The 71603-nt window shown below is 47.9% G+C and overlaps 2 protein-coding genes and 1 non-coding gene across 4 annotated transcripts; all 3 read left to right on the forward strand.

The window, feature by feature from the left end:
* The first annotated feature begins 4020 nt into the window (after window positions 1-4020).
* On the forward strand, window positions 4021-31527 carry LOC113886373 (solute carrier family 22 member 6-like). Its single transcript, XM_027532538.1, is given in 12 exon segments — window positions 4021-5009; window positions 13511-13585; window positions 13587-13615; window positions 15801-15955; window positions 17107-17275; window positions 17631-17754; window positions 17912-18015; window positions 19676-19720; window positions 19722-19888; window positions 20038-20146; window positions 30731-30934; window positions 31269-31527. Coding segments are annotated over 12 exon segments (1620 nt in total). The 5' UTR covers window positions 4021-4640; the 3' UTR covers window positions 31339-31527.
* TRNAE-UUC lies at window positions 20810-20882 on the forward strand. The gene has a single exon. It is a non-coding gene; the product is annotated as a tRNA-Glu (tRNA).
* A 14263-nt stretch (window positions 31528-45790) lies between the features above and the next one.
* On the forward strand, window positions 45791-57410 carry CHRM1 (cholinergic receptor muscarinic 1). 2 transcript variants are annotated; one of them, XM_027532406.1, is made up of 3 exons: window positions 45791-46388; window positions 46825-46917; window positions 54954-57410. In XM_027532406.1, the coding sequence occupies exon 3, from the start codon at window positions 55030-55032 to the stop codon at window positions 56410-56412; it is 1383 nt and encodes a 460-aa protein (XP_027388207.1). In that variant the 5' UTR covers window positions 45791-46388; window positions 46825-46917; window positions 54954-55029; the 3' UTR covers window positions 56413-57410. The 2 variants fall into 2 exon arrangements, with proteins under 2 accessions (XP_027388207.1, XP_027388208.1); XM_027532407.1 differs by lacking the exon at window positions 46825-46917.
* Window positions 57411-71603: the final 14193 nt, after the last annotated feature.

Raw genomic sequence — 71603 nt, forward strand, 5'->3', positions numbered from 1 at the left:
GGGCCTGACATGATCATAATAGTCCTTTTCTTGAGAGAGGCAGGAGAGCAGAGTGCTTAGTGGGAGATGTGACAAGAGAAGCAAGAAGTTGAAGAGACACAAGAGGAACCACAAGCCAAGGAATGCAAGCAGCCTCTAGATGCTGCAAAATGCAAGGAAATGAATTCTCCTCTGAAGCCTCAAAGAAGGAATGTAGCCATACCAGCACATTGATTTTAGACTTCTGAGCTCCATAACTATAAGAAAATTAACATGTGCTGTTTTTTAATATTTATGTATTTAGCCAGGTCTTAGTTGTGACATGTGAGATCTTAGCTACAGCATGTGAACTCTTAGTTGCGGCATAGGGAATCTAGTTCCCTGACCCTGGATCGAACCTGCATCCCTTGCACTGGCAACTAGAGAAAGCCCGAGTGTAGCAGTGAAGATCCAGCACAGCCAAAGAGGAAAAAAACAAAAAAGTAACAAAGTGTGAAAATGGAGCTAACCTACAGAGTTGATGGTGTCACTGAGCCAGTGATTTAACCAGTCCTGGAGCCACCTACATCTACTCTAATTGATGAAGATAAAAATTTAAATTTAAGTCCTCCTTACCCTCCTGATTCTTTAAGCCATCATAAGCTGGTTTTTCTGTGATTTTCAGCCAAAGACATCTTTAATATATATTTACAGCTTTTTTGAAATGTAACAATTAGTTGCTCATATTTAGAGTGCAAAATCTGATCCGTTTTGACAAATGCATACACCCATGAAACCATCACTAAAATCAAGATGATAAGCATACCTATTGCCACCAAAGTTTCCTACATGCCCCTTTTTCTGTGGATACGACTTCTATTTCTCTTGAGCAAATATTGGGTTGACTAAGAAGTTTGTATTGGTTTTTCCATAACATCTTCCAGAAAAACCAGAGTGAACTTTTTGACCAACCCCATATTAAGGAGTTGAATGGCTGAGTAGTATGTAAGCTGCATGCTTAACTTTTCAGGAAATAGCCAGTTTCCCAAAGTGGTTCACTTTCCCACCAGGTATGTAAGAGTCCCAGTTGCTCCACATCTTTGCCAACTCTTGGTAGGATTGACATTTTGAATTGTAACCATTGGAGGGAAGGTGTAGTGGTTATCTTATTGTAGTCTTAATTTGCATTTCCCTAGTGAATAATGATATTAAGAAATCTTTATGTGCTTATTTCCATCGAAATCTCTTCTTTAGTATATGTTCAAAACTGATTGAATTAGAAGCTTTTTTTTTAATGTATTCTAGAAACAAGAATCCACTCCTTTAAAATGTTTCAAAGCTGTTTTGACTAGTTTAGATACTTTGTATTTCCACATAAATTTTTAAATCTTTTGCCAGATATGTGTTTTGCAAATATTTTCTCCAAGTTTATAGTTTATCTCTAATTTTTATAACAGTGATTTTTGAATAGCAAAAATTTTTTAATTTTGATAAAGTCCAATTTTAATTGATTTTTTCTTTTATAGTGCATGCTTTTTGTCTTATTTTTTTAATCTTTGCTAAACTCCATGACACTAACATTTTCTCTTGTTTTCTTATTGAAGTTTTATAATATCAACTCATATTGAGATCAATGATCCATTTTGAGTTAGTTTTGTAAAGAGAATTGTGGTTTATTATTTTTTGCATATGGTAACCTATTATTCCAGCACTATTTTTTGAAAAATAAATTTTTTCCTCATTGAATTATCTAGATAACTTGGTCAAAGATCAGCTGGTTATAATATGTGGCTCTGTTTTGGACTCTCTGTTCTATACCATTGCTCTGTCATGTCTCTTTACATGAATGTTACCCTCAGATGGTAAAGAGTCTGCCTACAAAGCAGGAGACCTGGGTTCAATTCCGAGTTCAGGAAGATCCTCTGGAGAAGGGAATGGCAACTCGCTCCAGTATTCTTGCCTGGAGAATTCCATGGACATAGTAGCCTGGCAGGCTACAGTCCATGGGGTCACAAGAGTCAGACACGGCTAAACTACGACCACTTTCACTTTCACTAACTATCTTAATAACTATAACTTTATAACTAGTTTTCAACTCAGTGTAGATCTCTTAATTTTAACTTTTTCAAAGTTTTTTTGGCTACTCCAGCTATTATGCATTTCCATATAAATTTTAAAATCAACTTGTAAATTTCTATCCAGAAAACTACTAAAATTTTTATTTATATTACATTGAATCTGTCGATCATTTGGGGAATAATTATCATCTTAACAATATTTTTATGGGTTACAACATTTACTGCTGAATTGTTATTATATGCCTTATTTATTCAGTATCTTTTCTATTTATTTTTTTTACGTTTATTTTTAATTGGAGGATAATTGTTTTACAATGCTGTGTTGGTTTCTGCCACACAACAATGTGAATCAGTCGTAAGTTTACATATACACTTTCCTCTTGAGCTTCCCTCCCACCTCACCCCTATCTTCACAGTATTGAGTGTTCCAATCCATGATATAGTTCTCCATTTTTTAAGATCTTCTTTAATTTCTCTAAGCAATGTTTTGCACTTTTAAATGTATAGATCTTGCACGTATTTTACCAATTTTATACCTAAACAAATCATACTTTATGGAATTATTTTTTAACTTTCTACTTTACTTTGGAGTATAACCCACTAACAATGTTGTGATAGTTTCAGAGCGATAGGAAAAGGACTCAGGCATACGAGTACATGTATCCATTCTTCCCCAAACTCCCCTCCCATTCAGGCTGTCACATTACACTGAGCACAGTTCCCTGTTGCAATTATTAATGATATTTCATTTCAACTGCAATTGTCTGTTGCCATTATACAGAATTATTACACTGCTTATAACCTTCAGTACAATGTTGAATAAAAGTGGTGAGAGTAAATATTCTTGCTTCCTTCCTAAACTTAGGAAGAAAGCATTTAGTCTTTCACAATTAAATTTGATTGTTGGCTACAGTTTTCCCATAGCTGTCCTTCATCAATTTGAAGAAATTCCCTTTTGTTCCAGGTTTGCTGAGAAGTTGTATTAATGTCATGGATGTTGTTGTGTCAAAAGACCTTTCCGTGTCTATTGAGATGATCATATATTTTTTCTTTTTTTAGTCTACTAATATGATGAATTATATTAATTGAGTTTTTTAATGTTAAATCAGTTTTGCATTCTTGGGATAAGAGATACTTTGTCAAGATACATTATCCTGTTTATATATTGCTGACTTAAATTTGATAAAAACTATGGTAAGAATTTTGCATTTATCATAAGGGATATCAGTCTCTAGTTTTCTTTTTTTGTTATTTTATTCATTTTATTTTTTTGGTTGTGCTAGGTCTTCATTGCTGCATGTGAGCTTTCTCTAGTTGCAGCCCGTGGGGGCTGCTCTTCGTTGTGGTACATAGGCTTCTCATTGCAGTGGCTTCTCTTGTTGCAGAGCACAGGCTCTAAGGCTCAGTGGTTGTGGCGTAAGGGCACAATTGCTCCGAGGCACATAGAATCATCCTGGACCACGGACCAAACCTTTGTCCCCTGAATTGGCAGGCAGACTGCCACCCACTGTACCACCAGGGAAGTCCCCAGTTTTCTTTTATTGTAATGTTTTTGTCCCGTTTCAGCATCAGAAGAAAAAAGAAGAAAAGGTCCATATAGTCAAAGCTATGGTTTTCCCAGTAGTCATGTATGGATGTGAGAGTTGGATCATCAAGAAGGCTGAGCATCAAAGAATTGAAGCTTTTGAACTGTGGTGTTGGAGAAGACTCTTGAAAGTTCAAGGAGATAGAACCAGTCAATCCTAAAGGAAATCAACCCTGAAGATTCATTGGAAGGACTGATGCTGAAGCTGAAGCTCCAATACTTAGGCTACCTGATGTGAAGAGGCGACTCATTGGATAAGACCCTGATCCCAGGAAAGACTGAAGGCAGGAGGAGAAGGAGACAACAGAGGATGAGATGGTTCGGTAGCATCATCGACTCAATGAACATGAGTTTGAGCAAACTCCAGGAGATGGTGAAGGACAGGGAAGGCTCGCATGCTGCAGTTCATGGGGTCACAAAGAGTCAAACACAACTGAGCGACTGAAAAACAACAACATGACTGTGTAAGTTTGTTAAAACTTGTCAAAATGAGGTTCCCAAGTTGATGCATTTTATTGTATATACTCAGTCTCAATGAAGCTTTTTTGCCCCTGGCTTGAGGATGGTTAAACAGATAATGGGATAGACTGTGGTGGACATTTCCTTGGTTTTAGCTGTTACAATTGAAGGAAGAAGAAAAACTGGGAGTGGATTGTATTACGATGAGAAAAGAGGCACCATTGACATTACTTCTGATGAGGGTTCCCTCTTTTTTTTTTTTTTGGCCATGTGGCCAATTTAACTTTAGCTGCCCTTAAGGTCCCCTGGAACAAATCATTGACCCGACGAGTCTTAATAATTCATCACCTTACTTTCAAGTCACAGTTTAACTTGGTACCTCTAAAAAAGTTATAAACACTAGTTTTTAGTTCGGGTGACTTAAGGCCACAGCAGAACCAGGAACTGATGAACTGAGAAGACAAAGAACAGCCTGTCTCCTCCCCCCTGCACCAAAAACCTGGAAATAGTTTGTGGGAGCAACAGGCCTCCACTCCCAGGCCCCTGCGAGGTCCTACCCCATGGCCTTCAATGACATCCTGCTGCAGCTGGGGGGAGTCGGCCGCTTCCAGAAGATCCAGGTGATTCTGTTGACTCTGCCCCTGCTCCTGACGTTTTTGCACAACACCCTGCAGAACTTCACCGCCGCCATCCCCACCCACCACTGCCGCCCACCTGCCGACACCAACCTCAGCGAGGACGGGGACCTGGAGGCCTGGCTGCCCCGGGATGGGCAGGGGCGGCCCGAGTCCTGCCTCCTCTTCACCTCCCCCCAGCGGGGACCACCCTTTCCCAATGGCACAGAGACCAACGGCACAGGGGCCACAGAGCCCTGCCCCCACGGCTGGATCTACGACAACAGCACCTTCCCTTCCACCATCGTCACTGAGGTGAGGAGCCCTGGGCCCCCAGCTTCTTCTCCCAACCCCTGTGTCCCCATCTTACCATCCCCACACATACCCACACACACACACAGACTGTGCAAACCTGACCTGAATTTGTCCAAAGACCCTGGAGCTATGAAGCGTTCTGCCCAAAATGCAGGACAGAAAACAGGGGTTGGAATTGAGGTCTTCCTGGTAGAGAAGGTTATGGAACGCCTTGCAGAAAGCTGCTCCCTGCCCCTCCAACCTCCCCCAGAGAGAGAGAGATACTGCTGCTGGAGTTCAATAGTCTACTTTGGTTTCCCTGAGAGTAGGAAGGTGTGGGAGTGGTACAGAGAGGTGGAGAAAGGAGGCAAGCAGAGAGTGGAGGGCAAAGAGAATATTCCTGAGCAGGGGATTCTGGGCTCAGAGTCCTAGAGACAAAAACAATTTCCTGACTTCGTCTAGAAATAGCTCTCAGCAGCTGGGGCCAGGAGATGGAGAGCAGCCAAGGAACTAAGATGGGAAAGAGAACAGGGTTATGGGGAGGGGGAGGGTCCTTTCATCTCTAGTGATTTAACACCCCTCCCCCGAAACACACACACAGTCGATTGTAGAGTCTCCCTGGCCTGCTAAATGGTTCATCCGGCTGAATTCTGCACTCTGTAGCTGTCGCATGGATCGTGCTCTTAACATCTGTTCTAGTCAATGGTCTTTTGGTTGCAAGAAAGAGAAGCTGTCTCCAGTCAGCTCATGAGGAAAGGGATTTCAGGAAATCCAAGGGCAGGAAACAAAGCGTGTCCAGGCTTCATGGCAACTGGAACCAGGGATTGGAGCGCCAGAGGCATCACTACACACTCACTCTATGACTCTCCTCTCGACCCATTTCGTCTATGTGCTCATCTCGCAAGACGACTGCTAATCCCAGCTCTGCCCCATTACCTCTCAGATTTAGGGCCCACCACCAACCGAAGGGGCTTCCCAGGTAACACTAGTGGTAAAGAATCTGCTACCAATGCAGGAGACATAAGAGGCGCAGGTTCGATCCCTGGATTGGGAAGATCCCCTGGAGAAGGGCATGGCAACCCACTCCAGTATTCTTGCCTGGAGAATGCCCATGGACAAAGGAGCCTGGGGGCCTAGAGTCCATGGGGTCGCAAAGAATCACATGAACTCACCAGCCAGAACATTTCCGTAAATCTTAATTCAAATTCTTAGAAAAGGCTCTGATTGGCTCAACCCAACACATTGATGAGTAGCCCCCGTCACAATCCTGCAATTGGCTCAGGTGTCCACATTTAATCTAATCATCACACCAAGGGACAAAATAGTGGGATTATGTGGCCCCTTGCCTGGTAATCAGGGCTGTGCAGAAGGGGCTGTGGGTGAGCACAGTCTCCAGACCTGCCTGATGCAGCATCAGTCTGAAAGCGGTAGGAGTTAAGCCATACTTCCCACTAGCCAGACCCAACACACAGAACTACAAGGTAAGTAAGGATGGCTAGTCCTCCTCCCTCTGAGCGTCATAAGCCATCCCCTCCTGGCATGGCTGAGGGGGAATGCCTTCCTTATTCTCCAGCCTCCACCCAAATTCTGAGACATCCTCTTCCGCCCACCTTAACTTGTATGCTATCAATCCCTCCAATTCTGCTTTCCCGTTTCCCTTCTTAAAACTCTGCACCCTGCTTTCCAAGTTCGACAATACTCCAGGAACTATTAATATCAACCTTGCTGTTGTTCTTCTGTTCAAAACAGCAGGCAGTGTGATCAGAAGCTCAAATTTATTTGGATTCCTTGCCATCTGAAGCAAAGAATCTGGGTGAGTGAGCACCTTAGCTTTCCTTCTAAATGGAGAGTTAGTAGTCATCTTCTCATCAGTTTCGGTGACTGACAAAGCCAGATGCCTACAATTTTCCTGAGTTGTGGGGAGAGGCCAAGAATAATCCAGTCCTCTTCCAACAGGTACTGTGTGTGGGACCAATGTCCACAATATTTTAATGAACACAGCCAGGATAACTCTTCCTTGGGCCAATAATGCCAAAGGCTGCACCAGAAAACACTTCATTAGGATAATAGGCAGCTTACATGTATAGCCCAGTGTGAAGCTGGACCTTTTGAGTTGTGAAGCAAATGCAATAGCCCACAAGTTATCAAGGGTTGCTTAAGCAAGAAGATTAGTCTCAATGAAGATGCTCCACCCAGGCCACATGGCTATATCTAGTAGGCACAGCAGCACAGGTCTCCTGAGGAAGACAGGTCCCAGCTTGCCCCTTGGAAAGAACTCCTAAAGGGCCCTGTATCCCAAAGGGATACTTCATCCCTCTGAATGAAAAGCAAAAAAAATTAGTATAATAAGAAATAAGATGCTAGCTTTGGGTTATAATAATTAAAAAAAAAAAACCTACCTGAGCTCTTCTCCTTATTTTCTTTTTTAGTATTTATTTATTTAGCCAAGTCAGGTCTTAGTTGTATCACGCGAGATCTTTCTTTGCAGCACACGCACGGACTTTCTAGTTGCAGCAAGCAGGCTTCAATATTTATGGCACACTGGCTGATTTGCTCCAAGGCAAGTGGGATCTTAGCTTCCCGACCAGGGATCAAATGTGCATCTCTTGCATTGCAAGGTGGATTCTTAATCACTGGACCACCAGGGAAGTCCCCTCCTATTTCCTTCTGAATTAAAATATCCTGAGTATGCTCCTTGGAAGAAAAGTTATGACCAATCTAGACAGCATATTAAAAAGCAGAGACATTACTTTCCAAACAAAGGACCTTCTCATCAAAGCTATGGTTTTTCCAGTAATCATGTATGGATGTGAGAGTTGGAGTATAAAGAAAGCTGAGTGCTGAAGAATTGATGCTTTTGAACTATGGTGTTGGAGAAGACTCTTGAGAGTCCCTTGGACTGCAAGGAGATCCAACCAGTCCATCCTAAAGGAGATCAGTCCTGGCCGTTCATTGGAAGGTCTGATGCTGAAGCTGAAACTCCAATACTTTGGCTACCTGATATGAAGAACTGACTCATTTGAAAAGTCCCTAATGCTGGGAAAGATTGAAGGCGGGAGGAGGAGGGGACAACAGAGGATGAGATGGTTGGATGGCATCACCGACTCAATGGACATGAGTTTGAGTAAACTCTGGGACTTGGTGATGGACAGGGAGGCCTGGCGTGCTGCAGTCCATGGGGTCGCAAAGAGTCGGACACTGAGTGACTGAACTGAACTAAATAATTGGCAGCTTCTATCTGAACTGTATGAGTCAGGACTCCTGTTTGCTAGTGGCTGCAATTCAACTCAAACTAATCTGAGCATGAAAAGAGGGTATAAAGGTTCCCATAACCCAACCACAAGACAAACAAAGGCAGAGCTGGCTCTAGAGCCCATGGGAACCAGGGCCATGTGTGCAAGACCTTTGTTGGCGTTCATCTGTTCTCTGCATGATGGGCATGTAACTATGACACAGATGCTTCGTTTAACATTGCCACTGCCCATTCTGGGCTCACTTCTAATAACTGTCTCTCTGCTTCACCTTTTTAAAAATTGTTTGAATAATTTTATTTATTTACCTTTGACTGTGTTGGGTCTTCATTGCTGTGCGGATGTTTCTCTAGCTGCAGCAAGCAGGGGCTCCTCTCTAGCTGTGGCACAAAGGCTTCTCGCTGCGGTGGCTTCTCTTGTTGCTGAGCCCAGGTTCTATGGGGCCAGGGCTTCAGTAGTTGAGGCTCCCAGGCTCTACACCAGAGGCTCAATAGTAGTGGCGCACAGGCTTAGTTGTTCCAAAGCACGTGGGATCTTCCAGGACCAGGGATCAAAGTCATGTCTCCTGCATTGGCGGGCAGATTCTTTATCACTCACTGAACCAGCAGGGAAGGCCTCTCTGCTTCAACTTTGAAAAATTCTGGGAAAGACATTTTCTGACCTGGGTCGGGTGCCCACTCCAGATCCAATGACTACAGCGCAGGGAGGGCCTGAGTTACTATGAACGGCCGGCCTGAGTCCGCCTTTCACTTCTGTTCCGCAGTTAAACAGCAGTTACCATTTCGTGGCTCTACTTCCTGGCCCCACTGCCATTCGTTTTCTCTTTTTCTTTCCCCTGAGGCCAGTCTCACAGCATCTTTCATTTATCACAGGCTTTATCAAGTGAGCAGTGCAGAGCTGTCCTAGACAGCAATTCTGAGTCTCCCTCAAATCCACGACTACCCATTCCTATGCTTTGGTTCCTTAGGGACGAATAAACAACAGGTCCTGTTGTATAGCTCAGGGAACTATATTCAATATACTGTGATAAACCATAATAGAAAAGAATATGAAAGAGAAATACATGTGTGTGTAACTGGATCACTTTGCTATACAGCAGAAATGAACATAAGCATACTGTGAGGTACAATGTAAATAAGCTTTGGCGTATATATATAAAGCACTGTATCAGTTCAGTTCAGTCACTCAGTCGTGTCCGACTCTTTGCGACCCCATGAATCGCAGCACGCCAGGCCTCCCTGTCCAGCACCAGCTCCCGGAGTTTACTCAACTGTGTGTGTGTGTGTGTGTATACATATATATATGAGGCCCAGGAGCACACAGAGGTATATGACCCTCAAGAGCCTCAGGTGCACATGAAGAGAACATATATAGTAAAAGTCTGTGCTCACCCTAAGGTGATATAACCCCTTGAACTGTTGCTTTCACAGACGACAAGTACCTTAGGGCAAAGCAGAGGCAGATAAATTCTTTCTGACTACATATTCCATATTCATTTATCAGTTTCTATTCTGAACTACACCCAGATTTCATCACTAGGCTGCATACAAATTGTGTTCTCTTCTCACTCCTCTGACTTCTTTTGTTATTTGACAAATCCTTATTTTTCCATTTTCTCTAAAATTGATAAATCTATTTTTAAAATTGTATTGAAGTACAGTTGATTTCCCTGGAGAAGGAGATGGCAACACACTCCAGTATTCTTGCCTGGAGGGTTCCATGGACAGAGGAGTCTGGCCGGGTACAGTCCATGGGATCACCAAGAGTCGGGCACAACTGAGCAACTATCACTCACAGTTGATTTACAATGTACTTCATAGTGTACTTGTGTTCATTTCTGCTGTATAACAAAGTGATCCAGTTACACACACACACACCCACACACACACATATATATATCTTCTTTTTCATATTCTTTTCTATTACAGTTTATAACAGGATATTGAATAGAGTTCCTCATGCTATCCAGCAGGACCTTGTTGTTTATCCATCCTGTACACAATAGTCTGCGTCTTCTAATCCCGCACTCCTAATCCTCCCCTCCTCCAGCACTTCTCTGACTTCTCTCCTCTTTCCTACACTCTCTTGCTTCTCATCCTTCCATTCCTCAGTTCCAGTCTATCTTATTCCTAACTCCTCCCTACAATGCGTCTCCATCTCCACGGTCGTATTCTATTCACCAGTTTCCAATAAGGACTATTAAAATGAAGTCCCAGTTTGACAAAACCCTAAAATCTTTTTTAAATAAAAGTTATATCAGATAACACATAGAATTACAGAAAAGTAGTTATTTGAATAAAACAGCAATAAAGTCCATTGCTTTTTTTCACTTTTCATTTTATATTCCAGTTCAGTTGCTCAGTCATGTCCGACTCTTTGCGACCCAATGAATCACAGCACGCCAGGCCTCCCTGTCCATCACCAACTCCTGGAGTTCACCCAAACCCATGTCCATTAAGGCAGTGATGCCATCCAATCATATTATCCTCTGTCGCCCCCTTCTCCTCCTGCCCTCAATCTTTCCCAGAATCACGGTCTTTTCAAATGAGTCAGCTCTTCGCATCAAGTGGCCAAAGTATTGGAGTTTCGGCTTCAACATCAGTCTTTCCAATGAACACCCAGGACTGATCTCCTTTAGGATGGACTGGTTGGATCTTCTTGCAGTCCAAGGGACTCTCAAGAGTCTTCTCCAACACCACAGTTCAAAAGCATCAATTCTTCAGCACTCAGCTTTCTTCACAGTCCAACTCTCACATCCATACATGACTACTGGAAAAACCATAGCCTTGACTAGACGGACCTTTGTTGGCAAAGTAATATCTCTGCTTTTGAATATGCTGTCCAGGTTGGTCATAACTTTCCTTCCAAGGAGTAAGCGTTTTTTAATTTCATGGCTGCAGTCACCATCTGCAGTGATTTGGGAGCCCCAAAAAATAAAGTCAGCCACTGTTTCCCCATCTATTTCTCAAGAAGTGATGGGACCGGATGCCATGATCTTAGTTTTCTGAATGTTGAGCTTTAAGCCAACTTTTTCACTCTCCTCTTTCACTTTCATCAAGAGTCTCTTTAGTTCTTCACTCTCTGCCATAAGGGTGATGTCATCTACATATCTGAGGTTATTAATATTTCTCCTGGCAATCTTGATTCCAGCTTGTGCTTCCTCCAGCCCAGCATTTCTCATGATGTACCCTGCATATAAGTTAAATAAACAGGGTGACAATATACAGCCTTGACGAACTCCTTTTCCTATTTGGAACCAGTCTCTTGTTCCATGTCCAGTTCTAACATGTTGCTTCCTGACCTGCATACAGGTTTCTCAAGAGGCAGATCAGGTGGTCTGGTATTCCCATCTCTTTCAGAATTTTCCACAGTTTGTTTAGGGCTTCTCAGATGGCTCAGTGGGTAAAGAATCCTCCTGCAATGCAGGAGATGCAGGTTTGTTCCCTGGGTCAGGGAAGTCCCCTGGAGGAGGACATGGTAACCCATTCCGGTTTTCTTGCCTGGGGAATCCCATGGACAGAGGAGGCTGGCGGTCTACAGTCCACAGGGCCGCAAAGAGTCAGACATTACTGAAGCGACTGAGCGTGCACACATGGCTATTTAACAATGTTGTGTTAGTCTCAGTTGTACAGCAAATTTATTCCATTATACATGTACCTGTATCTATTCTTCTTTAAATTCTTTCCCCCTTTAGGTTGTTGCATAATACTGAGCAGAGTTCCTGTGCTATACAGTAGGTCCTTGTTGATTACCCATTTTAAATATAGCAGTGTGTACATGCCCATCCCAAACTTCCTAATTATCCCTGCCCTCCCCCTCTTTCCCCCGGTAACCATAATCTCCTTCTCTCAGTCTGTAAGTCTCTTTCTGTTTTGTAAAGAAGTTAATTTGTATCATTTTTTTTGTTCATTTGGTTAAATGTATTTGTTCTTTTTTTTTTTTTTAGATTCTGCATTAAGTGACAGAGAGTGATATTTCTCTTACTCTGTCTGAAAGTCCATTGCTCTTCTGAGAAAGTGTTCAAATGCCAGCTTCCCAAATTGTATATCATGTGGTGTGTGCACAGGGTATTAATAGTCCCACAGTAATAATTAAATTCACAAATAAGGACTTCTTTCCAATCAAATCAAGATTATCAAGCAATTATACCTGAAGGATGAATTCATTTGGATATATTAATACACCCTAGGGAGCATTCCCTAAACATCCTGGTCATCCCAGTCCCTTTTCCTTTTTCTTTTTTCTGTTAGTGAAAGAAATGAGTTTTAAAATTCACTCAAAAGTATACAAAAATTAGCTCTTACTTGTAAATGAAATGCCACACTCATTTGTCATCTTTACTTAATTTTAGAGGCGTCTGTGAGCAGTATGATTTTTCTCCAGGTTCTAGAGATGTTTTACTCCACCTCGAAATGAAGTACTTTTAAAATGGGAATCTTTTTTCTAATATTCATTAAAAAGAGCAACAAAAGTTAAACTATTAGTTAAAGTATTCAAGTGCTGCTTACACAAGATTGCAAATAACTACACCCTCTCAGACTTGCTTATGGAAAGTTAAGGGAAGGATGCAAGGGTATTCCACAGAACCCTAGGTCAAGAACTTGAGCCCAGTCTTATGAGAGACCACAATCAGGAGGTTGAGGAGAACCAGCGCATCTGGACTCTCCATCCCTACCTCTCTGGCACTGTGCTGTCACCCTGATCTCTCTGACCAGGTTCCTCATCCTTCTTCCCCTCAGCCCTCCTCCTCTCCCCCTCCTCCCCTCCCCCTCCTCCCCCTGCCTCTCTTCCCCTTCTTTTTTTCCTCCTCTCCCACTCTCTCTCTGTCGCATGATTTCTCAACTCCACTTCCACGTTGTTCCACATTTGGCCCTCTCATCCCAGCTTTAAGTGTCCTTACAAACCTTGCTTCTCTGAGTCCCTTTTCCAAATCTGTAAGAAAAAGAACCAGATTTTTAATTCTGTCAGTGTTCTTCAGCTGCACCCAAGGAGGGACAGGTTAAAGAGCCCTGAAAGAGGGTTAGCGATTAGTGCTTTGAAAAAGGGGAGCAGGCTACTCAGTCATTCCCAAAAATATCTCTTACGTGTTTTGAAATCACTTGAATCATTATCACCAGGAGAAGATGGCAAGAAAGATTGTGTGACTCAGGGAGGCAGGCTCTCCTTATGTGCCGGTCCCAATCCAACATACTCAGCCCACCAGGAAGGATGGAGTGGACTGTGGTGGGGCCAGCCTGGCTCTCCTTGACTCTAGTTCTTCCTTCCTTACAGTGGGACCTTGTGTGTACACGCAAGACTTTGCTGCAGTTGAGTCAGTCCATCTTCATGGCAGGAATACTGGTCGGAAGCTTTGATGTCTGGGATCATGGCAGACAGGTCAGTGATGAACAAGCCTGAATCAAGGAGCAACAGCATAGCCCCTCTAGGCTGGACACAGAGGGGAGACTGGCAGCCCTGAGAATCCAGAGAGGGACACAGAACTGATCCACCCAAGCCTGACCATGTCTGGAAGGTCTGTAGGAATCACACAACTGTCTATCAGCACTTTTCAGGTTCACCTCCTTTCAGTTCCTCCTCACAATACCCTTGTGAAGCCAGCATGAATGTTACCATTAACTGCATTTTACTAATGAGGACACTGAGATTCAGGGATGCAGATAATTTGCCCAAGATGCTTAGAAGGAACCCAGAAAATTATGTTGTTAGTTTTGAGGAGTGGGATTGGAAAGAAGAGAACTTTTCACTCTTTGTTATTATACTGTTTGAACTTTAATGGTAATTCATTACTTTTGTGATTGTGTACTTTTTTTTTTTCCCATCTGCTCTGGGTCTTTGTTGCTGCTCGAGGGCTTTTCTCTAGCTGCAGAGAGCAGGGACTACTCTGTGCTGTGAAGCACAGGCACTAGGCACTCGGGTTTCAGTCACTGCAGCACACAGCCTCAGTAGTTGGGGCGCATGGGTTTAGCTGGTCTGCAGCATGTGGCATCTTCTCGTACCAGAGATTGAATCCAAGTCCCTGCGGACTTAACAGGCAGATTCCTATCCACTGTGCCAGCAGGGAAGTCCTAAAGTAAATATTTAATGTTTACTTTTTAAAAAAAAGTACAGTCACACAGCTAACAAGTGGAAAAAGCAGGACAAGAATCCAGATTTTCTGACACCCAGAAGAAATTGCTTCCCACCACTTCTGCCTTGTGTGTGACATGTGAGTGTCACAGAAACACAAACCTGGCAATCAATAGCAGTGAGGGACCAGCCTCAGGTCTGCCACAACTGTGCACCACAAGAAGGTTATGCCACCTCTCTCAGACATGGCTTTTCCACCTATAAAATGGAGGCTGTGATAAGGGTTAAATTAGTACCTGCAACTCAGTGTTCATTACCCTAACCTTGACTGTCTTCCAGGCCAGAGACCATAAAAATAACCATGGGATGAATATTAAGAGGCAGTTTTCTAAAGAATAAAATTTGAGGGTGTACCCATGGCTGATTCTTATTGATGTATGACAGAAACCCACAAAATTCTATAAAGCAATTATCCTTCAATTAAAAAATAAATTTTTAAAAATTTTAATGAAATTTGAAAATACTATGTCACAGCAGATCAAAGACACAAAATGAGCTTTATTATTCATAAAATATAAGCCACAGTCAAATCCATTTTGAAAAAGTATAAACCTTGCATAGGTTTCCCAAAAATAAAAATCCCATAAACCAAGCTCATGGATACAGAGAAGAGACTGGTAGTTGCTAGAGACAGGGAGGAGGGGATGGCCAAAATGAGTGAAGAAGGTCAAAAGTTACCACGTTTAAGCTACAAAATAAGTAAGTCAAGGGAATGTAATGTAATGTACAGCATGATGACTGTGCTTAATAATCCTGTATTGCATTTGAAAGTCACAAAGTGAGATCTTAAGTGTTCTCATCACACACACAAAAAATCATGGTAACTATATATGGTGATAGACTTTAAGTAAGATTTATTGTAGTGCTCATTTCACAATGTATACAAATATAGAATCATTATATTATACACCTGAAACTATTTCACTGCTGTATGTCAATAATACCTCAATTTAAAAATACATCACAAAAGGCTGTCTCCTAACAGGAATGTTGGTTGTTTCTATCAACCAACAGTCAAAGACTCAACCACACCCCAAAGCAGTAGTTCCCAAACCTTGGAAGCGTGTTAAAAATCAGGTTTCTAGCATACCTTCCAGATATGCGATAGGCCATAAGTGGGGCTCTGGTATCTGGATTGCTTTCAACACACCCCTGTGATTCTGATGAAGGCGTGTGACTCCCTCCACAGAGGTTTGCTGAGATGCATCAGGACCCTGGACAGCAGCAATCCAAGGATCCTCCCAACAACAGGTCCCCTAGATGCCAACCTTCACCCAATTATTCTCCGCCTCCCATCTCAGCATCTACCCCATGGTCACATGCAGGCAGCCTCACAAGCACCTGTTAGATTGCCCAGGGCATCAGGATGAGACAGCCAGGGACACGGGACAGGGGAGCAAGCATTGTGCTTTCCAGGTTTCCCCTCCTTTCACAGGCTGGGCCGCCTGAAGGTGCTGACCTGGAGCTACCTGCTGTTAGTGGTCTCAGGGACCTGCACTGCCTTCGCCCTCAACTTCTCAGCCTACTGCATTTGCCGATTCCTCTCAGGCATGGCTGTGTCGGGTGCCAGCAGCTCGTCTATGATTCTGAGTGAGCGGGAACCCAGGAGGGTCAGCTCATGGGGACTCCTCAATCACAAGGGTGCAGTGACCCAGGGAACCTGATAGATGCAAACCTCAACTCCTTCCCTGAGTACCTGTCCCAGCCCATTCTGATCTATCTGGGTCTTTCCTGGAGTAGGTAGTGCTCCAAGAAAAAAAAAATTAAGATCATGGCCTCTTTGGTGGCTCTGATCATTTGGGGCTGGAATTTATAGGTATTTAGGAATCATTGTAAGGATGAACTAAGTAAAGACTCAGAGACTGGAGTGGGGTTGCTTAGAGAAGCCAGGGAATCTTTTATTCAACACTTGTTTATTAAATACAATTTCAAAAGGCATTTAATTATGTCACATCCAGCACTGTGGATAAACAAGTGAACAAAAAGACACTACCCATGACCTTAAAGAGTTAATAGTAGACTGGGTGAGCTGCCAAGCAGTTACAAATTGGTTTACTAAAGGCGAGGATGGGGGCTATCCTGGATGATGTGGGAGTTCAGAAGTGGGGTGCTCAATCAGGACTTGGGGAGCCAGGAAATCACCCCAGAAGTGGTAACATCTAAGCTCAGAACTGCACAAAATGTGAGGCAGAAAGAGAGGAAGTAAAGTTCTTGGGCAGAGTTCTAGACAAAAAGAAAAGAATATACAAGTCCCTGAGGCCAGAGTATGACCCCTAGGAGGAAATGAAAGTGCTGCAGAATGGCCTGAGCATAAGGCTCATTCATCTCTATTTCCCAGGTCAAGCAAAGGCCATGGCACAGGATCTTCAACTCTAAATGCTTGTTGAATTAAAACGAGTTGAAGGAAGTGCAGAGGGAGCAGCTGTAGGCAGGTCAAAAGAGGTTTGGGAGAAGCAAGGAAATATGAATGTTGAGGTTGGTGACACTGATTAGGAGCGTTCATAGGAATTCAGAACCTTCTAGACCATCCCTACACACACACACACACACACACACACACACTGAACCTAACCAAATATCATACCATCCTTACCTTATCCAATGAGGGGCCTAGGGGTGCAGACCAGGACTGAGCTCACGAGATGAGCCCTTCCACTCCAGTGTGAGGCTCCTCCTCCACCCCCCAAACATACACATACTCACACAACCGACTTCAACCGAAGCTCTGCTCTTCTCCCCAGGTCTGGAGTGGTTGCCCATCCATGCCCGTCCAAGTCTGGGCCTCCTATTAGGATTTGTTCCCAGCCTAGGCCAACTCTTCCTGGCTGGCATGGCTTACACTCTGCCCCACTGGCGCCACCTGCAGCTGTTGGTGTCTCTGCCCCTCTTCATTACCTTCGTCTACTCCAGGTGAGTGGGACCTCAGTGTAAGGTAGAGTGCTCAAAATAAGTCACAGATGGATATAGCATCTCCTAGAACACCCCTTCCCTTCCTCCTTAAGTATCAAAGCAGAGCAAAGCAAAAAGAATCAATGTCCACAGTGATAGGTGAGGAAGACCATGGCCAGAAAGGACTAAGACTTGTCCCAGGTCTCCCAAGTAGACAGGGATAATCCTTGAAGTAGAACCCAGAGCTCCTAACCTCAGCCCAGGATTCTTTTCACCCCTCCCAGCTGTCTTCCCACTCTGGTCTGTGCCTTTCTCAGAAACCCACAACTCTGTCAATTCAGGCTAAATTCATGCCACCCCCAAACCCCACCCACAGGTTCTTCGTAGAGTCTGCCCTCTGGCACTCCTCCTTGGGGAACCTGGACCTCACCCTGAAGGCCCTGCAGAGAGTGGCCCAGATCAATGGGAAGCAAAAAGAGGGCGCCAAGCTGAGTGTGGAGGTGAGACCCCCTCCCAAGACCCTCTGTGATACCCCACCAGGGCTCCTCCACCTGCCCCCCCATTCTAGAATCCAGGTCGTCTGGGGCTTCCCAGGAAGAGGGTGGAGGGAGGGGTCCCCAGGGGAAGCTAAGTGCTGAGCCCCATCTATCCAAACAGCTGCTCCAGATGAGTCTGCAGAAGGGCCAAGCCCAGCCATCGATGCTGCAGATGCTGCGCTCCCCTGCTCTCCGTCAGCTCTTCTTCTGTATCGTCCCACTGTGGTAGGTCCATCCCCACTCATGTAAGAAAAAGACAAACTGATGGGCAGATAAGCAGACTGAGGAAAACAGGACATCCTGGGTAGGTGGGAGGCTGAGGGAAGCCCCGCCTCCAGTGGGAAAGGACATGGGTATTCTGGAGACTCAGAGGGCTCCCCACCTGCTGAGGGAGAGAGAGAAAGCCCAGCTCTACCTCCTCTCCTGAGCTTGCATCTCAGCCAAGCGGCACCACTGACCTTGAGAAGAAAAAAAAAAGCAGCCACCCCAAGAAGCCCTGAGCTTCTGGACCTAAGAGTTCTGTATCACAGGCCCTCACGTTCTCCTGAAGAAGTCTGCATTCTTCTAATTGCCATGTAACAAATTACATACTTAACAGCTTGAAATAGCACACACTTATTAGCTCACCATTTCCATGGGTCAGGAATCCAGGCAGAGCTTAGCTGAGTTCTCAGCTTAGGACTTCACATTCTCATCTGGATACTCAACTCGAGAAGACTCCACTTCTAAGCTCACCCAGGTTGTTCAGTAGCCCAGTCATGTCCAACTCTTTGCGACTCCATGGACCACAGCACACCAGCCTTCCCTGTCTTTCACTATCTCCTGGAATTTGCTCAAGTTCATGTCCACTGAGTCAAAGATGCCATCCAACCATCTCATCCTCTGTCGCCCCCTTCTCCTGCCCTCAATCTTTCCCAGCATCAGGGTCTTTTCCAATCAGTCAGCTGTTTGCATCAGGTGGCCAGAGTATCGGAGTTTCAGCTTCAGCATCAGTCCTTCCAATGAATATTCAGAGTTGATCTCTTAAGGATTGAGTGGTTTGATCTCCTTGCTGTCCAAAAGACTCTCAAGAGTCCACAATTTGAAAGCATCGATTTTTCAGCTGTTACCTGAACTTATTTCCTTGCAGTTGAAGGGCTGAGGCTTCTTGCTGGCTATCAGCTGGGAGTTAACCTCAGCTTCTAGAGATTGCTCTCAGTTTTTCACAAGGACTTTCCCACCATGGCTGCTCACTTCATCACACCAGCAAGGAGCATCTCTAGAGTGGGTCTGCTAGCAGGGGCCCATCCTGGAGGCTGTCTGCCGCTATGTCTTCCTAAATACTATGCAATGTGTCCCTGGCAAGGGGGTCGTTTGCAGTTGACAAGAGTATAACCATGATCTCACTTGATTTGCATACTTCCATAACTGTTCTGAAGGAAAACTTAGAGGGCGGCAGAGGATGAGATGGTTAGATAGCATCACTGATTCAACAGACATGAATTTGAACCAACTCTGGGAGACAGTGAAGGTACAGGGGAGCCTGGTGTGCTGCAGTCCATAGGGGTCACAAAGAGTTGGATGTGTGAGGACACACGCACGTGAGTGCACACACACACACACACAGAGAGCAGGGAAATGGAAGGAGGGGAAGAGGACCTGTTGTAAGGTAAAAACATTATTTTCTCCTAGGTAATTTTTAAACATATGATAGATAACATTCTTTTTTTCTTTAGAATTAAAGGAAGACTTTCTTATTTGCATTCAAAATATAAAAAACCCAATGAAAGATTAATATAAGGCCTAAAGGAAAGAACAGATAGTGAGAGCAGTTTGCCAACTGTAATTACCATGTAGACGTGGTATGCCTACTACTCAAAGCATATCCCCTCTGTTCCTGCCCCAGGTCCATACTCCTTTTCAGCCTTTATGGCATGGTCATGAGTCTGCAGTTTCGAGATCAACATCTACCTGGCCCAGGTGTTCTTCATGATTGTGGACCCACCATTTTATTTCCTGGGCTTTTTGGCCACCAAATCACTTGGCCGCAAACGTACCCAAACAGCCTCCTTGCTGTTGTCTGGCGTCTTCATTGTGACCTGTGCAATGATACCTCTGGGTGAGTACCGCCCCATTCCAGCTCCCGTCCTGGTCCTTCCCCCAGCCTGGCTCTCAATCTGGCCCAAGTCAGCTACCCAGAGGGTGTGAAAAACTCAAGGCTCCTCCAAATCTTTCTCAGCACGTTATCACCACCACTTTTCCTTCCAGATCACATATTCCTCCGCATCACGATGGCCGTGATAGGAAAAGGCTGTTTGATTGGCTCCATAAACTGCCTCTTTATGTATGTGGGGGAGCTGTACCCCACAGTAATGCGGTGAGTGGGGGAGTTGGGGAGGAGTCCTGGGATGGAACAATCAGGCCCTAGGGCCAGATGGTTTCCAGTCGGAAAGAGCACAAAGGTCAAGCAATTATTTTTTAAGGCAAGAAAGAAAAAAACACACAGAAACTAGAACAAATTAAAGACAAAAAGGAAGATGGTACTAGTAACTCAAAATACATCAGTCGATACAATAAATGTAAACAGATTAAACCTACCAGTTAAGAGAGAGATTTTTTTTTACCTAGGTTTTTTTTAATCTAGTTCATGATTTTATCTAGTTCAAGTGTAAACTACATGAACTAGATAAAATCAACGTGGATTATCTGGTAGGTTTAATCTGTTTACATTTATTGTATTGACTGATATGTTTTGGGTTACTAGTACCACTCTCCTTTTTGTCTTTAATTTGCTCTCATTTCTGAGTAGTTTTAAACAGATTAAACCTACCAGTTAAAAAACAGATAATCCAAGTGGATTTTATCTAATTCATGTAGTTTACCAGAGACCCATCTAAAACGTGAGACCATTAAAATCTTAAATGTGGAGAAATAGAAAAGGATATACTAGGCAAGTATTAACCAGAAGACAGGTAGTTAGAGAGGTCAAAATAGACTTTAAGAGCAAAAAAGTACAATAGCTAAGAATATGGCCCAGAATTCCCTAATGGTCCAGTGGTTAGGACTCAACACTTTCACTGCCAGGGCCCCAGGTTCAATCCCTGGTTGGGGAATTAAGATCCTGCAGGTCACATGGTGCAGCCAAAAAACAAAAAGAATATGGCTCTGGTATAAAAGGTAACTAGTCTAAATGTTCAGTCATCTTAACTATAAAACACAAATAATAATAGTACCAGAAATAGATTAAATAGAAAATAAATATATGAAAGAAAGTCAAAACAAAAAGTCAATCTTTGAAAATACCAATGAAATGGGCAAATGCCTGGTAATAATAATAAATTTTTTAAAAGACTAGACATGAATAAATATTGGGAATAAAAAACTGAACAATAGATCTAGAGTAGTTAAGATGCAAAAATTTAATTATGTAAGTAAAGATGCAAAAAATCTACAAACAAGTCTATACTGATAAATTCTAAATTTGGATTAAATTGACAAATTCTTTGTAAAAATAATATAGGAAAACTAATTCTAGAATAAATTAAAAATTTGAATAATAAACTTTAAAATCTCATCTCAAAAGAACACCCTGCCCAGATATTAATACAAGTGAGTTCCACCACATTTTCAAGGAACAAACCTTCCAGTGTTATATAAATGATTCCCCAAAACAGAGAAAAAGGAAAACTATGTCAACTACATTCTGTGAAGCAAGGTGATACTGAAACCAAAGGAGATTAGTTATGAAATGAAGATAACAGGCCAATGTTACTCATAAACAGATACAAAAATCCTAAACAAAATATTAGAAAAATGAATTCAGTGATGTATAAAAAAAGATTATACATGATCTCAAGGAGAGTTGATCTCAAGAAAGCAAGGATAGTTTTACATTAGAAAATACATTAAGGACTTCCCTGGCAGTCCAGTGGCTAAGACTTGGAGCTTCCACTGCAGGGGGCACAGGTTCAATCCCCTGTCAGGAACTATGATCCCACATGTCATGGAGCATGGAAAAATATATATAGATATAGATATAACCACATTAACAGATTATCATCCCAATAAAATTTTAAAAAAACAAACCTTGAATAAAAATTAACATCCAGGGACTTCCTTGGTGGTGCAGTGCTTAAGACTTCACCTTTCAATGCAGGGCATATGGGTTCCATCCCTGGTCAGGGAACTAAGAGCCCACATGCCTCACAGTCAAAACATCAAAATATAAAACAGAAGCAAAATCCAATAAAGACTTTTAAAATGGTTCACATCAAAAAAAAATTTTAATTAACATCCATTAAAAACAGTCTTAGTAAAACAACAATAGAAAAAAAATTAACTTGATAGAAACAGCTACCAAAAATCCACAACAAATACTATTATTAATGGTGAAACTTCAGAAGCATTCTCTGTACATTTGGGAATAAGACCAATGTGCCTGCTATCTCCCTTTCTATTCAACATCATCCTAGAGAGTGTGATCAGTGCCTGGGATAAGAATAATAAAAGAAACAGGACCGGAAAGGAAAAATCAAAGCTATCACTACTTAAGGAGGATGTAGCTGTCTGTATATAAAATAGATAACTAATAAGAACCTACTGTTCAACAGAGGGAACTCTACTCAATACTCTGTAATGACCTATATGAGAACAGAATCTAAAACAGAGTGGATATATGTATATGTATAACTTCATTGATTCTCTTTGCATATAGCAGAAACATAATATTGGAAGTCAACTATACTCCAGTGAAAATTAATTTTAAAATATACATATAAAAATCTAAAATTATTAGACATAGTAAAGTTTGGCAAGGTGACTGGATACAAGGTCAATAAATGAAAGATCAAGGGACTTCCCCGATGGTCCAGTGGCTAAGACTCCACCCTCTCAATGCAGGGTGCCCAGGTTCAACCCTGGGTCAGGGGACCGGATCCCACAAGCCTCAGCTAAGAGTCCATGTGCCGCACTAAGTCCTGGTGCAGCCAAATAAATAAATCAATGTTATAAATAAATAATCAATTGCAGTCTCTACTCTTCCAAAAGAGATTTTTTTCAATTCCTGTATCAATAAAAATGTTTAAATATATTAAAATATATTAAAGAAAATGTAAATAAATGTATTATGTGCAGGGATAGGAAATCTCATAATGTCAACTCATAATTGACATAAGTTGATATTAAAATGTCAACGGTTCCAATATTGATATATAAATTCAATGCAATTCTGATGAAAATCCCAATGGATATTTTCAAGAAACCAGCAGGTAAATTCTAAAATGTATATAAAAGTACTGTGGGCCAAGTATAACTAAGGTATTTTTTAAAAAGGACAGAGGGAAAGGACGTGCCCTACCAGAAATTAAGACATATTATAAATTCTGGCTATAAAATTGTAGTAATTGAGATAGTGGATGCCAGAGCAGGAAGGGACAAACTGTCCAATGGAAAAGAATAGCAAGCCCCAAAACAGATCCACTGGGAAAAACACTGCAGGTGACTGGATAAAGCCTGGACTATTGAACAACTAGTACCAGGACATCTGGGCTTTCCTGGTGGCTCGGTAATAAAGAATCTGCCTGCAACACAGGAGACACAGTGTCGATCCCTTGGTTGGGAAGATCCCCTGAAGAAGGAAATGACGACCCGCTCCACTGTCCTTGCCTGCGAAATCCCATGGACAGAGGAGCCTGGTGGGCTGTAGTCCATGGGGTTGCAAGAGTCAGACATGACAGCAACTAAACCACCCACCACCAACAGGACACCTATTTACCTATATCAGAAATAAATAAAATCCAATCCATATTTCAACCTTAAAGAAAAATTAATTTCTGTTGAAGCGGGGAGGATTTCTGAAGACATTCTTTAAAAAGGCTAACCAAAAAAGAAACACTGATAAATTTTTCTATGTTAGATTTTTTTTTTCTCCTGGCCATTTGTTTCACCATAAACAAGGTGAAAAGAGAAAAAGAAGGTATTTACAAGGATTTGTACACAGCATTTATAAAGAACTTCTGGAAATCAATGAGAGGAAAAGACTATTTCCATTAAAGTAACAGAATAACATCGACAATAATCCCCCCAAATATAAAGTATTTTTAAATATCCTTGAAGTATTTTTAAATCTCCACCAAGGAGCTGGAAAACTAGGCCAACCATCTAAGGGCAGTTGGGAATTGGGAGCCCGGAGAGGTAAGCAGAGCTCCTGAGCAAGCGCTACACATGAGGAAGAAAGTCACGTGCATTCTCTCTGATCTCAGAATCAACTGCTTAACACAGTACTGGGGATCCTGGACAACACTGCTGTATTCAGAAATAAAAAGAAATAAGAAATTTGGTGTCTTCCCTGGTGGTACGATGGACAGGAATCTACCTGCCAGTGCAGGGGACACGGGTTTGATCCCTAGTCAGGGAAGATTTCACATGCTATGAAGCAACTAAAGCCCAGGAGCCACACCTACGGAATCCCATACACCTAGAACCTATTCTCTGAAACAAGAGATGCCACTGCAATGAAAAGCACCCCCACTGCAACAAGGAGTAGCCCCCACTTGCCACAACTAGAGAAAGGCTGAGTGCAGCAACAAAGACACAGCACAGCCAAAAATAAATAAATCTTAAAAAATAAAAATTAAAAGAGGAGTGTTTACAACATCATTATTTAGAGAGATTATGACCATCATCCTAAATAAACCAATAAAATCAATGTGTGTGTGCTTAGTTGCTCAGTCGTGTCTGACTCTTTTCAACTCCATGGACTTCAGCCCGTCAGGCTCCTCTCTCCATGGGGATTCTCCAGGCAAGAATACTGGAGTGGGTTGCCATGCCCTCCTCCAGAGGATCTTCCTGACCCAGGAATCAAACCCAGGTCTCCCAATTTGTAGGTGGATTCTTTACCATCTGAGCCACCAGAATCAATAAACAAAATTAATAAAACAGTTTAGCAGGATGGTGGTTACGAAATCAAATTACCAAATGTCAAGAGCAATAACATAGAAGCTATACCCTAGAAGCAGTAATCTAGAGAAAAAATCCAGAAGATAACCTAGAAAATCTTTGAAAATGAAGACACTATTCAGAAAAGCACATAAAGCAAGATATTACCAGGAAATTAACAGAGGACACCCAAGACTTCCATGGAGAAATTTTCTGAAACCTTCTTAAGATATAAAGATTATCTTAGTAAATGGGGAGACATTCCACACTCTTGTTTAGAATAACATAATAAAGATGTCAAGTTAACTTTTAGAAATTTATAGAAATTCAACAGAATCTAATCAGAATTTCAATTAGATCATTTTTAGGAACTCCAAAATTATTCTAAAATTTATAAAGAAGAAAAAAGACCATAATTGCTAGTCAGTTCTGAAACAAAGCAAAGAGGAGTCTCTCACTCTACCATCTATAAAGACATATAACAAAGCCATGGTATGTCTGTGGCTTTCTTGGTGCAAAAAGAAACAAACAGAATTAATGAGAGGGCTTGGAAACTAATAGATACAGATGGAGACAAGGATCATATGAAGACAGAGGCGGGGGAGGAGGAAGGAAGGGGAGGGAGAGGAAGAGGAAAAGAGAAATATGGCAACTATACTGATTCGATTATATCAAAAAGGACTTCTGCTTATTGAAGGATGCAATGGACAAATTTAAAAGACAGGAATTCCCTAGTGGACCAGTGGTTAGGACTCGGCGCTTTCACTGCTGGGGTCTGGGTTCAATTACCGATCAGAGAGCTAAGATTCCACAAGCAAGCCACAAGCAAAAAAAAAAAAAAAATATATATATATATATATATTAAAAGACAGAGGGTAGATTAGGAGGAGGTTTTTACAACATTTAACACTGAAAAGTTCAAATATTAAAAATATAAATGCTGCTGCTGCTGCTGCTAAGTCGCTTCAGTCGTGTCTGACTCTGTGCGATCCTGTAGACGGCAGCCCACCAGGCTGCCCCATCCCTGGGATTCTCCAGGCAAGAACACTGGAGTGGGTCGCCATTATGGAACACCTACAAATCAACAAGAAAGAGAAGGAATTCCAGTAGAAACTTTACAAAAGAAATAAATACATGGGTATTTTATAGACAATGAAACCCAAAAGATTAACTACATGAAGAATGAGATTGTCACTTTGCACACATTAAAGTGGCAACATTAAAAAGCTGGATTATGCCAACTGTTGTGGCCACAAGAGAATACGGAACCCCTAAATCCCCACGTGACCTACACGCACCACTGGTGGGTATGAAAGTTGGTGCTGCTATTCTAGAGAACTACTGGCAGCACACACACACACACACAGCCCTAACCACTCCCTTCTTGGGCTTCATCTTAGAGAACTTTTCACATAGGAATGCGTACATGATCCATGCTCGAGCACACTCACTGCAGTGTTGTTTGAGGTCATGGCTGATGGGCAGCAGTCTAGACATTTAGGTGAACCATGGAGAGATGCCCGCTGTGGAGGGCTGTGCAACAGTAGGTAAACGTATAGGTATGGAAATACCTTTGAAACAGAGTGTTGAACTAACACAACATTATAAAGCAATTATACTCCAATAATAATAATAATAATAAAAAGAGTGCTGAATGAAATGAGAAATAGAATGATCTATTACTTATACCATTTAGGTAAATTAAAATATTTGTACACGAAACAATACAAGAACATATGCAAATAAAAAATGCATATCAAACGTGATAGAATAAGTTGACTTTGGCAAGGAAGGGATTGGGAGAGGAGAACGATATTATAGCTATGGTTTTTCTAGTCGTCATGTACGGATGTCACAGTCGGACCATAAAGAAGGGTGAATGCCAAAGAGTTGATGCTTTCGAATTGTGGTCCTGGAGAAGACTGTTGAGACTCCCTTTGACTGCAACAAGATCAAACCCCTCAATCCTAAAGGAACTCAACCATGAATATTCATTGGAAGGACTGATGCTGAAGCTGAAGCTCCAATGGGCCACCTGGTGTGAAGAGCCGATTCACTAGAAAAGACCAGACCCTGATGCTGGGAAAAATCGAGGGCAGGAGAAGGGGGCAACAGAGGATGAGATGGCTGGATGGCATCATTGACTTAATGGATTCAGTGTGCGCAAACTCTGGGAGATAGTGAAGGACAGGGAAGCCTTGTCTGCTGCAGTCCATGAGGTTGCAAAGAATCAGACATGACTTAGCAACTGAACAACGATGATTATATTGATAAAAAGGACTCAACAATTAAGATGGGGAATAAAAAGTCCTTTCAAGTACAAATGATAATAGAGGGTGAAGGTCATGAACTGAGCTTTATAATTAACTCAACCCTCTGCTTCTGGGGTTCAAAAAAAAAATGTAGAAAAAGAGAGAGTGACTAGGCTGGTACTTTAGATAAGGTGATCTGGGTGGGTCTCCTCTGTAAGGATCAAAGGCAAACAGTAAAGAATAAATGAGGAAAGAAAGGGATAGGGCGAAAGATAAGAACTGGGTAGTCAGGACACATCACATAGGAATTTAGAAAGAAGTCAGATTTTTTTCTAGCCTGATGAGATATCACTGGTGATTTTAAGCAGAGGGTGTAAGGATCTGAGTTACAGTTTTTAAAGATCACTTTGTGGGAATTTGGGGTTGACATACATACACTATTGGTTTTATTTGTTGTTATCCAGTCACTAAGTCGTGTCCAACTCTTTGGGACCCCATGGACTGCAGCATGCTAGGCTCCCCTGTCCTTCACTATCTCCCAGAGTTTGCCCAAATTCATGTCAGCATCATGCTTCAGCATGAGTCCTTCTTATGAATATTCAGGGTTGAATTCCTTTAGGATTGACTGGTTTGATCTCCTTGCAGTCCAAGGGGCTCTCAAAAGTCTTCTCCAGCACCACAGTTTGAACACCATCAGTCCTTATGAATATTCAGGGTTGATTTTCTTTAGGATTGACTGGTTTGATCTCCTTGCAGTCCAAGAGACTCTCAAAAGTCTTCTCCAGCACCACAGTTTGAAAGAATCAGTTCTTTGATGCTCAGCCTTCTTTATGATCCAACTCTCACATCCACACATGACTACTGGAAAAACCATAGCTTAAACCATATGGATCTTTGTTCACAGTGATGTCTCTGCTTTTTAATACATTGTCTAGGTTTGTCATAGCTTACCTTTCAAGGAGCAAGCGTCTTTTAATTTCATGGCTGTAGTCACTGTCCACAGCGATTTTGGAGCCCAAGAAAATAAAATCTGTCACTTCTATTTGTCATGAAGTGATGGGACTGGCTGCCATGATCTTAGTTTTTTGAATGTTGAGTTTTAAGCTAGCTTTTTCACTCTCCTCTTTCACCCTCATCAAAAGCCTCTTTAGTTCCTCTTCATTTTCTGCCATTAGAGTAGCATCATCTGCATAGCTGAGGTTGTTGATATTTCTCCTGGCAATCTTATTTCAGCTTGTGACTCATACAGCCAAGCATTTCACATGATGTACTCTGCATAGAAGTTAAATAAGCAGGGTGACAATATACAGCCTTGACACACTCTTTTCCCAGTTTTGAACCAGTCCATTGTTCCATGTCCAGTTCTAACTGTTCCTTATTTACCCACATACAGATTTCTCAGGAGACAGGTAAGGTGGTCTCTTTAAGAGTTTTCCAGTTTTTTGTGATCCACACAGTCAAAGGCTTTAGTCAATGAAGCAGGAGCAGATGTTTTTCTGGAATTCCCTTGTTTTCCCTTTAATGTAGCGAATGTTGGCAATTTGATCTCTGGTTTTTCTATGTTTCTTGAACCCAGTTTGTACATCTGGAGGTTCTCAGTTCACATACTGCTGAAGTCTGGCTTGAAGAATTTTGAGCATAACCTTCCTAGCATCTGAAATGAACACAATTGTATGATAGTTTGGACATTCTTTGGCATTGCTCTTCTTTGGAGTTGGATTGAAAACTGACCTTTTCAGTGCCATGGCCACTGAGGAGTTTAATCTCTGCAACTTCTGTTAGGTCCTTACCATTTCTGTGCTTTATCATGTCAATCCTTCCAGGAAATGTTCCCTTGATATCTCCAATTCTCTTGAAGAGGTCTCTAGTATTTCCCATTCTGTTGTTTGGCTCTACTTCTTTGCATTGTTCATTAAAGAAGCCCTTGTTTTTTTTTCTTTTTTTTAAATATAAATTTATTTATTTTAATTGGAGGCTAATTACTTTACAATATTGTATTGGTTTTGCCTTCTTATCTCTCCTCAATGTTCTCTGGAACTCAGCTTTCAGTTGGATGTATCTTTCCCTTTCTTTACCTTTCACTTCTCTTCTTTCCTCAGCTATTTGTAAAGCCTCCTCCAAAAGAAGACAACCATTTTGCCTTCTTGGATTTTTCTTTGGTATTTTGGTCACTGCCTCCTGTACAATGTTACATACCTCCATCCATAGTTCTTCAGGCAGTCTATCAGATCTAATCCCTTGAATCTATTCATTACCGCCACTGTATAATCATAAGGGATTTGATTTAAGTCATACCTGAATGGCCTACACTACCGATACTATATATAAACAGATAACTAATGAGAACCTCCTGTATAGCACAGAGAACTCAGCTTGGTGTTCTGTGATGACCTAAATAGGAAAGAAATCCAAAAAGGACAGGACATACATATACATGTAGCTAGTTCACTTTGCTGTACAGCAGAAAATGACATAGCAGTGCAAAGAAACTATAATCCAATTTTTAAAATAAATAAAGATCACTTTGGCTTCCTCGTGGAGAATAGACTGGGAATAGAAGGGCCCAGAGTAGAAATGGGGCAACTCCCCTGGTGGTCCAGTAGCTAAGACTCTGTGTTCCCAATGCAGGGGGCCCTGGTTCGATCCCTGATCAGGGAACTAGATCCCACAAGCTGCAACAAAGATCAAAGATCCCTAGTGTCATGACTAAAACCCATCACAGTCAAATAAAATAATTTTTAAAAAACAAAAGTAGAAATGGGATGACCGGCCAGGAGCTTACTGCAATGGCACTGGCAAGAGGTGAAAATGACTCATAGTAACCTGGGGCTTCCCTAGAGGCTCAGTTGGTAAAGAATCTGCCTGCAATGCAGGAGACCTGGGTTCAATCCCTGGGTTGGGAAGATAACCTGGAGAAGAGAATGGCTACCCACTCCAGTATTCTTGCCTGGAGAATCCCATGGACAGAGGAGCCTGGCAGGCTACTGTCCTTGGGGTCACAAGGACATGACTGAGTGACTAACCACTTTCACAGCCTGGTGGGCAGTGGTTGTGGAGATGGAGAGGAGGGAGCTGATTCTGAATGTGTTTTGAAGGAAGAGCCATCCAAAGATGTGGGGAAATAAGGGAACAGGAGTCATCAGGACGATTACTAGATACTTGAACAACTGGGTCATTCGACGTGCCCATCGATGTGCCAGGATGGGGAATCTGAGCGAAGAGCAGATGTGGAGGTAGAAACGAAGAATTCTTGCCATATAAAATTTGAGGGGCCTTTTAGACACCCAAAATGAAGGTGTTGGGTAGGAAGCTGGATATGGTGTCTGGAGCTTGGGGAAGAGGTTGGTTGGGGATTTGTTCACAGTTATACAGTAAGTTCAAATTGGAACCGGAACCCTGGCTTCTTGGTCCTGAAAACAGTTACTATCAACTTTCCTTTTAGCCAGCCAGGGTAAGTGCATCCCTGTGAAAAACAAATGAAAGTGTTAGTTGCTCAGTCATGTCCGACTCTTTGTGACCCCATAGACTGCAGCCCGCCAGGCTCCTCTGTCCATGGAATTCTCCAGGCAAGAATACTGGAGTGGGTTGCCATTCCCTTCTCCGGGGGATCTTCCCAACCCAGGGGTCAAGCTCCTGTCTTCTGCATTACAGGCAGATTCTTTACCATCTGAGCCACCAGGGAGGAATGTGAAAGAAGAAAACACGATTGACAGGCAGAGTTAGGGCACCCACAGACCTCACTGGCCTCACCGGGGTGCTCTCCCTCCCTGCAGGCAGAGAGGTGTGAATGTGACAAACTGCTTGGCGAACATAGGCAGCATTCTGAGCCCGCTGGTGGGCATGACCTCCGACCTCTACCCTTCCCTGCCTCTTTTCATCTATGGAGGGGTCCTCGTGGCTGCCTGCCCCATCACTGCCCCCCTGCCAGAGACGCGGGGGCTGCCGCTGCCCAACACACTGCAAGACCTGGAGAGAAGGTAGGCTTCCCCCCACACCCTCAGAGCTCTAGGACCGCACAAATCCTTGATCCAGTCCATTCAACAAAAAAAAAGAAAAAAAAAAAAACAGATCCAGGGGAGACCGGGGACTTGTTGGGGTCATTCAGCTAGACTCTGGTGGAGCCAAGGCCAGAATCCAGCCCTCTGGCTTCCCTGGTCCTGTTTTCACAGATAGAGCCCCCTAGAATCCTTTCTGGGGCTCTCAACTCTTGGAAACAGTGGGAGATTTGGACATAAAGTGGGACAACTGAGCACAAACCTAAAAAGGATCCCCCATCTCTACTCCCACACCCCGCTTCTCCTTCCCCTGTAGGTGGAAAGAGAAATCGGGGCAGAAGCAGCAGGAGCAGCAGATGGTCCCGCTCCAGCCTCCTGAGAACTGAGCAGGGGCAGCGGGTGGACGGAGTCCCTGCGTCCCCACACCAGGAGGAGGGAAGGAGAAACGGCAGCCAGGGGAGGATGGGCGGGGCCTCTACTGGACCTGTGGTTCCAGAGAATACTTCCCCGGGGCCCCCAGTCCCAGCCAGACCCATCCTATCATTTCATTAAAAACAGCTATGCACATAAAATGATTCCATTATATATATATTCTTTTTCAGATTCTCTTCCATTATAGGTTATTACAAGATAATGAATCTAGGTCCCTCTGCTATATAGCAGGCCTTTGCTGCCGCTGCTGCTGTTCAGGCACTAAGTCGTGTCCAACTCTTTGTGACCCCATGGACTGCAGCAGGTTTCTCTGCAATTGCCTGCCTTCTCTGTCCTTCACTGTCTCCTGGAGTTTGCTCAAATTCATGTCCATTGAGTCATGATACTATCCAACCATCTCACCCTCTGTCGCCTCCTTCTCCTCCTGCCCTCAATCTTTCCCAGCATCAGGGTCTTTTCCAATGAGTCGGCTATTAGTATCAGGTGGCCAAAGTATTGGAGCTGCAGCTTCAGCATCAGTCCTTCCGATGAATATTCAGGGTTGATTTCCTTTAGGATTGACTGACTTGATTTCCTTGCAGTCCAAGGGACTCTCAAGAGTCTTCTCCAGCACCACAATTTGAAAGCATCAATTTTTCAGCTGTTACGTGAACTCATTTCCTTGCAGTTGTAGAGCTGAGGGCCCTGACCACCACTCCAAGCCCTAGCCCTTTGTATGACCTCATTATTGTCCTTATCTTGTAGAAACCTAATGGTTTGTTTACTATTACTGGGCAAAGGTAACAGTACTTCAAAGTCCTCTAGTCAGGAAAGTGCTTCCCGGGAGGGAGGTGGGAGGGGGATTCAGGATGGGGAACACGTGTACACCCGTGGTAGATGCATGTTGATGTATGGTAAAACCAATACAATATTGTAAAGTATAAAATAAATAAATAATAAAAGGAAAAAAAAAAAGCAAGTGCTTGGCAATTCCTGGAAACCGCAAGTCCTGTTTGGCTGGAGCAGACTAGCAAGGAGGCAGTGCTAGGATATTAGATCAAGGAGGAAGAAGAGGCTGATCACACAATGGCCTGGCAAGTACTTTTGAGACCAGGAGCTTTACTCTGAAAAAGATGAGAAAGTGATAGAGCATCTCAAATAGAGGATGGATACAATTTGACTTACATGTGAAAAGGAACGAAAAAAAAGACCAAAAAATGGACTTCCCTGGCAGTCTAGTGGTTAAGACTCTACACTTCCAATGCAGGGGACACAGTTTTGATCCCTGGTCAGGGAACTAAGATCCTGCATGCCACATGGCTCAGCCAAAAACTTTAAAAAATGACTTTAAAAAAAAAAGGAAGCTTCTGAATGCTGTATTGAGGACAGGCTACACAATGAGCCTGGGTAGAAGCAGGAAGACCAGGGTGGAGGCACTTATCCAGGTGAGAGATGACACTGGCCAAGACCAGAGTGGTTGTACCCTGGTTATATTCAAGGAAGAGACAATAGGATTTTTTTTAATAAATTATATTTGAGTATGTAAGGGAAAGACTGACTTCCCAAGTGGTACTAGTGGCAAAAAACCTGCCTACCAATGCAGGAGACACAAGAGACGCGGATTCAATCCCTGGGTGGGGAAGATGCCCTGGGAGAGGAAATGGCAACCCACTCCGGTATTCTTGCCTGGAGAATCCCGTGGACAGAGGGGCCTGCCAAGCTACAGTTCATGGGGTCGCAAAGAGTTGGACACAAGTAACTGAGCATGCATGCATGTGAGAGAAAGAGCAAAGTCAGGAATGACTGCACGGTGCAGGGCCTGCGCTACTGGAAGGACAGGCTTATCATCTACTGAGATAAGCAAGCCTGCAGTTGGGGTTAGGGATGAGTCATGTCTGAGATTATTCTAGGTATCCAAGTGGAGCTGGCAGGCAGCAATGATGACAGCGATAACAATAATCATAGCTCCAGCCGTAGTACCAATCGGAGTCAGGCACTCTTCCAACGCTTTACACGTCTTAATTCATTTAATCCTCATAACAACCTTGTGACGTCGAGCTATCATTTTCCCCATTTTACAGATGAGGAAATTTTGGATATATGAGTCTGGTGTTCAGAGGAGAGGCTGGGCTGGAGACATAAAATCTGGAAGTCATCAACGTGTGGGTGACATAACCTAGAGAGTGGATGTGAAGGTCCAAGGACTGAGCCCAGATCTTCCAAAGTTTAGAGAGTGGGAGCATGAGGAAGATCAGCAAAGAAGAGTGAAGAACAGCAATCAGGGACATAGGAGAACCAAGAAGGGGTCCTCAGAGGCTCTGTACAGAAAGCAGTTCTAGAAGGAAGAAGTGATGAAGAGAAAGCACTTTGGGAACTGTAAATTGAGATCTCAATACAAGGAGACAATGTGGGGTTGGGTGCTAGCCACTGACTGATTATTATGCACGTGTGCTAAGTTGCTTCAGTCATGTCCGACTCTTTGCAACCCTATGGACTGTAGCCTGCCAGGCTCCTCTGTCCATGGGATTCTCCAGGCAAGAATACCAGAGTGGGTTACCACTTCCTCTTCCGGGGCATCTTCCCGACCCAGGGATCAAAGGAATCTCTTCTGTCTTGTGCTTTGGCGGGCTGATTCTTTACCACTAGTGCCACCTGGGAAGCCAACCTACCACAAGTCACAAGGCCTGAGCTCCCACATCTGTAAAATGGGTCTTTACCACCCTGTGACCAGTCTTTGTCCCCAGTCTCATCCCAGGGCCACCAGCTGAGTTAGGGTTACCACCCTCATTCCGCTGCCTTTACCTCCCCAAATCCCCACCTCTTGCCACTTGCCTCACTAGAATGTTCTAGTTCATAATCTATGCTTTTGCCTCCAAGGCATTCCCTCATCTTGAACCAAGCTTACGATGGGGGGCAGGGTATCACTGCAAATACTTGTAGGATTCATCTCCCACCCTGCCTTTCCTCTGGCACCTGGCTGTCCTTTGACCCTGGCTCAGGCCCAGAGACTCAAGAGCTGCAGCAAGGGAGAGGGAAAGAGCTGCCTGTTAACCTCCTAGAACCCCAAATCCCAGAAATGGATTTACAGACGAAGGCTGGAACCATGGATAGGAAGTGAGAGGGGCCAGGAACTGAGGTTCAGGGTGCAGGGGTCTGAGGCCAGAGGGGCCAGAGACCTCATAGGGGCCTGAGGAATAAAGTCTGTTGGTTGAGGACTGGGCTGCAGGCAAGGGCATGGGATTGGGAACCAGGAAACCACATCTTAGGGCTATGGGCCAGCCGTCACACGGACCCCTGCCAGGAAGGCCCAGGCAGCACCCTTCAGGACTCTGGTGACCAGAAAGAATCTGGGAAGGGGGCAGCTGGGTGGAGTTTGAGCTCTCCAGGACTGAGCCAGGGAAGTCACAGGAAGCCAAGCACAAAGACAGACATACTAAGGTGAATAGAGCAAGGAGCCAGGAGATGGAAGTGTCCAGGCAAGGCTGGGGCCAGGGAAACAAGCCCTTGAAGGGACAGGAAGCCCACGCCTGAAAGATGGAGGAAGTGCCTAAAATGATCTCCTGTTGGAGCTGGAGCGTTTCTAGATAAGCCAGCCCAGAGTGACTCAAGTGTTCCTGAGATGCCAGTCCTAAAAGATGCTCTACATAAAAATATTTCTGTGATGAAATAAGTATGGAAAACACTGCATGTTCCTCTCTGCCTCTCAGAGATTCTTAGTGTACATTTGCCATTCAAAGGCTCTAATAAGGGCAGGAGTAGAGACTCAGACATAGGGAACAGACTTATGGACACAGTGGGGGAAGGAGAGGGTGGGACAAATTGAAAGAGTAACATTGAAATATATACACTACCAGGTGTAAATTTAAAATGCCATGAAATTAAAAGACACTTGCTCCTTGGAGAAAAAGCTATAACAAACCTAGACAGCATATGAAAAAGCAGAGACATTACTTTGCCAACAAAGGTCTGTATATTTAAAGCTATGGTTTTCCCAGTAGTCATGTATGAATGTGAGAGTTGGACCATAACGGAGAAGGCTGAGTGCCGAAGAATTGATGCTTTTGAATTGTGGTGTTGGAGAAGACTCTTGAAAGTCCCTTGGACTGCTAGGAGATCAAACCAGTCAATCTTAAAGGAAATCAAACCTGAATATTGATTGGAAGGACTGATGCTGAAGCTGAGGCTCCAATACTTTCGCCACCTGATGCAAAGAGCCGACTTTTTGGAAAAGACCCTGATGCTGGGAAAGATTGAAGGCAGGAGGAGAAATGGGCAACAGAGGATGAGATGGTTGGATGGCATCACCAACTCAATGGACAGGAGTTTGAGCAAGCTCCAGGAGATGGTGAAAGACAGGGAAGCCTGGTGTGCTGCAGTCCAAGGGGTCACAAAGAGTCAGACACAACTGAGCGACTGAACAACAACAACAACCACGGCTAATGGGAAGTTGCTGTGCAGCGCAGGGAGCTCAGGCCAGTGCTCTGTGACAACCTTGGTGGGTGGGATGGGGTGGGAGGTCAGAGGGAGGTTCAAGGGGGAAGGAACATGTGTATATCTGTGGCTGATTCATGTTGATGTATGGCAGAAACTAACACAAGATTGTAAGGCAATTATCCTCCAATTAAAAAAAATTTTAGAGTGTGAAAAATAAAGGCTCTGATAGGTTCCTGCAGTAAAGAAAGCCTAATTAATTTATCAAGGAAGACTTTTTTCTTATAACTTACACCTACTAATGTTCTGCAAAATAAACTTTGAGGTATACCAGACTAGCCTCCCATTTTACTTCCAGCTTTACCAAAACTCAGAGAAGGAGAGTAATGTGCCCAAGATCTCATGACCAGGAGAGACAGAGCTGAGTAAAACCCCAGGTATCCCATTTTTAAAGAACATCAAAGCTGGGAAAGTCCTCTAGGACCAGATAGTGCATCTATTCCATCTTTGCCTGTGTCCTCAATTCCATTTATGGAAGGGTAGCCTGAGGCTGGGAGAGAAGCCATGACTATTTCTTCCCCACAAGGTGTGCTCGCCTGGGCCCCCAACTTGACTCCAACATCCTGGTGCCCTGAAAACTAAGTAACCTTGCGAATCAGATCCTCCTCCCAGGCCTACATCCTCCCCGCTGGGGCCAGCTCCCACCGACCATCACTCTACCTTTCTTCACCTTTATCCCTAAGCTCAGGAAGCTCATGGACTCTGGCCCACCCTGGTACCTTTCTCAGGATCAATCTTGTCTCCTCAACTCACTCACCAATCCCATGGCTTCCGGGCTCTGGTTTCTCCTGTTCCCCCCCACTGTTGAACACAGTGCTGGGCATAGATTCCAGACTGTTCCCTCGACTGCATAATCAATCTGGAGGAAGTAGGATACGGCATAGGCTGCATTGTGGGGTTTTTTAACAGGGAGTACTGGGCTTCCCTGGGGTCTCAGATGGTAAAGAATCCACCTGCAATGCAGGAGAACTGAGTTTGATCCCTGGGTTGGGAAGATCCCCTGGAAGAGGGCATGGCAACGCACTCCAGTATTCTTGTCTGGAGACTCCCCATGGACAGAGGAGCTTGGCAGGCTACAGTTCATGGGGTCGCAAAGAGTGGGACACACCTTAGTTAAGCACAGCACACAGCACGGGGTGACAACTCTGGAGACCTATCCCGGGACTGTTGGGTAAAGGAGGAGGGCTAAGCTGGAGGTGGGCTTTTATCCCTGTCTTCCTCTACCCCAGGTAGGTTACAGAGCCACCCCACTGGCTGTTGGTGGCAGGAAGCTAGAGCAGGCAGGGCATATGCTCAGTGGAAAGGTTCACGTGCCTAGGAGGAAAACACAGAGATAAATGTTCACCATACACAGCTTGAGACCCACCATCCAAAAGCCAGACCCAGACCCAGCCTTCCTTCCTCCTTTCCTGTACGGCTGCCATTTTCTGCTAGAAGTTTCCTTTTGAAAAAGGCTTCCCTGGTGGTTCATACGGTAAAGCGTCTATCTGCAATGCAGGAGACCTGGGTTCGATCCCTGGTATGGGAAGATCCCCTGGAGAAAGAAATGGCAGCCCACTTCAGTATTCTTGCCTCGAAAATCCCATGGACGGTGGAGCCTGGTAGGCTACCGTCCATGGGGTCGCAAAGAGTCGGACACGACTGAGCGACTTCACTTCACTTCTCTGATACACACCGAACCGCTCCCTTTCTGAGCCTCGGATCCTTTATGGGAAGAGGAAGCAGGGTGGGGAAGTTTGGTCCCCACCCCTGAGGACTGTGTGCTCCCTACCACTGCTGGTGTGGCACACGCCCTTCTCCAGGGGGCTCCAGCTTGCAGCCAACCCCTGAAGTGCCCCAGGGAAAGGGAGAGGCAGCTGGAGCCGACAGGCCCCTCCCCCTCACTGGCCTCAGCCCTGGGGCTACAGGTTCTAACTCGATTGTGCACGGTTAATCACAGCGTGTGCTGGCCAGCGGAGTAAACAGGCGGCCTCCAAGGTCCACTCAGAGTCATCAATCCCTTCCCTGGTCAGGCCTCCTTCAGTGCTGGGCCTGGCAGGAGGCGCCAAGGGGGCAGGGAAGGGGGGCCACGGGGCCAGGGTTGTGTTAGACCGTGGCAGAAAAGCTGATTGCCCCACAGCCCAGGGAAATGGATGAGAAGGAAAGAAGAGATATGGATACACCGACATTGACATTTGAGGGATCTTTAGGATAGGGCAAAAGCGATGATTGGGAAGCTCTGGCACCTACTAGCCATGTGACCTTGAACAGATGACTGGACCTCTCAGTGCCTCAGTTTTCTCATCTATTATATGGGGACAATAATTCTACCTACTTCTTCAGGTTGCTATGAAAATTAAATTAGTGAAAACACATAAAACACTGAGAACAGTGCCTGCATACAGTTGGGCCTGTGTGTTTGCTAAATAAATGGAACAACAGAATGAATGACTGGAGAAACACTGGCTTAGCAGTTCCCGTGATATCCTGTGTCTTAGAAATCACCTAAAGAGTTCTCAACAAGATGTGGGCCACAGTTTTCTGTATGTAAAAGTGAAGTGAAGTTGCTCAGTCGTGTCCAACTCTTTGTGACCCTATGGACTGTAGCTTACGAGGTTCCTCTGTCCATGGGATTTTCCAGGTAAGAATACTGGAGTGGGTTGCCGTTTCCTTCTCCAGGAGATTTTCCCGACCCAGGGATTGAACCCAGGTCTCCCGCATTGTAGGCAGATGCTTTACCATCTAAGCCACCAGGGAAGTCAAAAGGGAGGTCATAATTGTGCCTGTATCAAGGAGCCATTAGGAGGGTTAAATGAGAAAGTGCACTAAAGTGTTTATGAATGCAGCAGCTGGATGAAGCACAAGCTGGAATCAAGATTGCCGGGAGAAATATCAATAACCCCAGATTTGCAGATGACACTACCCTTATGGCAGAAAATGAAGAATTAAAGAGCCTCGTGATGAAAGTGAAAGAGGAAAGTCAAAAAGTTGACTTAAAACTCAACATTCAGAAAACAAAGATCATGGCATCTGGTCCCATCACTTCATGGCAAATAAATGGGGAAACAATGGAAACAGTGAGAGACTTTATTTTGGGGGCTCCAAAATCACTGCAGATGGTGACTGCAGACATGAAATTAAAAGGCACTTGCTCCTTGGGAAAAAAGCTATGACAAACCTAGAAAGCATATTAAAAAGCAGACACATTACTTTACCAACAAAGGTCTGCCTAGTCAAAGCTATGGTTTTTCCAGTAGTCATGTATGGATGTGAGAGTTGGACCATAAAGAAGGCTGAACACCAAAGAACTGATACTTTCAAACCGTGGTGCAGAGAAGACTCTTGAGAATCCCTTGAACTGCAAGATCAAACCAATCAATCCTAAAGGAAATCAATCCTGAATATACACTGGAAGGACTGATGCTAAAGCTGAAGCTCCAACACTTTGGCCACCTGATGGGAAGAGCCAGCTCATTGGAAATGACCATGATGCTGGAAAAGAGTGAAGGCAGCAGGAGAAGGGGATGACAGAGGATGAGATGATTGGATAGCATCACCGACTTAAAGGACATGAGTTTGAGAAAGCTCTGGGAGTTGGTGAAGGACAGGGAAGCCTGGCGTGCTGCAGTCCATGGGGTCGCAAAGAGTCTGGACAGGACTGAGTGACTGAACAACAACAAATGAAGTGTTTACAAACTCGGTAGCCAGTAACAAGTGCTGCAAGCAAGGTCAGATCAGAACAGATCTGATCAGTCGCTCAGTCGTGTCCGACTCTGCAACCCCATGAATCTCAGCACACCAGCCCTCCCTGTCCATCACCAACTCCTGGAGTTCACTGAGACTCACGTCCATCGAGTCAGTGATGCCATCCAGCCATCTCATCCTCTGTCGTCCCCTTCTCCTGCCCCCAATCCCTCCCAGCATCAGAGTCTTTTCCAATGAGTCAACTCTTCACATGAGGTGGCCAAAGTACTGGAGTTTCAGCCCTAGCATCATTCCTTCCAAAGAAATCCCAGGGCTGATCTCCTTCAGAATGGACTGGTTGGATCTCCTTGAAGTCCAAGGGACTCTCAAGAGTCTTCTCCAACACCACAGTTCAAAAGCATCAATTCTTCGGCGCTCAGCCTTCTTCACAGTCCAACTCTCACATCCACACATGATCACTGGAAAAACCATAGCCTTGACTAGATGGACCTTTGGTGGCAAAGTAATGTCTCTGCTTTTGAATATGCTATCTAGGTTGGTCATAACTTTCCTTCCAAGGAGTAAGCATCTTTTAATTTCATGGCTGCAGTAACCATCTGCAGTGATTTTGGAGCCCAGAAAAATAAAGTCTGACACTGTTTCCACTGTTTCCCCATCTATTTCCCATGAAGTGATGAGACTGGATGCCATGATCTTCGTTTTCTGAATGTTGAGCTTTAAGCCAACTTTTTCACTCTCCACTTTCACTTTCATCAAGAGGCTTTTTAGTTCCTCTTCACCTTCTGCCATAAGGGTGGTGTCATCTGCATATCTGAGGTTATTGATATTTTCTTGATTCCAGCTTGTGTTTCCTCCAGTCCAGCGTTTCTCATGATGTACTCTGCATATAAGTTAAATAAACAGGGTGACAATATACAGCCTTGACGTATTCCTTTTCCTATTTGGAACCAGTCTGTTGTCCCATGTCCAGTTCTAACTGTTGCTTCCTGACCTGCATACAGATTTCTCAAGAGGCAGATCAGGTGGTCTGGTATTCCCTTCTCTTTCAGAATTTTCCACAGTTTATTGTGATTCACACAGTCAAAGGCTTTGGCATAGTCAATAAAGCAGAAATAGATGCTTTTCTGGAACTCTCTTGCTTTTTCCATGATCCAGTGGATGTTGGCAATTTGATCTCTGGTTCCTCTGCCTTTTCTAAAACCAGCTTGAACATCAGGAAGTTCACGGTTCACATATTGCTGAAGCCTGGCTTGGAGAATTTTTAGCATTACTTTACTAGCGCGTGAGATGAGTGCAATAGTGCGGTAGTTTGAGCATTCTTTGGCATTGCCTTTCTTTGGGATTGGAATGAAAACTGACCTTTTCCAGTCCTGTGGCCACTGCTGAGTTTCCAAATTTGCTGGCATATTGAGTGCAGCACTTTCACAGCATCATCTTTCAGGATTTGAAATAGCTCAACTGGAATTCCATCACCTCCACTAGCTTTGTTCGTAGTGATGCTTTCTAAGGCCCACTTGACTTCACATTCCAGGATGTCTGGCTCTAGGTCAGTGATCACACCATGCAAGCAAGGTACCCAACTCCTATTTCTTCCTAGAGCTAGATCTGCACCATCCTTTACTCACCCATGCCAACGAAAAGTCTTCACCGTAGTCTATGAAGAAGGAATATATACTACCATTTCTTTCCCCCGCGAAGGAAAATACGCTCTGGGCACCAGCCCCAGGCACCCAGGCCTCTCGGCGCCCCGGTCCCAGGCAAGAAGCAGCGCTGGCCGCTAGAGGGCGCAGCGGGAACTGCAGAGAGCGGTGGGTACAACTGGAGCGGCCGGGGCAGCGAGTACTGAGTTCAAGGACCCGGGCGGAGGATCGGAGAGTCAAGAGCAGCCCGCTGCCACGGATGGACTTGCTGCGCCTGTGCGAGGCGAGGGTCTCGCCGAGAGATGGGTGGGAGAGGGATCCGGCTTAGGTCCCACTCGCCTGGCTCCGTCCCTTTCCTCGCTTTCGTGGGCTTCGAGCTTCGGTCTCCGCCTCGGTGGGAAATTCGAAGACAGAGTACATGCCCTCGGGAGTCGGAGTCGGAGGGAAGGGTGTTACCAGGAAAAGAAGCAAATTTAGCTGGGTCGGGAGCAGGGAACCCCGAAATCCGTCCTGCCTCACCCGGCCACTCCCTGGCACTCGGACTCAGCTACACAGAGTTTGGGGAAAGCCTTGTACATCAAAACCTCAGGGCCGGGATCCCGCCCTAAGATTCTGCCCACACCTCGACCTAACTTCTCTCCAGCACCCTCACGTCGTCCTGGGCCCGGGCCGGGGCCCCTATACCGTGTGGCGTGAAAACATGGGGCCGGGTGTCCATTAACCAAGCGTAGCAAAGTCGATGGTGTTAATCCGATTTTTCGAGCTGCTTTTGGCCACAGAGATTTGCGCGAGAAGCACGGGCCTCCATCGCGCGGCGGAAAGCGCGTCTTTCCTCCGTCCCGGCCGCACGGCCACAGTGCGTCCAGCTCCTAGGCGGCAGCAAGTGACCTGGACTCCGAGGTCCTCACAGACGGAACAAGGGAACGCTAACGCGCGCCCTGAGGGAACGCAGCTTCTCCCCGCGCCCCAGTCCCACCGGGATCCAGAGATTCGCCCAGGATGCGTTGCCTCGGTTCCCAACAATCACCGCCCGACCCCGGGCGCCCGGTTAACTCGACCCCACCGGCCGTGAGGACTAGGCAGCGCCCCTGCAGGTTCAGGCCGCGCGAGGCGCCACTCTTCGGGTCGCCAGACTCCATCCTTTTTTGGAAGCTGACAGGCGGCGCTGGGCTTTTGTGGGCCCTCCGCCTGCCCCGAGGCTCCCAGAACAGAGCCATGCCGGGGAGGTGAAGCGCCCAGTAGGTGAAGGGGAGATTGTTCCTAAGAGGCCTTATCTTTGCAACTAGACTGGGAAAGGCCCAATTTCCTGTCCAAGATGATGCCTTTGTAGAAGTCACCTTCCTCCAGCCCCCTGGGCTGCAGGGACTGCAGGGGATCGGGAGGGGCACCTTTCTAGGCCTCCTCCATCTTTTAAATCTGGGAATTAGTCCCTCCGCACGGAAGGTGAGAGGGAGAGGGTAACGAGGCTGAGGGCCTAAAGCAGTGGGGGTCGGGGTGGGGGGAACATATCAAGGAAGCGTACCCGCAGGACGACCGGCTGCCTGCCCTCTGGGAATGGAGGCCCCTTCCCACCACCGGTGAGATCACCAACCCAGGTGCATTCCAGAGGGCGCTGAGGACCAACCCTAGGTCTGGTGGAGGCTGGGAGGGCCGCCCACTCCGCCACCTTCTCCCAGAGCAGGAAGCAGCACTGATAAGCGGCAAGTTTATCTCGGTTTGAGTTGCTAAAGTGGCTTCAAGCCGAGGGTGAAGGCTAAGCTGAGGGGCTGCGAGCGCACAGCAGGACCGCAGCGCTCACTTCCTTCCCGCATCGGCGCGCGGCTTTCAGCCAAGATCCTCGAATTTTTACAAATGCTGTCACCGGTTTCTGACATCCCTGAAGCCTTCACTCTCCCTCCGCGACCCCAGTCCCCGGACCGCCCCAGGCACGCTGACCGCATCCTACGTGAAACCCCCTGGCACGCTAGCTGCTTATACCTCTACTCATCTGTAAAATGGGAATAATAATAGAAGCTCCCTCTGGGAGTTGCAGTGAGAAACAAAACTAGTTAATTAAGAGCCCTTAACAGTACCGGACACTTAGTAAGTGCTCAATACGAGTTATAAATAACAATGATAATGGCTTTCACTTGTAACAAACGCCAGTGCCAGGTTTAACCTGCAACTGGCGATCAAACAGCGCCGTCAGGGAAGTATTTCTAAGTGCCCTGAGTGATGATGAAACAGACGTAGAGGGGGCCCTAACTTGCTCAGGGCGCCTCCACTGGGGAGCGGGAGAGCTAGTTCCCACCCAGGGCAGCTTCTCTCCTCCTCCAGGAGAGGAGGCTGAGAGAGGAACCCGGCCCTCCGGGACGACCCCCTGTTCCCCCGGTGGCCTAAAGGAGTGAGTGAATCCTCGGCCAGGCGACCAAAATAGCAACGGCCAGGAGCCTGTGCGAACAGGGATCCCGCCCGAAAGGCCAGAAAAGGGAAATGGCCGAGGTCAAGCCCGGCCGTCCGACTGCGGCTGAGGGTCGCGCGGGGGCGGGGCTGGACCCCCACGTGCGCCGCCTGCCGCTGCCTCGCCGAGCCCTTTGTCGCGAGCAGCCGCGTTCGTGCCGCACTCGGTGGCTTAAAATAAAGACAATGTTCCCAGCCTCCCTGCGGCTAAATCCGGCGCGGGTGCGGGGGCGGTGAGAGAGCCGGGTAGGAGAGCTTCTCCCGGCCCTACCTCCCTTCTCCCTTCCTGCCTCAGTTTCCCCATCTGGTAAGCGGACTCAGCCAAGCCTGGGGCCGAGAACATACAATCGGGGGTGGGCTGGGGCGGAGGGCGTCACCCCCCTGCCTCCGCGGCTGCACGGACTTAAAGAGCAAACAAATCTCTTGGGACAGAGAGGGGCACCCAGGAGGAGGCAAGGGAAAGCTGGTCACCCTCCTCTCCCGCCTACAAAATAAGTGTTTTTATTTCTAAAGGGACGTGTGCAGAGGCGGTGGGAGAAGAGAAAAGGGAGACCAAGGAGCTTGGGGGGAGGGGGCAAGAAGAGAGCCTGATTCAGACTCGGAAATGGATGTTGAGCGTGGAGGCCTGACACCCCCACACTCAGCCACGTGTACGCGCACAAGTACACGCAGCCCCACCGCGCGCACAAGCCGCCGCCGCAAATGGAGCGCAGTCCAGCAGGGGGCAGCGGGTATCCGCGCCCACGGGCAGGGACTGGTCGAGTTCCGACCCTCCCCTGCCCGGCTGGCTGACCCCGGAGTGGGAGGGGGTTGCTCAGATTCCTCTCCAAGCGGCAGGGTCTCCTGGACTTAAGAGAGGAGGTAGCCTGGGTGCTTGCTCTAGGCGCAGCTGGCTTTGAGAAGCAGAGATGCCCCCACATGTACCTGCCACGTGTGCCCACCCACCAGAGGCACGATGGTGGCTGGCCGCACCCCAGGGACCAGAGTTTCCGCTCCACCTGACTCCATTGGCAACCGGGGCTCCGGCCTGAGGAAGCCCAGGTTACCCTCAGGCATCAGGATTGAGAGGGGTGCTGGATGCTGGGAAGGGCAAGGGGCCAGTGGTAGGGCAGTTCCCAACCACACACCGTCCCCCAGCCCCTCCAGAGTTTCGAGCTCAGAGCTGAGGGACCTGAGTGCAAACACTTGCCAAGCACATTTTAAACCCACCTCTGCTCTTTGGTTTTCTCATCTACATCCTGCGAATAGATGATCCTGGTCCTTCTGGCTTTCCACCCCAGGGCTTCAGCACAGCCCAGGGAAGCAAAGGACCCAGCAGTAGCCTCCCCACCTCTGCTCTGTGGCCAGCACCCCAGGAGGTCTCTAGGACCAGGTGAGGACTGGGTACGACCCAAGTCTCTATGGCAAAAGGTCCCCAGGGGTTCTATCTCTGAGGAAACTCAACACAGAAATCCAAACCAGCCTGGGGGGTGGGGGGTTGGGGGGGGGAACGCAGTGCTGACCAAGCAGTGGGGCTCCCGGAGGGTGGGGGGAAGGAAGGGCAGCCTGCCACCTGCCAGGGGCACGCCTGTGAGCCCCAAGTGGGAGTCAGGGGAGACAGAGTTTGACAGGCTGGGAGGAGAGCTGTCTGTCTGCCTGTCTGTCTGTCTTCCAGGTGGAAGCTGGGGGTGGCACAGGCAGAGAGGTAGAGGCTGCCTCACTTGTCAGAATTAGCAAGTTCCACAGTTGGGCAACACTCATACACACACCGAACACAGACACACGTCCTGGCTTCAGACCCATGGGGCGACACCTGCGTTTCCACCGGCTGCACGGTGACATGCGTACTCAGGGACACAAATGTGCAGGGCACTCAGCAACGCATGGAGCAGGTATACATGCCCCCACACACACAATCATCCCCGCAAACCATTCACCCATGTGCCCTCACACCCGGCTGTGCAGCGGGGACAGAAAACCAGCACGCGGGCTCGGGCTCGGCGGCCGCTCAGCCCTCAGCCCGGGGTGCGCGCGCCAGCCCTCTGGGTCTGTTCCAAGTTGGAGCCTCTCACGTGAGGCCCAATGTGTCATTTCCAAACAGAAGGAATCCAGCTCCTTCCCAGCAGGGAGAAAGAGCAGGGTGTGGGGCTGGGTGGGTGGGCGCGTGGGCACGTGCAAGGGGGCAGGGCGTGTATGCTGGGGAAACAGGCATGTGAACACCGACCGGCCTGGTACAGCAGGCTGGGGGCTCTAAGGCTGGGTGGGGGAAGTGTGCCTTTGTGAGAGTGTGTGTGTGAGCTCGTGTGTGTGTGTGTGTGTGTGTGTGTGTGTGTGTGTGTGTGTGTGTGTGTGCAGCCGAGCCTGTGTGCTTTGGGTGTGGGTGTTTGTCTCCCTGTATCCGCCTTCTCTCCCGTTCTGGACTTTTAGCCTTCCTGGGCTCATCTCCCTCCTGTCCTGCACCCTACCTGTAGAAGCTGGAATTGGGTGCCCTAGTGGAGAAGGAGGCCACGCTCCAGGGCCCACTGTAACCCCGGACGCTGCCCGAGGCTTCCCTCTAGCTCCCCCTCCCTTCCTTTCCTCTCTTTCCTCCCTCCCTCTTTCTCTTCCTCCCTCCCCCCCAAGGCTGGCGTGCCAGGGGGTGGGACATGCCAATCACCGGCTGTGCCTCTCCGGCTGCCAGCACAGGGCGCAGCTCCCCCCGGGAGCCAGGTGTTTGGGTCCCTGGAGACGCCGCCAGCCCCCCGGAGAGACAGCAGGGCTGAGGACCCTTCAGACCCCTCTCCAGCCCCATGGTGAGTATGTTTGAGAGGGCTTGGGAGGGGCTCCACTGAGGTGGGGGCAGTAGAAGCAGGGTCCTCGAGCAAGGCAGGGACCAGGACTAGAAGGAAATGAGGAGGGACCCCCGAGAGAGGAGGGGGCCAGGGAGGGGTCTAGAGGCCAAGGCTCTGCAACGCTGCTCCAAGTACCCCATCTCCTGGCTTCTGGTGGATACACCTAATGTTTTTCTGGGGTTCAGCTGGAAAAGGAGCTGGGGAGCCCCTAGAACTCTGGACCCGGAGCCCAGAAGGGATCAGCTTGCCATGCAGCAGGCAGAGCCCCCAAGCCCCAGAGACAGTGTAGGGAGGGCAGGGGACCAAGAGGTAGCCCTTGCCACCAGAATCTTTTGGGAGGTTGACCGCCCCCCCGACTGGGGTGCCAGTCTCAGAACCTCCTCCTCTCCTCCCTCAGGGAACCCTGACTCCCACCATCCCCATCCACCTTCAGCCCCTCCACGATGGACTGAACCAGGCTGCTGGCCAGATGGACAAGCGGGATGCCAAGGTGGGTGCCAGGCCAGAGACCAGCAGGAGACCAGGCCAAGAGCTCCAGGGCTCCTGGGGGACACGGGCGCATGGACAGCCACGCCGGCCAGGGAACATGGTCCTGATGTGTCCAGGAGCCCAGAGGGCCCTCCCTATGTCCGTAGTACCTTGGGCTCCCGCAGGGCAGATCACAGCCCTATACCCAGGTAATGCATTGATACGAATGGGCACCCATGCCAGTTACCCATCCCAGGACCCCCAGACTTCACAATGTGGGGATGGGCTGGAGGCCAGGCACTCTGATTCTTGCAGAGTGCCAGCTTCTGAGCTGGCATCTGGGGAGGGGGTGGGCAGCTTTCATCTGGTCACTCCAACAGGTGCTGCTTGGGGGGTTATCAGTGCCAGTGGAGAGTCACTGCTTCCCAGAAAACATACCTGCAGCACTGCCCAGGCTGACCCAGGGCCTCCTGCCCAAATGGCCGGAAGGAGTCAGTCTGTCTCCTGCAGCTGGACAGTCTCCTGCCCCTGGGTAATCAGCTGCTCACTGAGCTGTCAGATGACAGTTGGTTCTCTGCCCCCTGACCTCAGCCACTGGGCAAGCTGTGATCGCCACTGCGATACGGAAGGCAGGGGAGGAAATGATGAAATGGGGCTGCAGAAGATGTGACTCTGGGCTCCTAGGATGGGTCCTGGAGGGCTGAGAACTGGATCCCCAAGTGCAAAGAGGAGTCCAGAGGGTCAAGAAGAGGGTAGGCAGAAGTCATGTCAGACTAGAAAGGAACCTCCCCATTGTACAGATGGAGAGACTGAGGCTGAGGAAGGGGCAGGGACATGCTCATGGTCACAGAAGGAATATCGAGGGGTCTGGCTGGGGCCGTTCTCCTCACCCTCAGTACAGCCTTGAACTCCCACCTCCATGAGCAGGATGATGGGGTGGGGGGAGCAGCGAGCTCTGTGAGCTGGGGCTCCTGGGCGGGTGGGGAGAGGTGGGTGAACATCTCGCTGGGTTTCTGTTCTGCTGTGATGCCATGGTGATGCCTAGAAAGATGGGGGAGGGAGGGAGAGAGAAGAAAGGAAATGGGGAGGGGAGCGCAAGGAGTAGAGCAGAGGGCACGTGGAAAGGAGGATGAAGGCCAGGTACTTCTGATGCCACCTGGCAGAGTGGGCTCTGGGGCCCAGCCTGCTAACTGCCAGGCTCTGACATGATCCGGCTAAAGTTGGGCAACTGGTTAAGGTCCATCAACAGTGAGAGTATTTGGCACTGGTTCTAAGGCTGACGCTCCTCTTCCGGCTCAGCCGTGCATTTATGAGCAGTTAACTGATGGCTCCTGCCCTTCCCTGGGGTAGTCAGCACTCCCCCGGAGTGACTGTTGAGCCTGGAAAGGTGATAAAGTGTATCAGTTTACCCCCTCTTTTCCAAAGCCAGACATCAGAGGTGGAAGCTGTGTAAACCTTCAATGGGTCAAGAGCTATCTTCAGAGAAAAATTAACCCTGGGGTGGGGAGAGCTACCTCTGACAAGCTGGTTTGGGGTTAAGGCCCCTGCAGAAGGGATGGATGGGTCAGGAGGCCTGGCCAGAGGACTGCCTTCCCTGCACGTGTGAGGTCCCAGGTACCCAGCCCCACGGCCCCGACCTCGTACCTCCTTCTCCCCTGTATCGTCCGTTCTCTCCAGCCAGGATTCTGCCGACTTCCAGAATCACAAGATGGCTTCACTCCTCCCCCTGAATCTCTCCCCCAGCACCCCTCATTCTCTGCCTTCCCTTCTGCACTCCTTGACCAGTGGTAAGATTCAGGAAGCCCCAGTGTTCAAGCATCCCTCTCCCCATCAATCTCTCCCCTCCCCCTTCCTCTTACCAGCCAGATCCCCGGCCCCTGGGGATTGGTCCAGGGCGATGGCTAGCCTGCCCTGCTCAAGGCTCTGACCTCATCCCTTAACTCTTTGAGCCCAGGCTGACATTTTCCTCCCCGACACTGGAAGGCACAGTCCCAGCCCGGTCCTGCCCTGGCCTCCCTGCAGCAGGTGGGGCAGGGCTTCCCTGGTCCATTTGACAGTTGAGGATGCTCCTGAGGATTTTTCTCCAGTCCTTTCAAGCCAGGCAAGGTCTCACAGAGGGGGCAGGGACCTGGCAGGTGAAGGGATACAGGAACTGGACAGAGCGGAGGGACGGTACTCGGGAGCCAGTTCAGACTCCCATCACTCCACCCACCCTCTGTTGCTGCAGGCTCAGCCTCATGCTCAAAGTCCTACAGTCAATCAGGAGATCTCCGTGTACATCCATGGATTTATTCCACAGATGTTTACTGAGCAACTGCTGTGTGCCAAGCAGAGAGCTACGGCTGGACCACCGCCTTCCCGTAGCACTGTGATCGTACGTCATCCGATAGATGACACACACTGTCACATACACGCACACACACACAGGCAGACAAGATTCTCAGGGAAGGACTGATTCATCCCTATTGATTGATTCAACCCAGGGTTTGGCCAAGCTAGTCAAAGTAGGCAAGGAGGCCATTGAGCCCCCCATCCCCACAGCATTTGGAGTAGGCACCCAAGCGGTTAGCCCTGGAGGCAGACTGTTGTTCGGTCACAAAGTCACATCCGACTCTTGGTGACCCCGTGAACTGCCGCACACCAGGCTGCAGGCAGACCACCTAAGTCCAAATCCTGACTGCCTCAGTGAAGAGCTATCAGGTTAGAGCCTCATTGGTCCTTTTGCCAATTGAAGATAATAGAACCTATTTCCCAAGAATTTGTAACAGGTCAATTAAATCATGTTATGTAATGCTTAGAGACATGTCTGCTTATAGTAAGCAGCCTGTAAATATTAGTTGCTATGATAATATTACTAAAAGCTCCCAAAGACCTTTATCAGGAAGCCACAGTTCTGGGCAGAAAAGTGCCTCCTGTTTCCTTTCTACCTTCCTCTATCCCAGACACCCTCAGAGGATGTCCCAACCCATCCCCATAAAGACCCTCATCATTTCTCTCTTTTCTTTTTAATTTTTGGCTGTGCTGTGAGGCATGTGGGATCTTAATTCCCCGACCAAGATCACACCCGTGCCCCATGCCTTGGAAGTGCAGAGCCTCAACCGCTGGACCGCCAGAGAAGTCCCACCCCTACTCCAGTTTCTTATTCTCACTCAGCAATGCACACACTCTCACACACAAACACTCATCCTATAGAAAGATACCAGGTCGGGACTAGAACTTACCCAAGGTCACCCAGCAAGACAAGAGCAGAGATGGGGCTTGAAGCAAAGGCAATGCAAGGACTTCCTTGGGGAGTCTTCCCCTCAGCCCCTGTGATCCCCACTAACCAACCACCCCACTCCCATGGATGTTTTCACAGAATATGCTATGCAATACAGCTTCCACCACACACACACCCCTTTCAACCAGAGGGCTAACCCTAAGTCCTTCCCCTGTAGAAATTCTGGAGCTGCTGCTGAATCCTGGCACCCAGACTTTCAGCCCAAGGGAATTCCCCACAGGGAAATCACCCACAGTCTCTGGAAGCCACATTCTTTCTCAGCCATCATCTTGCTGACCCACCAGTAGCCTTAAAGAGGCTTTGCCTTATTGAAGATTGCCCCCAGTAAGGAGTTAAGGAAACCTGCTCAAGGTCATACAGCAGGGACCAGAGCAGGCCTCCAGGAACCTTCTCTGGAGCAAATTACAGTCCAAGAGGGGTCTGGGGGAGGACCCCCACTTCTGATTGTGGAGGAAAGATAAAGTCACAGATGGCTCTCTTCCTGGGCCGCATCCCAAGGGCTCAGAAGGTCCAGCCGGTGGCAAGAATCAGGGTCCAGTTTGCCAGAACCTCTGCCCTTCTCTTTCCCCCAGCTGTCCCCGAAGGGAGGCCCTCACATCTCATAGATGGGGCACAGAGGGTCGGCTAAGAGGAAAGAATGTGGCCTTGAAGCCTGCAGGTCCGGGGCTGAGAGAAGCTAAGTGAGCCTTCAGCCCTGGCAGCCTCCCCTCCAGGACCTGGTCCATTTTATAGGTTAGGATGTTCTTAGCTATTCTCTCCTGTGCTTTCAAGCCATCTTGGAATCCTGGTTTTAGGATCCTGTAAAATCTCCCCAGATGTCAGGCTGGTCCCAGTCCTCCACTGGACAAATGAGCAGTCTGGGGACCAGAGATGGGCTCTGCCAGGATCTGGAGAGGAAAGGGCAGGGGACAGTCAGATGAGAGTCAGTGGATCAGAATGAGGAGTCAGGAACAATAGCAGAGGCTGTTGACTGAGTGTCATTTCAGAGCCAAGCACTTTGGATACTATTATTCTTATTGGACACAACTGAAGCGACCGAGCACAGCACAGCACATTCTTATCAGCAGGCTTCGCAGGTGCAGTGGTAGAGAATCTGCCTGCCAGCGCAGGAGACCCAAGAGACCCGGGTTCGATGCCTAGGCCAGGGAGATCCCCTGGAGGAGGAAATGGCAAGCCACTCCAGTATTCTTGCCTGGAAAATTTCATGGACAGAGGAGCCTGGCTACAGTCCATGGGGTCACAAAGAGTTGGACAAGACTGAACATGCATGTATCCCCATCAGCTGAGGGAGGCAGGGCTACAGGGAAGGAAAGGTTAAGTCATTGCTAATGATCACACAGCTAGGAAGGGACAGCGTGGAGATTCAAACCCAGGGCTGTGATCAGCAATGCAGGAATTAGGGTGAGGCGAGTGAGGTGCTCGCCTTGGAGCAAAATTCAAGGAGTGGGTACAAAAATACCTCACTAGTCAAGATAAATAATATTGTAATGTAATAGTTTTGAAAATCAAACAGCAAATTACAGCCCACAGGCGGCCTGTTTTTGTAAATCAAGTTTGGTCAGAACCAGGGCCAGCAGGATTAGGGCGAGGCATGGGCGATGAGGTGTTCGCGCAGATGCAGGGTTGGATCTGTCTCAGTTTAAAATTGTGTGCATGATGGATGTTTTGCATTGATTTCTATTCTTTAAATGTCACGTTAAAATGTTACTTCCTTCATGACTGAGTTTGGGGCATCTACTTAAATTCTGCAGGCAAAGCAAGTGCCTCCCTCATCCCACCTAGTCCTCACCCTGGTGCGGTGTGAGGGCCAAGTACAGTGGCAGAGCGCCGGTCACACCCCTGCAGTTGCGGAGGGTACAGGCCTGTAAGCTCGGGCCTGTAAGCTCCTCTTCTGTTCAGTCTTCGCAGGTCTTGTCCCAGGGAGCCGCTGGAGGCTACAGAACTGCCCCCAAGGCACCCAGGCTTGGGATGTGGACGCCAGCACCCAGTCTGGGAACCAGGAGACCTTAGACTACACAATACCTTTTTCTTTTTGCTCTGGGCCTCAGTTGCTCCATTTCTGCAATGGGCACAAACAGCACTGAGTCTAGATGATCAAAGGGATCACAATAGTTCAGGGTTACCTGTCAAGGGTAGTTTCCACCAGTGACCTCACAGGGAAAAGCCCAAGCACCTACAGTCTGATCCCAGCCTCCTGCCTGACTTCCATTAAGGGACGAGGTTGCAACAGAGCTCAGTAAGCAAGATAAATCATATTTTAGTGTAATATTTTTAGTTCAAATTGGCAAACTATGGCTCCTAAGCCAACAACCAGGGGGGTTTTATATTTATTTTTATCTATTTACTTATTTAGCTACACTAAATAAGTGTAGTGTAGTATATTTAGCTACAGGGTCTTAGCTGTGGCAGGTGGAATCTAGTTCCCTGACCAGGGATCAAACCCAAGACCCCTGCGTTGGGAGCATGGAGCTTAGCCACTGGACCACCTGACCATCAGTTTTATAAATAAAGTTTCATTGGAACTTACTGCTTGGGCTCCAGTCCTGGTTCCTACTTTAGCTGTGTGATCTTGTACAAATTCTTGTGTTTTTCTCAGCCTTAGTTTCTTCATCTATAAAATGGAAAGAAAAACAATCCCTAGGTCATAGATTCCTTGTTAAGGTTAAGTGAAAAAGGAACATAGGTACTCTGAGTAGTGACTGGCCCTAAGGAATGCTAACTAATAGCAGTGACCATTGTTATTGTTAGTTGCTGTTATCATAGAATTGGGGGGGGACGTGGCATGTGGGATCTTAGTTCCCCAACCAGGGATCAGGTTTGAACCTATGCCCCCTGCAGAGGAACTGCAGAGCCGCAACCACTGAACCACCAGTGAATTCCCCATAGTATTAGAAATTTTCTTCAAAGAAGCAGACACTTCAGGGCAGGAGGGAGCCCTTGTTGCTACCCTTGATGTGTTCATGGGAACCATGGACCAGGGCTATTCTAAGCACTTGACATCCATTTACTCTTTAAGCCAGGCAATAATTCCGCAAGCATTAGCTAGGGACAGGCATTATTACCATTTGTCAGCTAAGGAAACCCAGGCATATAGCAGTGGCATCGCTAGAGGAGACCACACACCCAGTACATGGTATGGCCTGGATTCAAATGCAGACAGTCTGACTCCAGAGCCCAGGTTTTTCAGCCAGGACTTCCCCTTGTGCCCCGTCATGTGCAAATTGTCCCAGACCCAGGAGCACTGACAGCCACAGCCTGTCTTGCTCTGTCACACTCTGAATTCCTCATCCTGAGAGTTGCTGTCACACAGACACCCCTAGCCACGCAGCACCAAGGCATCCCTCACCAGTGACCTCTCACAGACTCTAGTCTCCTCATCACAGACCAGGTCCCCAGGAACACCAGGGCTTGCTGGGTCCCTGCCCAACGTCTCTCCCTTGGAATTTTTCCAAGGATACCGGCCCTGAAGGTAGGAGAAGACCCAGTCTCTTCAACCAACAGAAGGATGTCTGAAGCACTGAACGAGAACATCCAGCAGCAAGGCCGGGGCTGAGCGGCTGGGCCTCTGCCAGGCCAGTGGTCGCTAAGAGTCATGGCTTTTCTCTCTACCCACCCTTAGTGCCCGGGCTGGACTCCAGCTTCAGGCAGTCTGGGGGATCTTCCTGTTCTCCTTGCTGCCCTCCACTCAGCTGTGGCCTCGCACACTACATCTGTCACCAAACTCCCGCTTATGTGGGAGCTGAGGCCCTCGCCTATGCTGCTTGCTTTTACTCCAGATTTTCCATCACCAGGCGAGCGAGCGTCTGGGCCTGGCTCAACTTCCCCTGATGCCCTCATAAGTGTTTGCTCCAGCCCCAAACTGCGCGTGCGCGCATGTGCCACGCCCCTTTGCTTGTATCTCTTTCCCTCTCTCTTCTTTGGAGACCCCTGCCCGCCCCCCGCCTTCTCAACACTCCCTGTTTCACGGAAGAATCCTGCTGGATCTTCACACACTCTGAAAGTGAGCGAGGGAAGTGGGTTCTGATCACACACCATCTGTGTCGCCATGGCCCAGCCATAGAGCCAGCTGGAACCACGGTTGCCTTTGTGAAATGGGGGTCATAAGAGACCTTCCTCCTACAAATGCTAGATAGATAGATAGATAGATAGATAGATAGATATTTGGCTGTGCTGGGTCTTCACTGCAGCTGCACAGGCTTCTCTAGTTGTGGTGCGTGGGCTTAGTGCCCCTCTTCCCCCAGGGACTGAACCCATGTCCCTTGCATTGGCAGGTGGATTCTTAACCACTGGGCCACCAGGGAAGTCTGGAATGTTCAACAATTAAATTAGGTAATTGAATTAAGCGCTTAGCCCTGTGTCTGGCATGTAGTAACTACTCAGAAAATGAAAGCTTTAATAAAATTGACTGAAATGCTTTGAAAATGTGGCAGTCCCATGTACGCCAGTCTCCCCACTCCTGCCGCATGAGTTAAGCTAGACAAGCATTAGCAGCAATTTCCCAATGAGAAAATTGAGGCTCGGAGTCTGAATGGTGAAGCTGGAATGGGGACTCAGATCTCTGGATGCCAAAGCCATCCCCTCCCCCTCAGGCCGCTGGTAAATCCATTGGTGGCTGGGAAAGTGCATTCTAAGTGACCAGGCGTGGGCACCAGTGAGGATGGTGTGACGCTGTCTGGTTGCCGCTCTGGGAGGGCAGAGGCTGTGCTCCCAACACCTTCTACTCCAGGCTCTGGGAGGCGTCCTGCAGCCCAACCCAAGCGCATGTCCTCTCTTTTCAGGTGATGACCGGCCCCTGAGGAAGCCCCGTCCTGTGATTAGAGGAAGGGGCTGCCTCCCCTACTCCACCCAGCCACCATGAATACCTCAGCGCCACCTGCCGTCAGCCCCAACATCACCGTCCTGGCACCGGGAAAGGGTCCCTGGCAAGTGGCCTTCATCGGGATCACCACGGGCCTCCTGTCACTGGCCACGGTGACAGGCAACCTGCTGGTGCTCATCTCTTTCAAGGTCAACACGGAGCTCAAGACGGTCAACAACTACTTCCTGCTGAGCCTGGCCTGTGCCGACCTCATCATCGGTACCTTCTCCATGAACCTTTACACCACGTATCTGCTCATGGGCCACTGGGCTCTGGGCACGCTGGCCTGCGACCTCTGGCTGGCCCTGGACTATGTGGCCAGCAACGCCTCGGTCATGAACCTGCTGCTCATCAGCTTTGACCGCTACTTCTCGGTGACCCGGCCCCTGAGCTACCGCGCCAAGCGCACACCCCGCCGGGCAGCCCTGATGATCGGCCTGGCCTGGCTGGTTTCGTTCGTGCTCTGGGCCCCGGCCATCCTCTTCTGGCAGTACCTGGTAGGGGAGCGGACGGTGCTGGCCGGGCAGTGCTACATCCAGTTCCTCTCCCAGCCCATCATCACCTTTGGCACGGCCATGGCCGCCTTCTACCTCCCCGTCACGGTCATGTGCGCCCTCTACTGGCGCATCTACCGGGAGACAGAGAACCGGGCCCGGGAGCTGGCGGCCCTGCAGGGCTCGGAGACGCCGGGGAAGGGGGGCGGCAGCAGCAGCAGCTCAGAGCGGTCCCAGCCGGGGGCCGAAGGCTCCCCAGAGACCCCTCCAGGACGCTGCTGCCGCTGCTGCCGGACCCCCCGGCTGCTCCAGGCCTACAGCTGGAAGGAGGAAGAGGAGGAGGACGAAGGCTCCATGGAGTCCCTCACCTCCTCGGAGGGTGAGGAGCCTGGCTCCGAGGTGGTGATCAAGATGCCCATGGTGGACCCCGAGGCGCAGGCCCCCGCCAAGCAGCCGCCCCGGAGCTCCCCGAATACGGTCAAGAGGCCGACCCGGAAGGGGCGCGAGCGGGCGGGCAAGGGCCAGAAGCCCCGTGGGAAGGAGCAACTGGCCAAGCGGAAGACCTTCTCGCTGGTCAAGGAGAAGAAGGCGGCTCGGACCCTGAGCGCTATCCTGCTGGCCTTCATCCTCACCTGGACGCCGTACAACATCATGGTGCTGGTGTCCACCTTCTGCAAGGACTGTGTCCCCGAGACCCTGTGGGAGCTGGGCTACTGGCTGTGCTATGTCAACAGCACCATCAACCCCATGTGCTACGCGCTCTGCAACAAGGCCTTCCGGGACACCTTCCGCCTGCTGCTGCTCTGCCGCTGGGACAAGCGTCGCTGGCGCAAGATCCCCAAGCGCCCCGGCTCTGTGCACCGCACCCCCTCCCGCCAGTGCTGATGGCCCTCCCGCCTGCATCCCTCCACCCCGGCAGCCCCCGTAGAAATCGGGCAAGGGTGGTGACCTCAGACCCAGGGCCCTGCTAGGGGAGGGGGCCCCCCCCCAGGCTTCCGGGGACCCTAGGTCACCTTCCTGCACAACCCAGGGAGACCCCACCAACTTTCCAAACTGGGGAACCCGGGGAACTGGTTCTTGTGTTCCCTTCTGGGTGGGAATAGGCTCTTCACCAGGAAGAAAGCCTGGGAGGGGGTATCCGGACTTTGGATTCCTTGTTTGTGTTCAGGCAGGAAGTCCATGCAGAGCCAGTAGAGCCGGCCAGGAGAAAGGAGGTTTAACCAAGCGGTCCTCCTTGGCCCCAGGAGCTGGCCTGGATCGAGTGGAGGATGGCACCCCCTGCCAGCAGGGAACTGACACCAACTACTGAGAGAAAAGCTTGGCTCAAGGGAGTATCCCTGCTTCCCAGGCGTCCCCTCCCTCCCCAGGCACAGCGCACTCCGCTGGGCCCTCGAACACTCTCCAAGGTGTCCTTGTGTGGGTCACCCCCAAGGCAAATGTCCAAGCATCAGCGGGACAATGACACCAGAGGGGACCTATGTGGCCCGTCGCCATCAAGCCCCAAGGCAGCAGGAGGAGGGAGCACCAGGCATCCCGACTGTCCCACTAAGTCATTTCCCTGGGAGTGAGGGGCAGGGGTGCCTGCTGTCCAGACCCTGCCCTGGAGAAGCCCTCAGACCCTCCCTCCCTGGCTCACAGACACCACCTGGGTAGATCTGCTCCCTCGGATCTAGCCAGGCCTCCCGCATGCTGCCTGCCTCCGCCCCCAACCCCCACTGGTCTGGCCCAGCACAGGTTCCCTCCTGTGTGCTCGTCCATCTGACCCATGCATGGCCTCCCAGCCACCCTCATCTCCAGGCCCAGCCTGGTCCCAGATGTTCTTTCCTGCCAACCTCAGCAAGCGCTGAGTCTGTGAATAAAGCCACATAACCAGCGGCCACTAAGGGGCCTTCTTCCCTGGGTTAGTTAGCTCTTTTTGTTCCCTCCCTCACACCCCCGCCAGTCGGCTGGCCACACCGTGCAGCTTGCAGGATCTTAGTTACCCTACTAGGGATCGAACCTGTGCCCCCTGCAGTGGAAGCCCAGAGTCCGAACCACTGGACTGCCAAGGAACTCCCTTAAGGACCTGGTCGTAAGCCAGGAGAGGATGGGGCAGGGAGGGTCCAAGGACCGTGAGAAGTGGGTCACTGCCCTGAGGGTGGTCTCAGGAGGAGCAGCACCAAGTGGCTGGGTCTACTGAAACCTGTGAACCCAGCACCCAGCTTCCGGCTCAGGTGAGTAAGGCTGTAGTGGGCAGAGCTGGCTACTGGAAGGAGGAGGACCATGAAACAAACTGCCCCTGCCCATAGCCCAGCATATTCTTCAGCAGCTTTGCCGTAAGGGGAACTCATCACTCCCCACCCCAGGGAGAAAGGAAATGCTCCAAAGCCCCATTTACAGATGGGAAGACTGGGGCCCAGTGACCCACAAAGACCTTTCAGGGTTACCCCCAAAGCAACACTTTGAGGGTAACTGCCTGGCTTCCAGACAGTTCACAGCCTCCCAAAGCATTCCACAAAGATGCCCCTCAGGCACTTCACTGGTGAGGGGGCCCCCAAAGCCTAAACCCTAGCAAGGTTAATCCCACAGCGCAGAGCAGTGGCTCTCTGGTTGTCACCGGCGTCCTCAAAACCACCGTTAGGTTCAATCATTCACTAGGACACAGATCTCAGCAAAGCTGTTATCTTCGTGGTTATAATTATTACTGTGAAAGGATGCAAAGTCAGCAAAGCATAAAAGTGCACAGGCAGAGTCCAGGAGAGACCAGCTGCCAGCTTCCGCTGACCTCTCCCAGTGGAGTCATGGGGACAGCACTTAATTCTCCCAGCAACAATGAGTCGCCACCCCAGAAACACAGTTTCCAGCTGCATGAAGCACTGCCAACCAAGAAGTTCAGCCAAGTCTTGGTGTCTGGTGTTTCATGAAGGCTACTGACCACCCACATGGCTGACCTTAGTTACTTAGTCTCCAGCCCCTTCAGAGGCTATCCCAAGAGGCCCCTGGCTCCCAGATAAGCAAAAATATTCTTATCAAACAGGATATTCCAAGGGTTTAGGGGCTATCTCCCAGGAGCCAGGCAAACCTTTCTTTGGAGCGTGCGAGGTTTAGACAGCCCAGACGCTGGATTGAAAGCTGAGTTAACGCTTCAGTGCACAGTGGTCCTGACCAGTAGCATCAGTATCACCCAGGAACTTGTTAGACATATAAGCTCTTGGGGTTACCCCAGATTTACTGAATCATAAACTCTAGGGGTATAGCCCAGCCATGTCTCAATAAGCTGCCCAGGTGATTGTGACACAGGTTAAAGTCTGAGAAATTCTGACCTAGAGGAATAAGTCATGTACAGATGTGAAAGTTGGACCATAAAAAAAGCTGAGTGCCAAAGAATTGATGCTTTCAAACTGTGGTGCTAGAGATGATTCTTGAGAGTCCCTTGGACAGAAAAGAAATCAAACCAGTCAATCCTAAAGGAAATCAAACCTGAATATTCATTGTAAGGACTCATGCTGATGTTGAAGCTCCAATACTCTGGCCACCTGATGCAAAGAGCTAACTCTTTGGAAAAGACCCTGATGCTGGGAAAGATTGAGGGCAGGAGGAGAAGAAGGCGACAGAGGATGAGATGGTTGGATGGCATCATTGACTCAATGGACATGAATTTGAGCAAACTCCCAGAGATGGTGAAGGACAGGGAAACCTGGCGAGCTGCAGTCCATGGGGTCACAAAGGTCACACACGACTTAGTGACTGAACAACAAGACAAATGAAGTCCTAGGTGGGGCTAATCCCTTACAGAGAGAGAGAGAGTGAAGATTCACCCAATATACAGCTGGCAGGACTCCAAGAACCCTTTGAAAAGGAAGCTTCCAATACTATGGGCAGGGAAATCCACTCAAGAGGTGACAGGACAGGCTGGCCAGAGGCTAGCAGGCCCACAGCACTGTAGAGAATGACCATAGGACACAAAAGCCCCTCCTCCTCTCCCACAGCACAGCTTCCTGGGTTGTCAGCTCAAGACTCTGAGAAGGTCCCTCCCTGACCACCACCCACCACTTAGGCTTGAGCTCCCTTTAGGTTAAATGCCCTGCCCTGTGTCGAAGGCAGTGGTCCCAGGAAGGGGGTAGGTCCTGAAGAAGCCAAGCAGTGTTGGGAGAGCAGGGGTGTTGGAATCAGACTGGCCTGACCTCTACTGGAGGCCAGGAGTGGAGAGGTCAAAGCTGGTATTCAGATGATGAATGGGGCTGGCAGGTCACAGGTCAATGTGTCCCTTGTCCCAGGCACAGGTCCTACCTGCCCACGCCCCCTCCCCTCAGGCATGTCTCTTAATCCTGTCCCCCCCACCCACCCATGCCACATGGCTTTCTGAATCTTAGTTCCCAGATCAGGGATCTAACCTGGTCCCCTGCAGTGGAAGCAGAGTCCTAGCCACTGGAGCACCAGGAAATTATCCCCTCCCCTCAGGCATGTCTCTTATTTCCAGTGTCCTCAGCTCTGAAAGGGGAATTAATCCTGCAGAAGTCTTAAGAAGATGAGATGGGCTGTAGGAAAAACACCTAAATGCCTCTACAGGCAGTGTTATCGCAGCATCAGCCGGCTCCGCAGGTGAAAGGCCAGACACCCAGCCCACGTTCAGCCCCACACCTTTCCCCATTCCTCCAGCCTGGGCTTCAAAAAGAGTTCGGAGTCCCATTCCACCAGCCAAGGGAGAAGAAACAGGGCTTGGAGAAACGAATAGGGGCGCCCGGCACGCCTGGGTGGAGGAAGGTGTGCAATCCGGGAAGACTTCCCGGAGATGAGGTCTGAGCTCTGAAGGCCTTGGAAGCAGGATTCCTGCAGCTCCCGCTGCGGGACGACGGACGGAGGCGGCGGGAAGGGCTTGAGTCCTCCGGCCCTGGCTGGACATGGCCTCTCTCTCCTCCCCAAACGCAGCACCCCTTCCTGCTCTGAGGGAGTCCTCGCTCCAGAAACAAGGGCGTTTTGTGCCCCAGCAGGAAGCAGGGAAAGAATGGAATGCCTTTGTGAACTCCACCTCCTCTAGGCTGGAGCAGACCTAGAGAAGGGGGTGAGTTAGGACCGTTTCTCCTCCCGCCGGCCCCCGCCCCTCCGTTCCCATCGTGTCACTTTAGCGCCATCTGCAGGAATAGCCGAGGAATAGCCCTGCCAAGAAAAAGGAGGTACTTCAAACCCGAGTTGGACTGCTTCTCAGAGAAAAGGCTGCTGCTGCTGCTGCTAAGTCGCTTCAGTCGTGTCTGACTCTGTGCGACCCCATAGACTGCAGCCCACCAGGCTCCTCTGCCCCTGGGATTCTCCAGGCAAGAATACTGGAGTGGGTTGCCATTTCCTTCTCCAATGCATGAAAGTGAAAGTGAAGTCGCTCAGTCGTGTCCGACTCTTCCAGACCCCATGGACTGTAGCCTACCAGGCTCCTCTGTCCATGGGATTTTCCAGGCAAGAGTACTGGAGCGGGTTGCCATTGCCTTCTCCACAGAGAATAGGACCACAGGACAAAAGACAGAATAGATGGTCTTGGCCATCTCAGCGCCTGCCCCCACCCCTTAGCAGGAAACCTAGGTCCCCAAAGGGTCAGCTCACTTGGCTGATACTACTTCGAGGCAGGCCCTACCTACCTTTCTCCAGCAGAGCAACTTCCCCAGACAACTTGGAGCTGAATAAGAGGCAACGTGGCATCTAGGGACAAGATCACATTCTCCCAGGCCTCCCGCAGGCTTTTGGAATCCTCAGATTCCTTTTTTGGAGACTGGTTCTGATTTTACAGAACTGATGCTGACCCATCTGGAAATTCCAACAGGTAGTTGCTCACCTGTATAGCACAGAAATCTTATGAACAGCAGGTGTCCCACACTAGCCTCTAGGCTCCATGGAGTTCGAGACGTCTCCAGTGGCTCAGACAGCAAAGAATTTGCTTGCTGTGCAGGAGACCTGAGTTCGATCCCTCGGTTGGGAAGATCCCCTGGAAAAAGGAATGGTACCCACTCCAGTATTCTTGCCTGGAGAATTCCATGGACAGAGGAGACTGGCAGGCAGTCCATGGGGCTGCAGTCCATGGGGTCACAAAGAGTCAGACATGATTGAGTGACTGTCACTTTGGGGGCTTCCCTGGTGACTCAGACGGTAAATAATCTGCCTGCAATGCAGAAGACTCGGGTTCAATCACTGGGTCAGGAAGATGCCCTGGAGAAGGAAATGACAACCCACTCCAGTATTCTTGCCTGTAGAATTCCATGGACAGAGGAGCCTGGTGGGCTGCAGTCCATAGGGTCACACAGAGTCGGACACGACTGAGTGATTAGCACTTTGTTCTTAGGGTCTTTGGTGACACACACAAACTGCATAACCCCAGGAATCAGACTGTCACGTAGAATAGTTCTGAAAAATGTTCTTACTTGTCCCTCCCAGCCCATATACTTCCCCTGCCTCCCAGCTCCAGAAATCCCTCTTGGTATTTCTGACCCGACTAGCACCACCATTCACGAAGTGCTCAACCTAGAAATCAGGGAGTAGCCTTAGATTCCTCTTTCTCACTCCCCGTACCATTGGTCTACTCACCACCCCCACCCTGAATAGTTCCCAAATTCCATTTTCTCCATCCCTCCCCCCTCCCGCCTCCATCACTATCCTAATGAAGACCTCTTACCTGAAACGTTAAAATAATCCCTTTAAAAAACACTCCTTAATTCAGGAGTGAGCAAATTTTTTCCATAAAAAGCCAGATAGGGACTTCCTTAGTGGTCCAGTGGCTACTCCATGCTCCCAATCCACTCTATGCTCCCAGAGCAGAGAGGCCAGATTCCATCCCTGGGCAAAGAACTAGATCCCACACATTACAACTAAAGATCTGGTGTGCTGCAACTAAAACCTGGCACAGCCAAATAAATAAATATTTTAATAACTGAATAAAAGGGTTTTTTTTTTTTTCTTGAAGCTAGATATGAGACTCTGTGAGCCAAGAGGACGCTTCCCCCATGACTCAGCAGTAAAGAAACTTCCTGTAATGCAGGACACCAGGGGTTCAGTCCCTGGGTTGGGAAGATCCCCTGGAGGAGGATGTGACAACCCATTCCAGTACTCTTGCATGGAGAATCCCATGGACTGAGGAGCCTGGTGGGCTACAATCCATAGGGTCGCAAAGTCAGACACAACTGAAGTGACTGAGCACACATGCGTGCACAAGCCAAGAGGCAAACTGATGAATATTTTTTAGGTTCTTATATATTATACAGTCTCTGTCACAACTGTCCAACTCTGCCACTGGGGTCAAAAGCATCTGTGAACACCACATATGTAAATGAACATGACTGTGTTCCAATAAAACCTGACTTGAATTTTTCACTGAGATTTTAATTGCATATAGTTTTCCTGCATCACAAAATATTATTTTTCTTTTGATTTAAAAATGCAAAATCCATTCTTAGATCACAGTGGTACAGACCCACAGGCCATAATTTGCCAGCCAAGGTATAAATCGGTCCCACTCCCCTCCATTCACCCTGCTTCAGCCAAAGGGCTTTTGCCAAAACACAGATCTGATGCTATCAATCCCTTGCTAACAACTAGGCAATAACCACATGAGATTAAAAAGCAAGCCACATGGCCTCCAATAACCTTAACATTCAGATCCGCTTCCTTCATTCTGCCTCTTTTGTCTGTGACTCCTCCCCACGCAGCCCATACTCCCAGCCGCTGAGATGCTCCTAGTCCTCACACAGGCCTCAAGCTCATTCCAAGTGTTTACTCTTCTGCTTGGAATATTCTCACCCTAAAAAGGAAAAAGTTCTGTTTCCTTTATTCTCCACTTACAAAACTTCTGACATTAAATCTATGGTTTTTGTTTTTCTTTTCCCCATACCAACCAATTCTCCAACATGAGCTGGTGGTGTCCTGTGATTCAGTTTTGAAAGTATATACCTGAAATTAATATCAGATCCTACAAGTTAAGGACTCAATCTCACAAGATGGCCCACCTTTCAGACACCAGTCCCGAGTAAGGGGTCCCCAGGTTACCCATACCTCTCTCTGATTTGACTACAAATTGGGGGTTCCCATGACTCCAACTCAGGTTTAATAATTTGCTATAAGAGTTCACAGGACTCAGGAAAAAACTTACATTTACCAGTTATATAATAAAATATATGGTAAAGGATACAAATGAGGAGCCAGATGAAGAGTTTCAAAGGGTGAGATCCAGAGGGTCCCAAGCAAAGGAGCATCCGTATCCAAGGAGCTGGGATGCCCCACCCTCCCAGCACATGGACGTGTTCACCAACCCAGAAGCTCTATGAACCGCAAGTTTTAGGGACTTTTATGGAGGCTTTCATAAAAGCTGTGACAAACCTAGACAGCATATTAAAAAACAGAGACATCACTTTGTTGACAAAGGTCTGTATAGTCAAAGCTATGATTTTTGCAGTAGTCCTGTACGGATGTGAGAATTGGACCATAAAGAAGGCTGAATGCCAAAGAATGGATGCTTTTCAACTGTGGTGTGGAGAAGACACTCAAGAATCCCTTGGACTGCAAAGAGATCAAGCCAGTCAATTCTAAAGGAAATCAGTCCTGAATATTCATTGGAAGGACTGATTCTGAAGCTGAATACTTTCCACTACTTTGGCCACCTGATGCAAAGAGCCGACTCATTGGAAAAGACTCAGATGCTGGGAAAGATTGAAGGCAAAAGTAGAAGGGGGTGACAAAGGATGAGATGGTTAGATAGCATCACCAACTCAATGGACATGGATTTGAGCAAACTCTGGAAGATAGTGGAGGACAGAGGGGCCTGGCGTCTGTCAGGGTTGAAAAGAGTCGGACACCACTTAGTGTCTGAATAACAGTGACATGGAGGCTTCACCGTGTGTGTGTTAGTCACTCAGTTGTGTCTGATTCTTTGCATCCCCGTGGACTATAGCCTGCTTCAGTCTGCTCTGTCTGTGAGATTCTCCAGGCAAGAATACTGAAATAGGTTGTCATTTGCTTCTCCAGGGGATATTCCTAACCCAGGGATCAAACCCGGTCTCTCGTGCTAGAGGTAGATTCTTTACCATCTGAGCCACCAGGGAAGCCAATTATTAATTAATTCAATCTCTAGCCCCTCTCCCCTCCCTGGTGGATGAGGGGTGTGGCTGAAAGTTCCAAGCATCTAATCATTGCTTGGTCTTTCTGATGAGCAGCCTCCTTTCTGGAGCTATTCAGAAGCCTATGAATAGTCACTTTGTGAGAACAAAAGACATTACCTCCTTGTCACCCAGGAAACTCTAAGGGATTTAGGAGATCTGTATCAGGTGATGGTATAGTTGCTAAATCATGTCGGACTCTTTTGAGACCCCATGGACTGTAACCGACCCCATGGACGGTCTCCTGTCCATGGAACTCTCCAGGCAAGAATACTGGAGTGGGTTGCCATTTCCTTCTCCAGGGGATCTTCCCAACCCAAGGACTGAACCTGGGTCTACCTGCATTGCAGGTGGATTCCTTACTGACTAAGCCACCAGGGAAGCCAAGGGTCAAAAACCAAATACTGGAACAAAAGATGCTCTGACTTACCCCTGGAGATTGAGTTAATCAATGATCAATCACACCAGCCAGGTGAAGCCTCCATATTGTTCAGTCACTAAATTACAGAAAGTTACACGGCCAGGGAGCCGGGGTTTGTGAACCTGAACAAATCGCTTTATTTTTCCAATCCCCAGACTCTTCATCTGTAAGACAGAACAATCATGCCGAGCCTGTCACAAATGAAACACTCAGAAAGCACTGGCTTCCTTCCCCACCCCCTGCAGCAGGTAGAAGCATTTCACTTGTCCTTTCTCCTGCTTCTCTGCCTCTGCCCAGCCAAGTAGGGGGCAGTAGGGTGGCACATGTTAGACCACAGCCCCTCCGTGCCTAAAGGACTGGGCACGTTGTCTGTGACATGGTAGACAACAAACCATCGTTATGATATTACATTTTTGCTTATTAGTATATTTTGCCTTAGATGACTGGGAACCAGGCGGAAGCCCATAGGTTTCTCTGACTATTACCATTCTTCCCTCTGCTGGCATGTGGACAAACTGTCTTTTTGAATCTTAAAAATTCCTCAAGATCGATGTTATTGTCCCCATCTGTGATATAATAAGAAATATATATTTGGTCTTTGTCCTCAGTTCCTGACACAGAGCTTCTAAAACCCTTGGAATTTCCTGAGCTGTAGATGTGAGGGGAGCACCTTTTGTTATTCACCAGGAGCCCATTTCAACCTTACCTGAGTTGGTGCCAGTGAGGGGCCCCTAGGGAGGCCTGAAATAACTTCAGGACAGGGACTGGTGACCAGAGGAATCCCCTGTGTGAAGAGAGGGTTGGAACTTTCAGCCCCACCTCTTACCTCTGGAAAGGGAAGAGAGGCTAATCGCTAATGGGCAATGATCTCCTGAGCCACACCTAGTCAATGGAACCTCCATAAAAACCTCTGAACAGTGGAGTTCAAAGATTCCGGGTCAGTGCACACAGCAAGGTGTGGGGAGGGTGATTCACCCGCCCGGAGAGGTCAAGGAAGCTCCTCACACCTTCCCTCCCCCATACCTTGCTCTGTGCATCTCTTATATTTGCCTGTTATTGTGCTCAGTTGCTCAGTCGTGTCCGACTCCTTGTGACCCCATGACTGTAGCCCGCCAGGCTCCTCTGTCCATGGGGATTCTCCAACCAAGAATACTGGAGTGGGTTGCCATTTCCTTCTCCAGGATATTCCCAACCCAGGGATCGAACCCAGGTCTCCCGCATTGCAGGTGGATTCCTTACCATCTGAGCCACGAGGGAAGCCTGTTCCTGAGTTGTACCCTTTCTAATAAACTGGTCCATGTGCGTGCGTGCACGCCCAGTCCCTCAGTGGTGTCCGCTCTTTTGCAACCCTATGGATTATAACCCATCAGGCTCCTCTGTCCCTAGGATTTCCCAGGCAAGAATCCTGGAGTGGGTTGCTATTTCCTTCTCCAGAGGATCTTCCCAACCTAAGGATCTAACCCATGTCTCCTGCATTGGCAGGCAGATTCTTTACCATGTGAGCCACCAGGGAAGCCCAATAAAGTGGTAGTACTAAGTAAAGTTCTTTGCTGAGTTGAGTGGTCTCTAGTTGTCCTAAAGAATAATTGGGGAACTTCCTTGGAGGTCCTGGAACTTCCTTGGAGGTTAAGACTTGGCGCTTCCATTGCAGGAGGCATGGGTTCAATCCCCGTTGCAGGAACTAAGATCCCTCATGCCACACGGCACAACCAAACTAAGATTTTAAAAAAGAGAGAGAATAACTGAATCTGAGGAAGGAGTTGTGGGAACACTGAATTTATAATACCTATGAAAATCTGGTACCTGCAACCAGAACCTCAAATGGGGCCAAGTCTTGGAGGAAGAAGCACTTAACTCATGTTGTCTGTGCTAATTCATGGTAGATAGTGTCAGAAGTGAATTGAATTGTAGGACTTCCCCATCCCCCACCAGTTAGTGTCCAGAGAATCAGAGAATTGGTTGGAGTGAGGGGGGAAAAAAAGAACACACACAAACACATACACACTCACACACACGCGGTGTCAGAAGTGTTGTGGGTAAAAACAGTTCAGACTATATCACAGATGAGGAAACTGAGGTTTAGTCCAGAGTAGACCAAGGAGTATCCCCAGATGATCTTCAAACCCATCCTCTCCACCTCTTGACCCTGGCTACCACTACACCTGGGTGACTCCCCCAGCTTATCAGTGTCCTGATCTCTTCAGCCCTAGGGGCCTCAGTCTCCACACCCAAAGTCCTCAGCTGCTCCTTCTTCCAGAGCTTAACCTCCAACATCCTCACTCCCGCTCCCCACCCACAACAAGCCCTGTCCTTTTTCTCCCAGTCTTCTCCCTGCCATGGCTTTCTCCTTAAACCACACCTTCTTCCATCCACACCACAAATATCCATGATCCCTGGGCCCCTTGCTTCCCCTGAAAACTCACCACCCTGGACCAACCCTACCAATCATCCATTTCCTCTGGTCCTACACAGAGGCAGTCGGTCACTGCTGGAAAAAAGTCCTGCCACCTTGCAGATTAGGGTTTCCCAGATGGCACAGTGGGCTTCCCTGGTGGCTCAGATGGTAAAGAACCTGTCAATGCAGGAGACGCAGGTTCATTCCCTGGGTTGAAAAGATCCCCTGGAGAAGGAGAATGGCAACCCACTCCAGTATTCTTAACTGGAGAATCGCATGGATAAAGGAGCCTAGTGGGCTACAATCCATAGGGTTGCAAAGAATTGGACACAACTGAGCACACACATGCACATCCATACACCTTGCAGATTGCCACCAGAACCTATTCAGGGTTCCTGACCGCAGCCCATGGGCCTCATGGCACCATCTAATCACCCTACTACTTGCCCTCGGTCAGCTCCCTTGCTTTATTCCCAAAGGCGCTCTCAGCTTTCCCCTGTCTCCTCATGACGCCTACTCTCCTCGCTCACAAGAGACCTTGCCTCCTGTGTGTTCATTTAAATGCACTAAGATTCAAACTCTTTGTTTAAGAAATCACGCAGTCACTGCGGCAATTATTTCACCTCCTGCACGTGAGAGAAGAGACATGTGCCAGTGCCCCTCTTCTGGTTTCACACACGCACGCACACACACATACACACACACACAAAGCTCACAGGTATTTACACCTTTTAGAAAACAGAGATGTGAATTTAAATATTATTGCCAGGGCAACGCATTATTAAGGAAGAGAAGCAATCAGAATCACAAGCTTTTTAAAAGTTAAAGGTTACTTTCATAAGACAAAGCGACAGCCTCTTAAATGTTATTGTCTGACAAAACTCCCTGGTTAGAAATAACATTTGCAAGGATGGTTTTATGATGCAGAAAAGACTCTGCTTTTATTTCTGCTGCTTCAGAAGAAGAGGGAACATCATTTCCTGATCATCCTGAGATTTCTTTTCTTTTCTTTTTTCTGCCACCATGTTAAGTGGTCTGGAGCTTTGAAGGCCAAGCACTGAAATTCCATGATGTAGCACCAAGAGAAACAAAGGCAGGTCTGAAGTGGGCTTGAGAGGGTAACAGGAAGGAAGGCCAGGGATCTCCAAATGGAAGAAATAGGCTGCAAGTGTCAGACATTTTTTCTCTCTCTCTTAAGCGGCAAGAGGAAACAAACTAGTGATATATGTTTTCCCCTTCTCTATACAGATATAAAAGAGGTTTCTCTTAAAATTTTGTGTTGCCATAATGATACCTGGTTCCACCTGAATTTAACTTTTCTCAAACCTTGAACTAACCAATGCATTTCTTATGGAAATATTTGTCTTAAGCTATGTCAATGTGCTATGCATTTACCCTAGATTCTGTCTTCAAGTGGCTTCTGCCTAAAGGCTCAGAACCAACTTGACAAACCAGTATGTTATACTCATACACTGTTCTCCTAATCTATGTTAGTGAAACTATATATTTGTATGGAAATCTGCCTTTCTACAAGATTCATGTCAATCATTTTATGGCCTGGGATGACTCACCTGGTGCCATTTTCTGAGTTTTGAGACATTTCCTTTCTTTAACTAGCAGACTGCTAGTAGCTATATAACATCCGGCTAAAGACTAGCAGTGGGGTACTCTTTCTGCCCCCTTCTAATGTCTATGTCGGAAGCTTTCCCTATCTCTTTTATACTTTAATAAAACTTTATTACACAAAAGCTCTGAGCAATCAAGCCTTGTCTCTGGCCCCGGATTGAATTCTTCTCCTCTGGAGGCCAAGAATCCTGGCATCTTGCGTGGTTCAGCAACAACCTTTCAGGCTGTTCACACTGCCTGGCCATGCACCTACATTTCCCTAGACAGAGGCTCCACTGTTTAGCTTCACTAGGGCCAATCCAGCTCCAGTGTACGTGACTCAGCTGGCACTAGAAAGCAGATTCAGATTCTGATTCAAGAGGTCTGGGGTGGGCCTGAGAGTCTGCATGTCCAGCAAGTAGATGATGTACTTAGTCCCATATTTTGTTGTTGTGCAGTGGCTCAGTCATGTCTGACCCCATGGGATGCAGCACGCCAGGCTTCCCTGTCCATCGCCATTTCCCGGAGCTTGCTGAAACTCATGTCCACTGAGTCGATGATGCCATCCCACCATCTCATCCCCTGCCGCCCTCTCCTCCTGCCCTCAATCTTTCCCAGCATCAGGGGCTTTTCCAGTGAGTTGGCTCTTCACAATCAGGCCCCAAACAGACACTGTGAACAGTATCCTGGATAATTATTCATATTTTCTCCCCTCTCCTCAAACCTCCAACATTTGGGAACCCACAGTCCACACTCTCAGCTGCTGACCTTGTTTCCTGCTTTACTGAGAAAATAAAAGCAATCTGTGGGTGGAATTCCACAAATTCCTTCCCCCATCCCACCCCACCATCTACTCACCAACTCTATACTTGCTGCTCCACCTTCCCCGTGGCCAGCTTCCTGTAAAAGCTGCCCCCCTCCACCCCCACATTAGATCCTACTCCCTCTCTTGACCTCAAAGGCATCTGTCCAGCAGGTTTCCTCTCTTCAGCATTTCCCCCTCTCTGCTGAGGCACATATGCTGTCATTGCGCCCATCTTAAATAAATAAATAGCCTTGTGTTGCATATTTGAAAGTTGCTAAGAAAGTACATCTTAAAAGTTCTCACCACAAGGAAAAAAGAACTCTGTAAGTATGTTTGATGTTAGATAGAGTAGCCCCCATTGTGGCAATCACTTTCCCAAATACACAAATATCGAATCAGGAAAATTGAACCAGGATATCTGAAACTCAGTAATGTTGTATGTCAATTAAACCTCAATTAAAAGATAAAATAGGGAGCTTCCCAAGTGAACCAGTGGCTTAGGACTCTGAGCTCCCAATGCAGGGGGCCTGGGTTTGATTCCCTGGTCAGGGATCCCACATGCTGCAACTAAAGATTTCACATGCCGCAATGAAGACTGAAAATTCCACAACTAAGATCTGGAGCAGCCAAATAAACAAAAAAATATATAAATATTTAAAGAGATAAAGTAGGGACTTCCCTGGAGGTCGTTAGGACTCCACGCTTCCGTGACTCCCAAATCTACATCTCTAGCCAAGAACGCCATGAACACCAGAGCAGCAGGTCCAGCTAACATCTTGACACATCCACTCAGATGTCTGCTAGACCTGAAAACAATCTGGGCCCAAACTGAGCTGCTAGTTCCCCCTCACTTTTTAAAGATATTTTTCTTTAATATTTTATTTATTTATTTGGCTGTGCAGGGTCTTAGTTGGGACACGTGGAATCTTTATTTATGGCATGTGACCTCCGATTTGTGGCCTCTGGGACCTAGTTCCCCGACCAGGGATCAAATTCAGGCCCCCTGCATTGGGAGCACAGAGTCTTAGCCGCTGAACCACCAGGGAAGTCCCTAGTTGCTCATTTAAACCTATTTCTCCAGCCGTCTTCCCCACATAAGTGGTTAATCCAGTGGTCTAGCTGGCTCAGGACAAAAACCTTAACAACATCCTTGACTCTCCTATATCTAGCCCCTCCTCAGCTCACCAGCAACCTCATGTGAACTAGAAGAGGGGGCCTCTTCAGCGCAGACATGGTACCTCGTGTGTGACCTGGCAACAGGACAGAGCCCTTTGAAAGAGAAGGTGAACGCCTCCACCCCGGACTCAGGGCCACTGCAGGCAGAGCAATTCTGCCCTCCAGCCTCGCCCGCGGCCTTGGCTCCGCGTCAGACCGCACATGCCTTGGCAGCGCGTCCCCCGTGGCAGCCTCCCAGGCAGTTCCAGTTTGAAGACAATTGTACTTCCTGCTGCTTGGCGCCCGCTTCCTGCCCATTTTCCAAGTCTGGTCTTGGCAGGTCCTGACAGCCTTTCTGTAAGTTCCTTTGCTGCTTAAGAAAACCAAAAAACGAAAAAGAAAACCGTGAACTCCGACCAGTACTATCTCAAAACTTTTACAAATACCTCCCAACCTTAAAATTAGAAAAATCCATTTCTCCACCCTTCCCTGGAAGGGCTCTGGAGACGAGCACCAACCATCTCCTGGTCATCCAACCGCAGGCCACCAGGGCCCGCTCTGTTCTGACACTGACCTGGCCTCTTCTTC

The sequence above is a fragment of the Bos indicus x Bos taurus genome, chromosome 29 (assembly GCF_003369695.1).
Source record: "Bos indicus x Bos taurus breed Angus x Brahman F1 hybrid chromosome 29, Bos_hybrid_MaternalHap_v2.0, whole genome shotgun sequence".
NCBI lineage: Eukaryota > Metazoa > Chordata > Mammalia > Artiodactyla > Bovidae > Bos > Bos indicus x Bos taurus.

Coding starts and splice junctions, on each gene's coding strand:
- CHRM1 (XM_027532406.1), top strand. CDS start 55,030: ATGAATACCTCAGCGCCACCTGCCGTCAGCCCCAACATCACCGTCCTG.